At 45.5% G+C, this 72,089-nt stretch overlaps 2 protein-coding genes and 1 pseudogene across 11 annotated transcripts; 2 read left to right on the top strand and 1 right to left on the bottom strand.

The window, feature by feature from the left end:
• The first annotated feature begins 30,939 nt into the window (after positions 1-30,939).
• LOC125545474 (uncharacterized) lies at positions 30,940-36,885 on the top strand (annotated as a pseudogene). The gene is made up of 3 exons (XR_015618138.1): positions 30,940-34,477; positions 35,194-35,289; positions 35,377-36,885. The product of XR_015618138.1 is annotated as an uncharacterized LOC125545474 (transcript).
• A 1,531-nt stretch (positions 36,886-38,416) lies between these two features.
• Positions 38,417-44,096, top strand: LOC125545422 (uncharacterized). 9 transcript variants are annotated; one of them, XM_048709397.2, is made up of 7 exons: positions 38,417-40,921; positions 41,153-41,364; positions 41,540-41,676; positions 41,759-42,126; positions 42,264-42,318; positions 42,692-42,887; positions 43,587-44,095. In XM_048709397.2, the coding sequence occupies exons 1-2, from the start codon at positions 38,632-38,634 to the stop codon at positions 41,290-41,292; spliced, it is 2,430 nt and encodes an 809-aa protein (XP_048565354.2). In that variant the 5' UTR covers positions 38,417-38,631; the 3' UTR covers positions 41,293-41,364; positions 41,540-41,676; positions 41,759-42,126; positions 42,264-42,318; positions 42,692-42,887; positions 43,587-44,095. The 9 variants fall into 9 exon arrangements, with proteins under 9 accessions (XP_048565354.2, XP_048565361.2, XP_048565318.2 ...); XM_048709404.2 differs by having other exon boundaries at positions 41,153-41,676; XM_048709361.2 differs by having other exon boundaries at positions 38,417-41,676; positions 41,759-41,887; positions 42,007-42,126; positions 43,587-44,089.
• A 7,722-nt stretch (positions 44,097-51,818) lies between these two features.
• LOC125545411 (glutamyl-tRNA reductase 2) lies at positions 51,819-55,376 on the bottom strand. The gene is made up of 3 exons (XM_048709340.2): positions 54,918-55,376; positions 53,378-53,619; positions 51,819-53,264 (listed from the first exon to the last, which is right to left on the bottom strand). The coding sequence occupies exons 1-3, from the start codon at positions 55,126-55,128 to the stop codon at positions 52,131-52,133; spliced, it is 1,587 nt and encodes a 528-aa protein (XP_048565297.2). The 5' UTR covers positions 55,129-55,376; the 3' UTR covers positions 51,819-52,130.
• Between the last annotated feature and the right edge of the window lie 16,713 nt (positions 55,377-72,089).

Here is a 72,089-nt window from a genome sequence, read left to right as displayed (position 1 = left end):
CTCGTTGAATCAAAGATGGTTAAGTTTCCTAGCCATAGACATGAGTTGTCATTTGATTAACGGGGTCACATCATTAGAGAATGATATGATTGACTTGACCCATTCCGTTAGCATAGCACTTGATCGTTTAGTTTGTTGCTATTGCTTTCTTCATGACTTATACATGTTCCTATGACTATGAGATTATGCAACTCCCATTTACCGGAGGAACACTTTGTGTGCTACCAAACGTCACAACGCAACTGGGTGGTTATAAAAGTGCTCTACAGGTGTCTCCAGAGGTACTTGTTGGGTTGGCGTATTTCAAGATTAGGATTTGTCACTCCGATTGTCGGAGAGGTATCTCTGGGCCCATCGGTAATGCACATCACTATAAGCCTTGCAAGCATTGCAACTAATGAGTTAGTTACGGGATGATGTGTTACGGAACGAGTAAAGAGACTTGCCGGTAACGAGATTGAACTAGGTATTGAGATACCGACGATCGAATCTCGGGCAAGTAACATACCGATGACAAAGGGAACAACGTATGTTGTTATGCGGTTTGACCGATAAAGATCTTCGTAGAATATGTAGGATCCAATATGAGCATCCAGGTTCCTCTATTGGTTATTGACCGGAGACGTGTCTCGGCCATGTCTACATAGTTCTCGAACCCGTAGGGTCCGCACGCTTAAAGTTCGATGACGGTTATATTATGAGTTTATGTGTTTTGATGTACCAAAGGAGTTCGGAGTCCCGGATGAGATCGGGGACATGACGAGGAGTCTCGAAATGGTCGAGACATAAAGATCAATATATTGGACGACTATATTCGGACATCGGAAAGGTTCTGAGTGATTCGGGTATTTTCGGAAGTATCGGGGAGTTCCGGGAATTCGTATTGAGCCTTAATGGGCCATACGGGAAAGGAGAGAAAGGCCTCAAAGGTTGGCCGCACCCCTCCCCATGGGCTGGTCCGAATTGGACTAGGGAGGGGGGTCCCCTTCCTTCCTTCTCCTTTTCCCTTCCCTTTCCTTCCCTCCTACTCCTACTACTTGGAAGGGCTCCTAATTCTAGGAAAGGGGGAATCCTACTCCCGGTGGAAGTAGGACTCCCCTAGGACGCGCCATAGAGAAGGCCGGCCCTCCCCCTCCTCCACTCCTTTATATACGGGGGCAGGGGGCACCCCAAAGATACAACAATTGATCTCTTGATCTCTTAGCCGTGTGCGGTGCCCCCCTCCACAATAATCCACCTCGATCATATCGTAGCGGTGCTTAGGCGAAGCCTTGCGTCGGTAGAACATCATCATCGTCACGATGCCGTCGTGCTGATGAAACTCTCCCTCAACACTCGGCTGGATCGGAGTTCGAGGGATGTCATCGAGTTGAACATGTGCAGAACTCGGAGGTGCCGTGCATTCGGTACTTGATCGGTCGGATCGTGAAGACGTACGACTGCATCAACCGCGTTGTGATAACGCTTCCGCTTTCGGTCTACGAGGGTACGTGGACAACACTCTCCCTCTCGTTGCTATGCATCACCATGATCTTGCATGTGCCTAGGGAAATTTTTGAAATTACTACATTCCCGGACAGAAATCACGCTGCCCGCCACAGCCAATCCGCGCCGGCCACGTCATCGACCGCCGCCGTCTCCACCACGTGGCCCGCGGAACCCAGATCGGGCCCGCCCGGGCCCATCTTGTCGCCGCCGCCTACCCACGGCCTCCCGCGCATGCCCCGCCGCCGCAGAGGATCCCATCGCCGGTCGCAGCGCCTCCCCGACGCCGGCGACCCTCGCCATCGCCTTGGATTCCGCCCACCGCCGCCTCTCTGTGCCCGGTGCCCATCCGTGCCTCCCGGCCATCCCCGCCGCCCGCACCGCCCGGATCCGGTGCCGGCCGGCCGGATCCCGCCACCTCCGCCTCGCCCCGGCCACTTCCGGCCTCGCGGCGCCTCGCCAACACCGGCAGCCGCCCGCTGCCTCCTGCCTCCCCGATCCAGGCAGGATCAGGAGGAGGACGACGTTCCCGCGGCCCAGCTCCGTCCCCGCCGGCCCGCTTCCTCCGGCCCAAGCCGCCTCCTCTTCGCATGGGCCAAGCCCAGGGTGAGCAAGCCCGCTATCCTTCGCCCAGTGCGCCCCGTAGCTATCCAGCGCTCACCTTTTTTTCCCTGAAATTCCACTAAGTCCCAGTAATTTTGAGCATATTTCATCATGTCATAACTCTGTCATCGTGGCTCCGATTCATGCGTGTAGCATATCAAAATGTTCGTCTAGACGAGTAAATCATTTCATCTCATTGCATCATTTTCTTTTGAGCTCATCTTGATGCCTGAAATGTCGTTAGAAGAGGGCTATGTGATGATTATTTCATATCTGTTTCAGCAAATGGCCTTTTGTCATTTTTGCCATGATTAATGTGTGCGTGCTATGATCCTGAGCTCTACATGTGTTTTGTAATATGCCATGCCATCTTTACAGGGGTGTATGCCATGTATTTTTGTGACCTTTGTGGTGACTAGCACAAGCATGCAAAGTAGCTTACTCAATGATGCTGATTTCAGGGACTTAGAATTTCACTAAGTCCTTGTCCTGTTATTGTTTTTATGCCATATGTTCATGTTGTTTCCTAGTGATCCGTGCCTCTTTTAAGGATGATCAGTAAGGATGTTTTGTAGATATTGTGGTGCTCTATCCATCCATGTCTTTGTTTGCATTTATGAAGCACCCTAGCTTGAGTTAATCGAGCTCTACTTTTGCTATAAAATGTTCCTGGCAGATTGTTAACATGTTTAGCGATTTTGCCAAGCTTGTTGTTGTTGATCCATGCATGCTATGATGTTGTTCTTGCCATGTCTAGCTTCTGTGCCATGTCTTCTTGCTGGGTGTATGCTTAGATTATCATGCCATGCTTTGTAGTGAGTGCATCGAGCTCGTAAACATGCCTACTTGTTATCTGTTTTGCCATGCTCCAGTTTTTCACCAAGTCTGAATCTGTTTATGTTTTTGCTATGTTCACATGCTTACAATTGTATTTTCTGATCCCTTTTGGCTCATGGTCACTAAGGGACTTTTGTTATATTCTATGAGTAGCTTCATGCCGTGCCTTGTTTTGCCATGATATGTTCCTGTAGCATGTAGTTTTAATGCTCTAAAGATTGCTTCCTGATGATAAATTCCTGATTTGTTGTTATTTCACTAAGTCTGAAACATGTTATCATTTGCACTTTTGCCATGCTTGTTTGAACATGTTAATGAGTGAATTAGCCGTAGCTCAGTGTTCATCTTTTGTTAAGCATCATGAGTGGATCCCTGCCATGTATTTTGTTGCCATGTGTGAGAGACGTAGCATATTTATCTTGATGCATTTAGGAGGCTACTTGCTGTTAATCGCAAACCGGTGCCATATTTGTTTTGCTTGCCATTTCCAAACCGTGCATCTGATTCCGGTGATCTTTATATCGATTTCAACCGAAATCAAATCATCTTTCCAGTGGCACTCTTGGATTTCCAAGTTGAGGCCAGGTTCAATCATTCCTTTCCAAATCATGCATATGCATCACATACCGCATCCCGCATATCATGCCATGTTCATGTGTTGGTTGTTTACTATGTTGTGTGCTTCTTTCCGGTGTTGCTTCTTCGGATTGATTCCAATAACGTTGCGTTTGTGAGGACCCGTTTGTCTACGTCCGTTTGTCTTCTTCATGGACTCGTTCTTCTTCCTTGCGGGATTTCAGGCAAGATGACCATACCCTCGAAATCACTTATATCTTTGCTTGCTAGATGCTCGCTCTTTTGGTATGCCTATGCTGCGATACCTACCACTTGCTTATCATGCCTCCCATATTGTTAAGCCAAGCCTCTAACCACCTTGTCCTAGCAAACCGTTATTTGGCTATGTTACCACTTTGCTCAGCCCCTCTTATAGCGTTGTTAGTTGCAGGTGGAGATTGGAGTTTGTTCCTTGATGGAACATGATGGTTATTTTGTTGGGATATCACAATATATCTTATTTATATTAATGCATCTATATACTTGGTAAAGGGTAGAAGGCTCGGCCTTATGCCTGGTGTTTTGTTCCACTCTTGCCGCCCTAGTTTCCGTCATATCGGTGTTATGTTCCCGGATTTTGCGTTCCTTACACGGTTGGGTTATAATGGGAACCCCTTGACAGTTCGCTTTGAATAAAACTCCTCCAGCAAGGCCCAACATTGGTTTTACCATTTGCCACCTAGCCTTTTCTTTCCCTTGGGTCGGCCGGCTCAAGGGTCATCTTTATTAAACCCCCCCCCCCCCGGCCAGTGCTCCTCTGAGTGTTGGTCCAACTGAGCGATGTCCGGAGCTACCAGGGGCAACTCTGGGCTGGCCCACCTGATGTTTGGCTCATCCGGTGTGCCTTGAGGACAAGATATGTGCAGCTCCTATCGGGATTTGTCGGCACATCTGGGTGGCTTTGCTGGACTTGTTTTACCATTGTCGAGGATGTATTGTAACCGGGATGCCGAGTCTGATCGGATTCTCTTGGGAGAAGGAATATCCTTCGTTGACCGTGAGAGCTTGTGATGGGCTAAGTTGGGACACCCCTGCAGGGATTGGAACTTTCGAAAGCCGTGCCCGCGGTTATGGGCAGATGGGAATTTGTTAATGTCCGGTTGTAGAAAACCTGAAACTTAACTTAATTAAAATGCATCAACCGCGTGTGTAACCGTGATGGTCTCTTCTCGGCTGGGTCCGGGAAGTGAACACGGTGTTGGAGTAATGCGTGACGTAGGTTGTTCTAGGATCACTTCTTGATCATAGTTGTTCGATCATGCTTTTGCCTTCTCTTCTCCCTCTCATTTGCGTATGTTAGCCACCATATATGCTAGTCGCTTGCTGCAGCTCCACCCCATACCTTTTACCCTTCCTATAAGCTTAAATAGTCTTGATCACAAGGGTGTGAGATTGCTGAGTCCCCGTGACTCACAGATACTTCCAAAACCAGTTTGCAGGTGCCGTTGAACCGTGCAGGTGGCGCAACCAAGCTCAAGGAGGAGCTCGATGAATATCTTGTCCTTTGTGTTGTTTCATTCTAGTCGATTAGTAGTGGAGCCCAGTGGGGTCGATCGGGGATCTGTGTAGCATTTGGGGTAGTCTTCTTTTATTTTGGTTCCGTAGTCGGACCTTGATTGTATCTGGATGATGTAGTGTTTTATTCGTGTAATTGTGTGAAGTGGCGATTGTAAGCCAACTATGTATCTCTTTCCCTTATGTATTACATGGGTTGTGTGAAGATTACCTCACTTGCGACATTGCTTTCAATGCGGTTATGCCTCTAAGTCGTGCTTCGACACGTGGGAGATATAGCCGCATTGAGGGAGTTACATGCATGAAGCCTTGGACCAAATATACAAGATGCAACTTCATAAATTTCGTTCAGAGGCTATTTTAGGTGCTGCGTCACCTTATTATTGGGCCAGGCCCATGTATTTTCGAAATACTTAAGTATAGGCTGTTTTTTAGAGTTCGTATGTGTGGGGAAATAAGAGTTAGGGTTGGTTTCGGACCCCTCCTCCAAGGGCCACGAAATTCCCCCCTCTCCCTCCATATATACAGCCCTTAGGGCGTCGTTTAGACTTTGGGTTTTGTTTAGATTAAAAGTTCACCATAGCTGCAACTTCGCGTACTTCGTTTGTGTCCAACGACCAGACCAAGACGTCACAGAACCCCACCTTGATCAATAAAGCTTTCATCTTATATTCGCAATATCCAGATTGTAATCTCATTTTCTTGCTTGTTCTTCGTTTGCTCGCAGGAAACATACCCTCATGGTCAGGTTGATCGTGCTCCGGCATGGTCAATAACCCCTCGGAAGTTGGTTTAGCGATTGCTAAGGCGCGACGTCTCGCACGTTCGTAGTCGGATCATCATGGTCGACGCCCACAGAAACGATAGCCGCCATCTCATCGAAACATCGGGACACCTTTGCCTCTATCAAGTGGTATCAGTCACAGGAGCGTTTCAGCGTTGTGTATCTCCTCAAGAAGGTTGTGAGATTTTGCGTGAGATCCACGAAGGAGATTGTGGTCACAACGCTGGCTCAAAATCCATGGTGGCTAAGGCCTTTCGTCACGGCTTCTATTGGTTGACAGCTCATGCTGATGCTGAGGATTTGGTAAAGAGGTGTGATGGTTGTCAAAAGTTTGCACGCCGCGCTCATGTTCCAGCTCAAGAATTAAGAATGATTCCAATAACTTGGCCGTTTGCAACTTGGGGGCTCGATATGGTGGGACCTTTTAAGAGGTCCAAGGACAAGAAGACCCACCTACTGGTGGCGGTTGATAAGTTTACCAAGTGGGTCGAGGCAGAGCCAGTTAGTAAGTGTGACGCGGCCACGGTGGTTCAATTCATCAAAAAGGTGATATTCCAGTTTGGCTTTCCACACAACATTATAACGGATAATGGTACTAATTTGTCCAAGGGTGCTATGGAAGAATTTTGTCAACGTGAGCACATCCGGCTTGACATGTCATCAGTGGCTCACCCCCAATCTAATGGTCAAGAAGAGAGGGCCAATCAAGAAATTTTGAGAGGTGTCTAACCCCGGCTTATGGTTACTTTAAAGCGGACGCCGGGTTGTTGGGTGGAGGAGTTACCTTCCGTGTTATGGAGTATCAACACCACACCAAACAGATCTATGGGTTACACGCCTTTCTTCATGGTTTACGGAGCAGAGGCAGTTCTCCCTAGTGACATTCGTCATGACTCACCCCGTGTGGTGGCGTATGTTGAAGCTAATAATGAAAAAGCACGTCAGGTCTCATTGGACCTGCTAGATGAGGAGCGTGATCTTGCGGCGGCACGTTCGGCGATTTATCAACAAGATCTGCGACGTTATCACATCCGCCGGGTTAAAACCAGAACTTTTCAAGAAGGCGATCTGGTGCTCTGGCTCATCCAGCATCAGACTGATATGCACTAGTTATCCCCACCTTGGGAAGGGCCTTTTGTGGTCAGCAAAAATTTGCACAATGGATCGTACTACCTTATCGATGTTCGAGAGCACAAAGACTCACGTAAATTGGAGGAGGAAACCCAACGGCCGTGGAATATAGCTCATCTTAGGCCTTATTATACTTGAGCCATAGGCTCTTTTTATGTACATAATTATGACAATGTATATATTATAATTAATACAATAAACCGGAGCCTCAGCTAAAGCGGGGTCTCTGTTGTTTTACATCATATGTGTTTACATGGAGGCTTCTGTTTACAAAGCGGAATTCTGTTGATGCGGCTTGTAAAGCCACACATATAAAAGGAAATCACTAGGGGGCTTGGTCATATCTGAACCTTAGCTACACCTCTTGATCGTCTTAGGGCCAAAGGGAGATCACTAGGGGGCTTGGTTGTATTCACACCATAGCTACACCTCTTGATAGGCTTAAAGCCAAAAGGAAATTATGTGGGGCCAAAGAGAGTGTTGCACCAGCACAACTCAAACATAGGCACCCATCGAGCACAGCTCAAATATTGCTTGGGGTCTCTTTTCTTCTCAAAGAACAAAGAGTCTGCACCCTTGCAGTAGGCTATCAAGCCAGGCTTGGAAGCCAGGTGTATTCACCTAAAACCCTGGGTTATCCTGCCTCTTTAAGTAAGCCACTCCGTCCAGGTAAACCTGGTATGACCCATCGAACGTTTGACAAGTCAATCTCATAGACCCTGAACTTGTGAAAGTTAAAACGATGATTGGTTAAAGATTGAGGTCCATCTTAAAAGGCTTTGAAAAATGGTTTAACTCAGTGGCCTGGCAGCCCATGAAAAGCCTCGATTTAGGGTCTGGCAGCCCATGAAAAGCCTCGCATATTCTTCTTGTATTTTTTGCAAATTGTTTCTTCTCTTTTGATAAAATTCATAAGTATTTTCTGATAACCCAGCATTTATTACAACCCGGCGTGGCTTACAATGCTAAATTGTTAGTACATGATCATCTATAATCCGGCCTTTATTGTTCCGGTCTGGTTTGAATACAAGTCACCAGTATTATATGGATAAAACCGGTGTTTATCATAACCCGGTACGGTTTTATCGTAAACCGGCAAACCTGGAAGGAGTCATCTATACTCCAGCTTGACGTTATCACCCTTTTATAACAGTCATGGGTCAAACAACGAAGGTAACAGGTATTCTCTATTTTATATCTGATTGTTTTTAAACAGCCTTGGATGTATGACTAGGCTATATATTTGGGTAGCACGACCCGTCCAGCGGTAAACCGCCAGGACCCCTTCTATCTCTTGTATACAGGGACAAGTTACAATACAGCCACTGCGGATTATGCATATAATAAAGATCCCAAAAGCATGGCGAGTTATCAGTGTCAAGCAAAATAAGTATGCTCGATGGCATAAACAGACAAGTGTTTGAACTAGCCTATTACAAGGCGTTTTAAATGCCCACAAAGGATAATTGTTCAGTCAGAATGGTAGGCTGCATCAGATTAAACTGGCGTCAGGTTCAGGATTCATCATCAGGACGACTTGAAGATTGCGGGTAACCTTGAGTCGGTGCATCCTCCTCTTCTCTACCAAGTGGCTGGAAATCAATCGTTGTCCAATCGATTCCAGTTAAAGCTTGGAACACGGCTTCTTCACTTATAAGGGTGGAAGGATCAATGTCAGGGGCATAAGTGTGCTTACGAATTGGCGGAACAAGATCTTCTACATCATGTGTTGGCGCAGGATATCTTTTTTGGTCAGCATCATAAATCGGTTGGTAATGAGATAGATCCGTTTCATCCGCCAATTTGCTCGCTATGGGTCGAAGTTCCCTTGTCAGCCTTCGAAGATCATCATTATTGAATTCTGAGCTGTCTTCCTTTACGCCAGGGTAGCCTTGACCAATATCTGCCGGTTCAAGATCTGGAATCCATGCCTTGGCCCGGATTAGCGCAGTTAGTTCGTCTGACCTTGTAGCTGATCTTTTGAGTTCATCCAACCGGGCAGGCAACATTGACAACTTCACGACGGTTTCTTTTATCAGTGTTAGAGGAGGCCTGTGATAAGCAGCAGTGCAGATAGCCCGTTGGGATCCAGAATACAACTGCTCTATCAAAGTATAGGCTGCCTTCAGCTTCATTCGCATGTCAGAGCCTAGATGGGTAATGCAGGTCCCTGTGACATTGCGAGCATCAGTAAACCGGTAATTGATACGGTAGAATGACTTGAAAAACATCAGATGAGGATACTTACCAAATACAGCAGAGGTCATAGCGTTTATTTGCCACTTTAAACCGGTCAGTTCTTCGACCACCGGTTTAAGGGATGCCTCTACGTCTTCGGCCTTCTTTACTAAAGCGGCCTTCTCTGTGTCCCAATATGCATGGTCCTTCTTGAAGTTTTCCTTCAGCTTCTCCATGGCTGTTAAGGCATTGGTCGTTTCCTCTTTGGCTTTAGAAGCCTCCGCTTGCTGAGATTTGATGTTCTCTTGAAGATCAGCGGTTTGGGCGTCCTTTTTGCTCAGCTCAGCCTATAAAGAACAGACATGTCTTCAACGGGCTATATATATTTGAAGTACCAAGCGTATAACAAGTTATGCACTTTGCACTTGGGGGCTAATGCCTCCTCGCTTCATTCTAGAAAATTATTTCAAGTCCCGAGTATAATGCAAGCATTATTCTTGGCACTTGGGGCTAATGTACATCTGCTCAAAAGTAACAATGTTTAATGTCTCGGTTCACCTTGGAAAGGTAAATCGGCCCTTGGGGACTACACGGGCGAAAGAAAACGATTGGTAATTACCTCATAGCGTTCCTTCATTAAGTTCACTAAACCGGCTTCATAGTCACGGTTTGTGTACAGGCGGTTTAAAAAACCAGAATGGAGCTCCTGGGCATTGAGGTGTGCATAGCTTGATAAATCGGTGCTCCATTTGCCTTTCTCCATGGCAGCACGTTCTTCTTTGGCGCTATGTTTTGCTAAGGCAACATGATGGCTAGGGGAGGTGTGGCCAACGCTAGTAATGATAACCTCATCTTCCTTGTCGCCAGCAGCCTTTACCGGAGTTGGTGGAATATCAGTAGCCTTAACCGGACTAGACGGTCCATCATCATTACAGACTGGACTTGCCGGTTTATCAGCTTGCACCGCGGTATCAACTTCTACTTGTTCAGTACAAACATGATCTGGGGGTGGCAGGTCATCGAGCATGGCGTCAGCAGTTGCTCTCTCCGGTTCTGAAATTGTCGCCGGTTCAACTGTCACATGGTCATCAGACGGTTTATCTACACGACCCTTCTTACTGGGTCTAGCCTTGGCTCTGAAAGAGGAAGATATACACATCAGTATAGCACATAAGCATAAAGCGTCAAAAAGAGACAGCTTAAGACATTTACCCAGGGACAGTCTTGAGGGGTGGAAGCTGTGTGGCAGTTGATTCGTCGGATGATGAAGGTGGCATTCCCTGATAATTCGAATCGGATGGATTAAGAGGCTGTCGGAAATAACCCGCCTTGGGGTAAGAAGTATTGGAAGTATTCGAAACCTCAGATTGGCGCTTCCGAACCGGAGTATTTGGTAGACCGGTGGAAGTGATTACTTGGCCGCTATGACGGGTTGTGCGGCAAGCTTCGTATTGCTGCTTCTTCAAAGAAAGTTTGGGTCCAAGTAAGCTAGGGGGTGAGAAAATCTTACTTCCCGGATTGCTTGACAGATTTTTTGTGTTGGCAGAGGATCTAAACCGGAGGGAAGGATAATTACCTCTGAGTCGTCAGCTTGGCTGCCCTCGGCGTCATCCTGATAAATATCATTATCAATGAGGTGTATGAAAAGTGAACCAAGAGAATCAAGTTCTACCTCTGCATCCGGTTCATCAGGGTCGTCATCAAGCTCTAAACCGATTGGCTCAGTTTCTTTCCTCTTAGCAGATTTCTTGACCGCCTTTGTTTTTTGACGAGGAGCCTTAACCGTTTTATCCTAAGGTTTCTTTTCCAGAACGGATCATCACCCTGTATAAAAGATGAGCAGAGGATATTAAAAGTTGCACAGTTCAAAAATATCAGGTATAAAGCAGAAGCAAAACAACTCTTACAGCGGGCGGTTTGTTCTGTGTATAAAAGGGACTTAGCCCGGTCTTGCTACAGACAGCTTCCGGTTCATTCAACATTTTGTTGACAGACTCAGTAACTTCATCATCTGTTAGCTGAATGTCAATATGACGTTGGGAGTCTTTTACGTCACCGGTGTACTCGCACATTAAACCAGAGCGGCGACTTAACGGCAAGATACTCCAGGATAGCCAGCAATGGACAAAGTCCACACCTGTCAAACCGTTGGCCATGAAATCTCTAAGCTTGGCGGGTTGTGGTGCATACGAGTCCCGTTCCTTGGCAATTAGTCGTTGCGGAAGCGGATGAGTGTTGCTAAGCCGGTGAGCACGGTAACCCGGCAGAGGGTTCTCATCTTCAGGAGAAGTGTCCTTGCAATAGAACCAAGTCTGATTCCAATCCTTTGGGTGACTGTGAAGTTTAGCATGAGGAAAGCTAACATCCTTCCTTTTCTGAATGGAGACGCCACCAAGTTCAGTATTAGGCTCGTCTATGAATTTAGTGCGATGGTTTAAGTGGAAGAAATCCTGGAACAGCTCGACAGTCGGCTCTTCTTGTAGGTAGGCTTCACAAAACACCTGAAAGTTGCAGATATTGGATACAGAGTTGGGTCCAATGTCTTGAGGGTGGATTTGAAAGTTGGCTAGTACATCCCGGAAAAACTTGGATCCAGGCAGTTTAAAACCACGGCCTCTATGATCAGCAAACACTACTACTTCACCATCTCTCGGGGTAGGAGGATTTTCTGGACCGGGAACTCGCCACTGGATTTCATTCTTCTTCGGTAAAGTGCCAATTTTAACACATCCATTCAGGTGCTCCTCAGTAAACCGGGAAGGGACCCAGTTACAGGAATAGAATTGTTTTGCCATTGCAAGTGAAGAGCTAGAAAATATTACTACCAGTTTATGATTCATAAATGACAACGCATAAAGTGTAACAGGTTGAGAAAAAAGGAATTCAAGCATGTAGAATTGTTAAACCGGAGGAAGTTATAAACCGCCTACGACATAGCGTTTATAAATGCTAAAGCGATGAGCGGTTTACAAGGGGACTAATGGCATATGACAGATTACTTTCTACAAGGATAAACCGCCTACGCAGATAAGGAAGGTGCAGATCTAAGGTAAAAACGACTAAGTGAGGAAAAATAGGTTTCACAAGATTGCGTTGGAATTTTGGATCTACCACAAGTCAGGAAAATAAAAGATTTAGACCTAAAAAGTTTGGTCCTGAAGCAGTTCACAAAAGGTACAGACCTAGTTCTTATGCGTTTAAAGTTTGGTTTGATGGCGGAGATAAGGAATGTCATAGTTACTGCACGGAACACATCAAGTCTGAGGTCTGCTATCTATGGACTGACGAAGAACAAGAAGAGAGCGCCATGAACCCATATGAACCCTAAGTGGATCTACAGAGGAGAGAAGGGAGAGACTTACAACGGCTGTTTTAGTAGCGGAGGTGCGTCGCGTCTCTTTGATGCGATCAGGTCGATGCAGCGGCCAATGGTGAGGCAGAGGTGAAGCTCAACGACGACGACGGCGCTCGGGTGCAGGAGCGTCGCAAGGAGGAAGAAGAGATGGAGAGGTAGAGGAAAGAAAGATAAAGGGGGCTTCAACCCTATTTATAAGGGTAAAGAGATAAGCGATAGGCGCGGGAATCGAGGAGCCCAAATAAATAGATATATAACGAGGTTGTCGTTTTTATTGTTGGATGCTCATAAATGAAAGGGTATCTTCGGCTTTAAATGAACAGATGACATCACGGCGGTTTACTACAAATCTGGAGGATGGCATCATGGCGGTTTACAAGATCTATGTGAAGGTGCAAAGGGAGGAATTCTTCTAAGTGTTGAAGATTGACATGAACAAGTTCAAATCAATCTGGGGCCTAATGTTGGGGATATTACTACTGGACATAAACCGGCCAGGAGAGGTCGGGTTATCCTCATAATGATTACCTTACTTGAAGCCCATGAAGACATGAAGGATGGCGCTTCATGGAGGCCCAAGGACCAAAGGCGGGTTAAAGCCTATAGATGTAAACCGATATTGATGTATGCTTGTATGATAAGATAGGAGTAGAGACCGAGCTGGACACGTTTATGATCCGGCCTCGGGACTCTGTAAACCGGCGGGTGTCGACCTATGTATATAAAGGGGCGACCCATCGGCGGTTTAGGGACAATATACAACAACTCGAGAGCCAGGCAAAGCGGATTCGCTCCCTGGTCATCGAAACCCTAGCAATACCATCACAACTGGAGTAGGCTTTTACCTTCATCGTAAGGGGTCGAACCAGTATAAACTATCGTGTCCTTTGTCCGCTTTAAACCCCTTTAAGCTAACCCGTAGCGATGGCTCCACGACTAAGTCCTTTCACAAGGACATCTGCCATGACAATTCCACGACAATATTTTTTATGTTTTCCCTTTTTTGTTTTCTTTTTTGCTTTATTTATTTTGTTTTTTGTCTACTTACAACAAAAAACTTTTTTTTATTTTATTTTGTTTCTAATTACTTATTTATTTTACTTTATGATAATTCTTTTTTCTATTAAAGTTTCTAACAAAAAAAATTCTTTATGAAAATTCTTTTTGCTTTTAATGATTTTGAACAGAAAATACTTTGATAATTTTAGTTGCATCAATTTTATATAATTTTAGTTTCAATAATACTAGAGGTTGCTTATAATGTTTTGAACAGAAAATACTTTGATAATTTTAGTTTCATAAATTTTATTTATGTTATTAAAGTTTATTTTATTTTACTTTATTTTGTTTCTACTTATATATTTTATTAAAGTTTATATTATTTTGTTTCTAATTACTTATTTATTTTATTTTATGATAATTCTTTTTGCTATTAAAGTTTGTAACAAAAAAGTTCTTTATGAAAATTCTGTGAACAACCTGACTTTTTGTGTGTTCAAAATGCACCATTCAAAGCCACATCATCAATTTTCAACCCTTTCTGACTTCATTTGTTATTTTTCATGCATTTACTGATTATTTTGAGCTATAAGACCCTGAAATTGAAAAGCATTTCAATGAACTCTGAAAAGGTTGAAAGTTGGCATGGTATCATCATTTCATCCACATAGCATGTGCAAGAAAGTTGAGAGGGTACGGCAAAAACTGGATGCACTTCGTATACAAAACGGACACTCTCTTTCAAAGTATCATGATTTCATACGGAAACTTGTCTGTTACAACATGCATTTCAAATGAACTACGAAAAGGTTGAAAGTTGGCATGGTATCATCATAATAGTTGTGGAGAGAAAGTCTTCACTTTTTCTTCACTTGTGTCCTTTCCTTATTGCGCCGTAACCATCGATAATCTTCATCATTTATCGGGATGCTTGGGTCAGCCTTGACTTTGAAGGGAGGAATTTCATAAAACTTTTCATAATCTTCAGACATGTCTATCTTGCCCTCCACTCCCACGATGTCCCTTTTTCCTGAAAGAACTATGTGGCGCTTTGGCTCATCGTATGATGTATTCTCTTCCTTATCTTTTCTTTTTCTCGGTTTGGTAGACATGTCCTTCACATAGATAACCTGTGCCACATCATTGGCTAGGACGAACGGTTCGTCAGTGTACCCAAGATTGTTCAGATCCACTGTTGTCATTCCATACTGTGGGTCTACCTGTACCCCGCCTCCTGACAGATTGACCCATTTGCACTTAAACAAAGGGACCTTAAAATCATGTCCGTAGTCAAGTTCCCATATGTCCACTATGTAACCATAATATGTGTCATTTCCTCTCTCGGGTGCTGCATCAAAGCGGACACCACTGTTTTGGTTGGTGCTCTTTTGATCTTGGGCGATCGTGTAAAATGTATTCCCATTTATCTCGTATCCTTTGTAAGTCAATACAGTCAAAGATGGTCCCCTGGACAACGAGTACAGCTCATCACAAACAGCGTTGTCACCTCTGAGACGTGTTTCCAACCAACTGCTGAAAGTCCTGATGTGTTCACATGTAATCCAGTCGTCGCACTGCTCCGGGTGTTTGGAGCGCAGACTATTCTTGTGTTCATCGACATACGGGGTCACCAAGGTAGAGTTATGTAGAACTGTGTAGTGTGCTTGAGACCAAGAATATCCGTCCCTACATATTATTGAGTCCCCTCCAAGCGTGCCTTTTCCAGTCAGTCTCCCCTCATACCGCAATTTAGGGAGACCTATCTTCTTAAGGCCAGGAATGAAGTCAACACAAAACCCAATGACATCCTCTGTTTTATGGCCCATGGAGATGCTTCCTTCTGGCCTAGCGCGGTTACGGACATATTTCTTTAGGACTCCCATGAACCTCTCAAAGGGGTACATATTGTGTAGAAATACGGGGCCCAGAATGACAATCTCGTCAACTAGATGAACTAGGACGTGCGTCATGATATTGAAGAAGGATGGTGGGAACACCAGCTCGAAACTGACAAGACATTGCACCACATCACTCCTTAGCCTTGGTATGATTTCTGGATCGATCACCTTCTGAGAGATTGCATTGAGGAATGCACATAGCTTCACAATGGCTAATTGGACGTTTTTCGGTAGAAGCCCCCTCAATGCAACCGGGATGCCGAGTCTGATCGGATTCTCTTGGGAGAAGGAATATCCTTCGTTGACCGTGAGAGCTTGTGATGGGATAAGTTGGGACACCCCTTCAGGGATTTGAACTTTTGAAAGCCATGCCCGCGGTTCTGGGCAGATGGGAATTTGTTAATGTCCGGTTGTAGGAAACCTGAAACTTAACTTAATTAAAATGCATCAACCGTGTGTGTAACCGTGATGGTCTCTTCTCGGCTGGGTCCGGGAAGTGAACACGGTGTTGGAGTAATGCTTGACGTAGGTTGTTCTAGGATCACTTCTTGATCATAGTTGTTCGACCGTGTTTTTGCCTTCTCTTCTCGCTCTCTTTTGCGTATGTTAGCCACCATATATGCTAGTCGCTTGCTGCAGCTCCACCCCATACCTTTTACCCTTCCTATAAGCTTAAATAGTCTTGATCGCGAGGGTGTGAGATTGCTGAGTCCCCGTGACTCACAGATACTTCCAAAACCAGTTTGCAGGTGTCGTTGAACCGTACAGGTGGCGCAACCAAGCTCAAGGAGGAGCTCGATGAATATCTTGTCCTTTGTGTTGTTTCGTTCTAGTCGATCAGTAGTGGAGCCCAGTTGGGGTCGATCGGGGATCTGTGTAGCATTTGGGGTAGTCTTCTTTTATTTTGGTTCCGTAGTCGGACCTTGATTGTATCTGGATGATGTAATGGTTTATTCATGTAATTGTGTGAAGTGGCGATTGTAAGCCAACTATGTATCTCTTTCCCTTATGTATTACATGGGTTGTGTGAAGATTACCTCACTTGCGACATTGCTTTCAATGCGATTATGCCTCTAAGTCATGCTTCGAGACGTGGGAGATATAGCCGCATCGAGGGAGTTACATGCATGAAGCCTTGGACCAAATATACAAGATGCCACTTCATAAATTTCGTTCAGAGGCTATTTTAGGTGTTGTGTCACCTTATTATTGGGCCAGGCCCATGTATTTTCAAAATACTTAAGTATAGGCTGTTTTTTAGAGTCCGTATGTGTGGGGAAACAAGAGTTAGGGTTGGTTTCGGACCCCTCCTCCAAGGGCCACAAAATTCCCCCCTCTCCCTCCATATATACAGCCCTTAGGGCGTCGTTTAGACTTTGGGTTTTGTTTAGATTAAAAGTTCACCATAGCTGCAACTTCGCGTACTTCATTTGTGTCCAACGACCAGACCAAGACATCACAGAACCCCACCTTGATCAATAAAGCTTTCATCGTATATTCGCAATATCCAGATTGCAATCTCAGTTTCTTGCTTGTTCTTCGTTTGCTCGCAGGAAACATACCCTCGTGGTCAGGTTGATCGTGCTCCGGCATGGTCAATAACCCCTCGGAAGTTGGTTTAGTGATTGCTAAGGCGCGACGTCTCGCACGTTCGTAGTCGGATCGTCAAGGTCAACGCCCACAGAAACGATAGCCACCATCTCATCTAAACATCGGGACACCTTTGCCTCTATCAAGTGGTATCAGTCACAGGAGCGTTTCAGCGTTGTGTATCTCCTCAAGAAGGTTGTGAGATTTTGCGTGAGATCCACGAAGGAGATTGTGGTCACAACGCTGGCTCAAAATCCTTGGTGGCTAAGGCCTTTCGTCACGGCTTCTATTGGTTGACGGCTCATGCTGATGCTGAGGATTTGGTAAAGAGGTGTGATGGTTGTCAAAAGTTTGCACGCCGCGCTCATGTTCCGGCTCAAGAATTAAGAATGATTCCAATAACTTGGCCGTTTGCAACTTGGGGGCTCAATATGGTGGGACCTTTTAAGAGGTCCAAGGACAAGAAGACCCACCTATTGGTGGCGGTTGATAAGTTTACCAAGTGGGTCGAGGCAGAGCCAGTTAGTAAGTGTGACGCGGCCACAGTGTTTCAATTCATCAAAAAGGTGATATTCCGGTTTGGCTTTCCACACAACATTATAACGGATAATGGTACTAATTTGTCCAAGGGTGCTATGGAAGAATTTTGTCAACGTGAGCACATCCGGCTTGACATGTCATCAGTGGCTCACCCCCAATCTAATGGTCAAGAAGAGAGGGCCAATCAAGAAATTTTGAGAGGTGTCTAACCCCGGCTTATGGTTACTTTAAAGCGGACGCCGGGTTGTTGGGTGGAGGAGTTACCTTCCGTGTTATGGAGTATCAACACCACACCAAACAGATCTATGGGTTACACGCCTTTCTTCATGGTTTACGGAGCAGAGGCAGTTCTCCCTAGTGACATACGTCATGACTCACCCCGTGTGGTGGCGTATGTTGAAGCTAATAATGAAAAAGCACGTCAGGTCTCATTGGACCTGCTAGATGAGGAGCGTGATCTTGCGGCGGCACGTTTGGCGATTTATCAACAAGATCTGTGACGTTATCACATCCGCCGGGTTAAAACCAGAACTTTTCAAGAAGGCGATCTGGTGCTCTGGCTCATCCAGGATCAGCCTGATATGCACAAGTTATCCCCACCTTGGGAAGGGCCTTTTGTGGTGAGCAAAAATTTGCACAATGGATCATACTACCTTATCGATGATCGAGAGCACAAAGACTCACGTAAATCGGAGGAGGAGACACAACGGCCGTGGAATATAGCTCATCTTAGGCCTTATTATACTTGAGCCATAGGCTCTTTTATGTACATAATTATGACAATGTATATATTATAATTAATACAATAAACCGGAGCCTCAGCTAAAGCGGGGTCTCTGTTGTTTTACATCATATGTGTTTACATGGAGGCTTCTGTTTACAAAGCGGAATTCCGTTGATCCGGCTTGTAAAGCCACACATATAAAAGGAAATCACTAGGGGGCTTGGTCATATCTGAACCTTAGCTACACCTCTTGATCGGCTTAGGGCCAAAGGGAAATCACTAGGGGGCTTGGTTGTATTCACACCATAGCTACACCTCTTGATAGGCTTAAAGCCAAAAGGAAATTATGTGGGGCCAAAGAGAGTGTTGCACCAACACAACTCAAACATAGGCACCCACCGAGCACAGCTCAAATATTGCTTGGGGTCTCTTTTCTTCTCAAAGAACAAAGAGTCTGCACCCTTGCAGTAGGCTATCAAGCCAGGCTTGGAAGCCAGGTGTATTCACCTAAAACCCTGGGTTATCCTGCCTCTTTAAGTAAGCCACTCCGTCCAGGTAAACCTGGTATGACCCATCGAACGTTTGACAAGTCAATCTCATAGACCCTGAACTTGTGAAAGTTAAAACGATGATTGGTTAAAGATTGAGGTCCATCTTAAAAGGCTTTGAAAAATGGTTTAACTCAGTGGCCTGGCAGCCCATGAAAAGCCTCGATTTAGGGCCTGGCAGCCCATGAAAAGCCTCGCATATTCTTCTTGTATTTTTTGCAAAGTGTTTCTTCTCTTTTGATAAAATTCATAAGTATTTTCTGATAACCCAGCGTTTATTACAACCCGGCGTGGCTTACAATGCTAAATTGTTAGTACATGATCATCTATAATCCGGCCTTTATTGTTCCGGTCTGGTTTGAATACAAGTCACCAGTATTATATGGATAAAACCGGTGTTTATCATAACCCGGTACGGTTTTATCGTAAACCGGCAAACCTGGAAGGAGTCATCTATACTCCAGCTTGGCGTTATCACCCTTTTATAACAGTCATGGGTCAAACAACGAAGGTAACAGGTATTCTCTATTTTATATCTGATTGTTTTTAAACAGCCTTGGATGTATGACTAGGCTATATATTTGGGCAGCGTGACCCGTCCAGCGGTAAACCGCCAGGACCCCTTCAATCTCTTGTATATAGGGACAAGTTACAATACAGCCACTGCGGATTATGCATATAATAAAGATCCCAAAAGCATGGCGAGTTATCAGTGTCAAGCAAAATAAGTATGCTTGATGGCATAAACAGACAAGTGTTTGAACTAGCCTATTACAAGGCCTTTTAAATGCCCACAAACGATAATTGTTTCAGTCAGAATGGTAGGCTGCATCAGATTAAACCGGCCTCAGGTTCAGGATTCATCATCAGGACGACTTGAAGATTGCGGGTCATCTTGAGTCGGTGCATCCTCCTCTTCTCTACCTAGTGGCTGGAAATCAATCGTTGTACAATCGATTCCAGTTAAAGCTTGGAACACGGCTTCTTCACTTATAAGGGTGGAAGGATCAATGTCAGGGGCATAAGTGTGCTTACGAATTGGCGGAACAAGATCTTCTACATCATGTGTTGGCACAATAACTTTTCTGGTCAGCATCATAAATTGATTGGTAATGAGATAGATCCGTTTCATCCGCCAATTTGCTCGCTATGGGTCGAAGTTCCCTTGTCAGCCTTCGAAGATCATCATTATTGAATTCTGAGCTGTCTTCCTTTACGCCAGGGTAGCCTTGACCAATATCTGCCGGTTCAAGATCTGGAATCCATGCCTTGGCCCGGATTAGCGCAGTTAGTTCGTCTGACCTTGTAGCTGATCTTTTGAGTTCATCCAACCGGGCAGGCAACATTGACAACTTCACGACGGTTTCTTTTATCAGTGTTAGAGGAGGCCTGTGATAAGCAGCAGTGCAGATAGCCCGTTGGGATCCAGAATACAACTGCTCTATCAAAGTATAGGCTGCCTTCAGCTTCATTCGCATGTCAGAGCCTAGATGGGTAATGCAGGTCCCTGTGACATTGCGAGCATCAGTAAACCGGTAATTGATACGGTAGAATGACTTGAAAAACATCAGATGAGGATACTTACCAAATACAGCAGAGGTCATAGCGTTTATTTGCCACTTTAAACCGGTCAGTTCTTCGACCACCGGTTTAAGGGATGCCTCTACGTCTTCGGCCTTCTTTACTAAAGCGGCCTTCTCTGTGTCCCAATATGCATGGTCCTTCTTGAAGTTTTCCTTCAGCTTCTCCATGGCTGTTAAGGCATTGGTCGTTTCCTCTTTGGCTTTAGAAGCCTCCGCTTGCTGAGATTTGATGTTCTCTTGAAGATCAGCGGTTTGGGCGTCCTTTTTGCTCAGCTCAGCCTATAAAGAACAGACATGTCTTCAACGGGCTATATATATTTGAAGTACCAAGCGTATAACAAGTTATGCACTTTGCACTTGGGGGCTAATGCCTCCTCGCTTCATTCTAGAAAATTATTTCAAGTCCCGAGTATAATGCAAGCATTATTCTTGGCACTTGGGGCTAATGTACATCTGCTCAAAAGTAACAATGTTTAATGTCTCGGTTCACCTTGGAAAGGTAAATCGGCCCTTGGGGACTACACGGGCGAAAGAAAACGATTGGTAATTACCTCATAGCGTTCCTTCATTAAGTTCACTAAACCGGCTTCATAGTCACGGTTTGTGTACAGGCGGTTTAAAAAACCAGAATGGAGCTCCTGGGCATTGAGGTGTGCATAGCTTGATAAATCGGTGCTCCATTTGCCTTTCTCCATGGCAGCACGTTCTTCTTTGGCGCTATGTTTTGCTAAGGCAACATGATGGCTAGGGGAGGTGTGGCCAACGCTAGTAATGATAACCTCATCTTCCTTGTCGCCAGCAGCCTTTACCGGAGTTGGTGGAATATCAGTAGCCTTAACCGGACTAGACGGTCCATCATCATTACAGACTGGACTTGCCGGTTTATCAGCTTGCACCGCGGTATCAACTTCTACTTGTTCAGTACAAACATGATCTGGGGGTGGCAGGTCATCGAGCATGGCGTCAGCAGTTGCTCTCTCCGGTTCTGAAATTGTCGCCGGTTCAACTGTCACATGGTCATCAGACGGTTTATCTACACGACCCTTCTTACTGGGTCTAGCCTTGGCTCTGAAAGAGGAAGATATACACATCAGTATAGCACATAAGCATAAAGCGTCAAAAAGAGACAGCTTAAGACATTTACCCAGGGACAGTCTTGAGGGGTGGAAGCTGTGTGGCAGTTGATTCGTCGGATGATGAAGGTGGCATTCCCTGATAATTCGAATCGGATGGATTAAGAGGCTGTCGGAAATAACCCGCCTTGGGGTAAGAAGTATTGGAAGTATTCGAAACCTCAGATTGGCGCTTCCGAACCGGAGTATTTGGTAGACCGGTGGAAGTGATTACTTGGCCGCTATGACGGGTTGTGCGGCAAGCTTCGTATTGCTGCTTCTTCAAAGAAAGTTTGGGTCCAAGTAAGCTAGGGGGTGAGAAAATCTTACTTCCCGGATTGCTTGACAGATTTTTTGTGTTGGCAGAGGATCTAAACCGGAGGGAAGGATAATTACCTCTGAGTCGTCAGCTTGGCTGCCCTCGGCGTCATCCTGATAAATATCATTATCAATGAGGTGTATGAAAAGTGAACCAAGAGAATCAAGTTCTACCTCTGCATCCGGTTCATCAGGGTCGTCATCAAGCTCTAAACCGATTGGCTCAGTTTCTTTCCTCTTAGCAGATTTCTTGACCGCCTTTGTTTTTTGACGAGGAGCCTTAACCGTTTTATCCTAAGGTTTCTTTTCCAGAACGGATCATCACCCTGTATAAAAGATGAGCAGAGGATATTAAAAGTTGCACAGTTCAAAAATATCAGGTATAAAGCAGAAGCAAAACAACTCTTACAGCGGGCGGTTTGTTCTGTGTATAAAAGGGACTTAGCCCGGTCTTGCTACAGACAGCTTCCGGTTCATTCAACATTTTGTTGACAGACTCAGTAACTTCATCATCTGTTAGCTGAATGTCAATATGACGTTGGGAGTCTTTTACGTCACCGGTGTACTCGCACATTAAACCAGAGCGGTGACTTAACGGCAAGATACTCCAGGATAGCCAGCAATGGACAAAGTCCACACCTGTCAAACCGTTCGCCATGAAAGCTCTAAGCTTGGCGGGTTGTGGTGCATACGAGGCCCGTTCCTTGGCACTTAGTCGTTGCGGAAGCGGATGAGTGTTGCTAAGCCGGTGAGCACGGTAACTCGGCAGAGGGTTCTCATCTTCAGGAGAAGTGTCCTTGCAATAGAACCAAGTCTAATTCCAATCCTTTGGGTGACTGTGAAGTTTGGCATGAGGAAAGCTAACATCCTTCCTGTTCTGAATGGAGACGCCACCAAGTTCAGTATTAGGCTCGTCTACGAATTTAGTGCGACGGTTTAAGTGGAAGAAATCCCGGAACAGCTCGACAGTCGGCTCTTCTTGTAGGTAGGCTTCACAAAACACATGAAAGTTGCAGATATTGGATACAGAGTTGGGTCCAATGTCTTGAGGGTGGATCTAAAAGCTGGCTAGTACATCCCGGAAAAACTTGGATCCAGGCAGTTTAAAACCACGGCCTATATGATCAGCAAACACTACTACTTCGCCATCTCTCGGGGTAGGAGGATTTTCTGGACCGGGAACTCGCCACTGGATTTCACTCTTCTTCGGTAAAGTGCCAATTTTAACACATCCATTCAGTTGCTCCTCAGTAAACCGGGAAGGGACCCAGTTACAGGAATAGAATTGTTTTGCCATTGCAAGTGAAGAGCTAGAAAATATTACTGCCAGTTTATGATTCATAAATGACAACACATAAAGTGTAACAAGTTGAGAAAAAAGGAATTCAAGCATGTAGAATTGTTAAACCGGAGGAAGTTATAAACCGCCTATGACATAGCGTTTATAAATGCTAAAGCGATGAGCGGTTTACAAGGGGACTAATGGCATATGACAGATTACTTTCTACAAGGATAAACCGCCTACGCAGATAAGGAAGGTGCAGATCTAAGGTAAAAACGACTAAGTGAGGAAAAACAGGTTTCACAAGATTGCGTTGGAATTTTGGATCTACCACAAGTCAGGAAAATAAAAAAGATTTAGACCTAAAAAGTTTGGTCCTGAAGCAGTTCACAAAAGGTCGAGACCTAGTTCTTATGCGTTTAAAGTTTGGTTTGATGGCGGAGATAAGGAATGTCATAGTTACTGCACGGAACGCATCAAGTCTGAGGTCTGCTATCTATGGACTGACAAGAACAAGAAGAGAGCGCCATGAACCCATACAAACCCTAAGTGGATCTACAGAGGAGAGAAGGGAGAGACTTACAACAGCTGTTGAAGTAGCGGTGGTGCGCCGCGTCTCTTTGATGCGATCAGGTCAATGCAGTGGCCAATGGTGAGGCAGAGGTGAAGCTCAGCAACAACGGCGGCGCTCGGGTGCAGGAGCGTCGCAAGGAGGAAGGAGATGGAGAGGCAGAGGAAAGAAAGATAAAGGGGGCTTCAGCCCTATTTATAAGGGTAAAGAGATAAGCGATAGGCGCGGGAATCGAGGAGCCCAAATAAATAGATATATAACGAGGTTGTCGTTTTTATTGTTGGATGCTCATAAATGAAAGGGTATCTTCGGCTTTAAATGAACAGATGACATCACGGCGGTTTACTACAAATCTGGAGGATGGCATCATGGCGGTTTACAAGATCTATGTGAAGGTGCAAAGGGAGGAATTCTTCTAAGTGTTGAAGATTGACATGAACAAGTTCAAATCAATCTGGGGCCTAATGTTGGGGATATTACTACTGGACATAAACCGGCCAGGAGAGGTCGGGTTATCCTCATAATGATTACCTTACTTGAAGCCCATGAAGACATGAAGGATGGCGCTTCATGGAGGCCCAAGGACCAAAGGCGGGTTAAAGCCTATAGATGTAAACCGATATTGATGTATGCTTGTATGATAAGATAGGAGTAGAGACCGAGCTGGACACGTTTATGATCCGGCCTCGGGACTCTGTAAACCGGCGAGTGTTGACCTATGTATATAAAGGGGCGACCCATCGGCGGTTTAGGGACAATATACAACAACTCAAGAGCCAGGCAAAGCGGATTCGCTCCCTGGTCATCGAAACCCTAGCAATACCATCACAACTGGAGTAGGCTTTTACCTTCATCGTAAGGGGTCGAACCAGTATAAACTCTCGTGTCCTTTGTCCGCTTTAAACCCCTTTAAGCTAACCCGTAGCGATGGCTCCACGACTAACTCCTTTCACAAGGACATCTATCGTGACAATTCCACGACAATATTTTTTATTTTTTCCCTTTTTTGTTTTCTTTTTTGCTTTATTTATTTTGTTTTGTTTCTACTTACAACAAAAAACTTTTTTATTTTATTTTGTTTTGTTTCTAATTACTTATTTATTTTACTTTATGATAATTCTTTTTTCTATTAAAGTTTCTAACAAAAAAAAGTTCTTTATGAAAATTCTTTTTGCTTTTAATGATTTTGAACAGAAAATACTTTGATAATTTTAGTTGCATCAATTTTATATAATTTTAGTTTCAATAATACTAGAGGTTGCTTATAATGTTTTGAACAGAAAATACTTTGATAATTTTAGTTTCATAAATTTTATTTATGTTATTAAAGTTTATTTTATTTTACTTTATTTTGTTTCTACTTATATATTTTATTAAAGTTTATATTATTTTGTTTCTAATTACTTATTTATTTTATTTTATGATAATTCTTTTTGCTATTAAAGTTTGTAACAAAAAAGTTCTTTATGAAAATTCTGTGAACAACCTGACTTTTTGTGTGTTCAAAATGCACCATTCAAAGCCACATCATCAATTTTCAACCCTTTCTGACTTCATTTGTTATTTTTCATGCATTTACTGATTATTTTGAGCTATAAGACCCTGAAATTGAAAAGCATTTCAATGAACTCTGAAAAGGTTGAAAGTTGGCATGGTATCATCATTTCATCCACATAGTATGTGCAAGAAAGTTGAGAGGGTACGGCAAAAACTGGATGCACTTCGTATACAAAACGGACACTCTCTTTCAAAGTATCATGATTTCATACGGAAACTTGTCTGTTACAACATGCATTTCAAATGAACTACGAAAAGGTTGAAAGTTGGCATGGTATCATCATAATAGTTGTGGAGAGAAAGTCTTCACTTTTTCTTCACTTGTGTCCTTTCCTTATTGCGCCGTAACCATGGATAATCTTCATCATTTATCGGGATGCTTGGGTCAGCCTTGACTTTGAAGGGAGGAATTTCATAAAAAATTTCATAATCTTCGGACATGTCTGTCTTGCCCTCCACTCCCACGATGTCCCTTTTTCCTGAAAGAACTATGTGGCGCTTTGGCTCATCGTATGATGTATTCTCTTCCTTATCTTTTCTTTTTCTTGGTTCGGTAGACATATCCTTCACATAGATAACATGTGCCACATCATTGGCTAGGACGAACGGTTCGTCAGTGTACCCAAGATTGTTGAGATCCACTGTTGTCATTCCGTACTGTGGGTCTACCTGTACCCCGCCTCCTGACAGATTGACCCATTTGCACTTAAACAAAGGGACCTTAAAATCATGTCCGTAGTCAAGTTCCCATATGTCCACTATGTAACCATAATATGTATCATTTCCCCTCTCGGTTGCTGCATCAAAGTGGACACCGTTGTTTTGGTTGGTGCTCTTTTGATCTTGGGCGATCGTGTAAAATATATTCCCATTTATCTCGTATCCTTTGTAAGTCAATACAGTCGAAGATGGTCCCCTGGACAACGAGTACAGCTCATCACAAATAGCGTTGTCACCTCTGAGACGTGTTTCCAACCAACTGCTGAAAGTCCTGATGTGTTCACATGTAATCCAGTCGTCGCACTGCTCCAGGTGTTTGGAGCGCAGACTGTTCTTGTGTTCATCGACATACGGGGTCACCAAGGTAGATTTATGTAGAACTGTGTAGTGTGCTTGAGACCAAGAATATCCGTCCCTACATATTATTGAGTCCCCTCCAAGCGTGCCTTTTCCAGTCAGTCTCCCCTCATACCGCAATTTAGGGAGACCTATCTTCTTAAGGCCAAGAATGAAGTCAACACAAAACCCAATGACATCCTCTGTTTGATGGCCCATGGAGAGGCTTCCTTCTGGCCTAGCACGGTTACGGACATATTTCTTTAGGACTCCCATGAACCTCTCAAAGGGGTACATATTGTGTAGAAATACGGGGCCCAGAATGACAATCTCGTCAACTAGATGAACTAGGACGTGCGTCATGATATTGAAGAAGGATGGTGGGAACACCAGCTCGAAACTGACCAGACATTGCACCACATCACTCCTTAGCCTTGGTATGATTTCTGGATCGATCACCTTCTGAGAGATTGCATTGAGGAATGCACATAGCTTCACAATGGCTAATCGGACGTTTTTCCGGTAGAAGCCCCCTCAATGCAACCGGAAGTAGTTGCGTCATAATCACGTGGTAGTCATGAGACTTTAGATTCTGGAACTTTTTCTCTGGCATATTTATTATTCCCTTTATATTCGACGAGAAGCCAGTCGGGACCTTCATACTAAGCAGGCATTCAAAGAAGATTTCCTTCTCTTCTTTGGTAAGAGCGTAGCTGGCAGGACCTTCATACTGCTTTGGAGGCATGCCGTCTTTTTCGTGCAAACGTTGCAGGTCCTCCCGTGCCTCAACTATATCTTTTGTCTTCCCATACACGCCCAAGAAGCCTAGCAGGTTCACGCAAAGGTTCTTCGTCACGTGCATCACGTCGATCGAAGAGCGGACCTCTAGGTCTTTCCAGTAGGGTAGGTCCCAAAATATAGATTTCTTCTTCCACATGGGTGCGCGTCCCTTAGTGTCATTTGGAACAGCTAGTCTGCCGGGACCCTTTCCAAAGATTACGTGTAAATCATTGACCATAGCAAGTATGTGATCACTGGTACGCATGGCAGGCTTCTTCCGATGATCTGCCTCGCCTTTGAAATGCTTGCCTTTCTTTCGACATTGATGGTTGGCCGGAAGAAATCGACGATGGCCCAGGTACACATTCTTCCTGCATTTGTCCAGGTATATACTTTCAGTGTAAGCTAAACAGTGCGTGCATGCGTGGTATCCCTTGTTTGTCTATCCTGAAAGGTTACTGAGAGCGGGCCAATCGTTGATGGTTACAAACAGCAACACGTGCAGGTTAAATTCCTCCTGTTTGTGCTCATCCCACGCACGTACACCGTTTCCATTCCACGGCTGTAAAAATTCTTCAACTAATGGCCTTAGGTACACATCAATGTCGTTGCCGGGTTGCTTAGGGCCTTGGATGAGAACTGGCATCATAATGAACTTCCAATTCATGCACATCCAAGGAGGAAGGTTATACATACATAGAGTCACGGGCCAGGTGCTGTGATTGCTGCTCTGCTCCCCGAAAGGATTAATGCCATCCGCGCTTAAACCAAACCATACATTCCTTGCATCACGTGCAAACTCAGCCCAGTACTCTCTCTCGATTTTCTCCACTGCGACCCATCAGCGGGTGCTCTCAACTTCCTGTCTTTCTTACGTCCTCACTATGCCATGGCATCAACTTGGCATGCTCTTCGTTTCTGAACGGTCGTTTGAACCATGGTATTATAGGAGCATACCACATCACCTTCGCAGGAACCCTCTTCCTGCGGGGCTCGCCGTCAACATCACCAGGGTCATCCCGTCTGATCTTATACCGTGATGCACCGCATACCGGGCATGCGTTCAAATCCTCGTACGCACCGCGGTAGAGGATGCAGTCATTAGGGCATGCATGTATCTTCTGCAGCTCCAATCCTAGAGGGCATACGACCTTCTTTGTTGCGTATGTACTGTTGGGCAATTCGTTATCCTTTGGAAGCTTCTTTTCAATATTTTCAGTAGCTTCTCAAATCCTTTGTCAGGCACAACATTCTCTGCCTTCCACTGCAGCAATTCCAGTACGGTACCGAGCTTTATGTTGCCATCTTCGCAATTGGGGTACAATCCTTTTTTGTGATCCTCTAACATGCGATCGAACTTCAGCTTCTCCTTTTGACTTTTGCATTGCGTCCTTGCATCGACAATGACCCGGCGGAGATCATCATCATCAGGCACATCGTCTGGTTCCTCTTGATCTTCAGCAGCTTCCCCCGTTGCAGCATCATCGAGCACATCGTCTGGTTCCTCTTGATCTTCAGCAGCTCCCCCCGTTGCAGCATCACCGTATTCAGGGGGCACATAGTTGTCATCGTCCTATTCTTCTTCGTGGTCTTCCATCATAACCCCTATTTCTCCATGCTTCGTCCAAACATTATAGTGTGGCATCAAACCGTTATAAAGTAGGTGGGTGTCAAGGATATTCCGGTTAGAGTAAGACTTCGTATTCCCACATATAAGGCATGGACAACACATAAAACCATTCTGCTTGTTTGCCTCAGCCACTTCGAGAAAATTATGCATGCCCTTAATGTACTCGGAGGTGTGTCTGTCACCATACATCCATTGCCGGTTCATCTGTGTGCATTAGATATAATTATGTGTGTCAAAAGTAAAAAAATCAGACAAATATCTATCTAAAGTAGGAAAATCAGACAAGTATCTATCTAAAGTAAAAGAAATCAGAAAGAAGATAAGAACAAGAGGCTCACCACGGTGGTGCCGGCGACAAGATCGGCGCGGGCGATCGACGGCGGTGAAAACGGGGACGGGGCGTGATGGACCGCTAAATCTAGAAAAATCTCGGGAAAAATGGAGCTCCGAGGTCGAGCTTTGAGAGGAGAAATCTTAACTAGTGTGGCTTGACCATTTCATCAAACACCTCATGTGCATAGGAGGTGAGCTAGAGCACCCAAATGCCCTCCCCTCGCCGGCCAGAAAAAACAGAGCAATATGGAGTGCTCTGCCGCGGCGACGGGTATATATAGGCAACTTATTTGTCCCGGTTCATGACAGGAACCGGGACTAAAGCCCCCCTTCTGTACCGGTTCTAGGCACGAACCGGTACCAATGGCTGTGGGCCAGGAGCCCGGCCCATTGGTCCCGATTCGTGCCTAGAACCGAAACAAATGGATCCAGACGAACTGGGACCAATGCCCACGAGGCCCTGGCCGACCCCCTGGGCTCATGAACCTGGACTAATGCCCCCCATGGGTCCCAGTTCGTGAAGAACCGGGACTAATGGGCTGGCCAGGCCCGAACCAAAGCCTTGTTTTTTACTAGTGCTAACTAGTATTTTTTTTAGAAGCCTAGTAGTTAAGACTTGACTAGTAAGTTTTTAAAAAGAAAATTTTGGTTGGGCTTCTAAAATAAGCTATATAGGGGGCAGCTTATTCTGGAAGTTCGAAAAGGCCAGCAAAAGAACTAGCCCTCATGATCTCTCCAAGCTTGAAGTACTGAACTTTGAACATGGTAAATGTTTAGATCTGGCGCACCGGCCGAAATTTCGGTCGATTCTTGCCTCGTCACGCACAACACACATGCACATATAGCAACCTCTCCCCCGATGTGGGACCGTGCATCTTATCCATCCCTCCCTGCATCGTTCCCACGCAGTCCGCGCGTGCCCGCGAGCCGTGCCCCGCCGCCTCGCCGGCCGGTCGCCGGAGGGCGCCGCCACCGTCGGGTCTCCACCCCATCCACCGTTTTTCCAACTACTCAGAGTGCCGACAGGGAGAATCAACGGGACGAGCTACTACCTCGACTAGCAGCCACGGTGGCGGAGCACACAGATGCTACAAAGGCTGGGGAGGGAGCTGCAATCGCGTACTGTTTTTGCTGGAACAAGTAATGGCAGCGAGCTGCGGGATTCACCCCAACGAGCTGCTGGGGTCACCACGACAAGTTGGATTGGAGTGGGCGGGGTGATGCTACAACCATGGCTCATGTTTGCTGGAACCGGCGCAGTGTTTTGCTGGAAGTAGCACCCAAAAATGCTTCCATCAGAGTCACTTTTGCTGGACCAACAGATTTTGCTACATTCGGCATCATTTTTTGCTACAGCCGACATCGTTTTTTGCTGGAACTAGTCAAGTGTCTAGCTTCCACCTAGGGAGAAAATGCTTCAGCCGTTTGTGGAAAAGCTTCATCCAACTAGAGGAAAAGTTTCAACAATGGCATGAGGAAAAATCTTCCACCACGGAGAAAAGCTTCAATGGTGAAAAAAAGCTTCAAACGACAATGAAAAAGCTTCAACCGCCAGGAGAAAAAGTTTCAACCGATAATGACAAAAAAGCTTCAACTGAGAGAGCCAGGCGAATGACCGGTGACGACGAGGATGGCGACCGGCGACCAGGGTGATGAGGACGGCGACCGGGGGCGGGGACGGCAAACGGGCGACGACAAGAACGGAGATCGGCAAGCGGGGCGAGGACGCGACGATGACCGGGCAGCAACAAGGACGGTGACCGGCGACCGGGGCGAGGGCCGCGAGCTGGCGACGAGTGTTGGCAATAAGCCATGCACATGGTGATGGGACCGGCCTGAAGATGAGTAGGTCGAGTCCATAGCACATGCGTGTCCCGGCGTGAGCCCGTGCTTGTGTTCGCGGCGTGGAGGTGCTGCATGCGCAGGGGCCGTTGCGATCTATTGGTCGAGTCACGGTCGGCTGGTGATGGCCGAGTCGTCCGTGTGGAGCAGCAGGGTGGACCGAGTAGTTGGGCGCTGCATGTGAATTGTGTCGCAGCTTGTGCGGTCGTAGACTGTTGAGTGTGCATGTAGATAGAAGTAGTTAGTGCTACTTGGTTATCTAGTCATGCATGGATAAATTAGTTAGCCACACAAGCTGTGAAGCAGCCGGTCATCATGGATAGACGTGCATGTTGTGATTAGCTTAGTGCGTGAAGTTAGTGGCCGGTGTGGTGTCCGGGTCGTGTGTGCGCGTCCGGGTATAAAGCCCTCTCCCCATGTACTGATCAAGATGTTTTGGTTTGTTGCCGAGCCGAATGTAAACCATGTAGTCATTGTAAAAAAAAAGATTGGAGCATTTGAGCGCTCGTGACGGTGTTCGTCGCCGATCAAAAAATCTTGTGTCAACTGTTTTTTTTCTTTCATCTCCGTTTGATTGAGAGGATAGATTAGAAGGTTGAGGTTCCAACAACGAGGGCGGAGACCGGCGGCCTTGAAGCGTCCATGGCGCCGCGGGAATGAAGGGCGTCATTTTGTCGTTCGTGCGTGAGGAAAGGGGCGAATTGTTCGGCCGGTGAACATAACTGTACTACTGTAATCAACAAGCGAACATAATTACCACGTGTGAATTGTCACGACTCACCTCCGCCGCCGCCCGCCTGAGCTGATTCCCTCATCCGCCGCCGCCTCTCCTCCTCCACCTCGCTGCCCTCGAGCCGCTGTGCTCCTGGCGACGCCGGCCATAGCTGATGCCAACCCTCCACTCCACCACGCCCATATCCCGCATCCGCATCCGCCTCCGCCGCAGCCGCCTCTTCTCCTCCTCCGCCACCACCCCGCCGCCCGCACGCTCCTGGTCTCCCCACACCGCCTTCGCCGTGGCCACATAGCGCGCCCTCGCCGGGAAGCTCAGCGGGGAGGACGCACGCCACCTGTTCGATGAATTGCTGCAGCAGGCCACCCCGGTCCCCGAGCGCTCCCTGAACGGATTCCTCACTGCCCTCGCCCGTGCGCGGGACTCCGCCACTTTCAGAAATGGCCCTGCCCTCGCCATCGCCCTCTTCAACCGTCTGTGCCGAGAAGAAGCCGGCTCGCGGGTGGCGTGGCCCACGGCCTGCACCTACACCATCCTCATGGACTGCTGCTGCCGGGCGCGTCGCCCGGATCTAGGGCCTGCTTTCCTTGGGCGCCTCCTCAGGACGGACCTGAAGACAAACCAGATCGTCGCCAACACCCTCCTCAAGTGCCTCTGCTACGCCAAACGGACGGATGAGGCTGTCAATGTATTGCTTCACAAGATGTCCGAGCTCGGCTGCGTGCCTGATGCCATCTCATACAACACAGTTCTTAAGAGCTTATGTGAAGATAGCAGAAGCCAGGAAGCACTCGACCTGCTCTGGACGGTGGCAAAAGAAGGAGGTGTCGGCTCTCTCGATGTGGTATCCCATAGCACTGTCATCCATGGCTTCTTTAAGGAAGGCGAAACAGGCAAGGCATGCAATCTATTCCATGAAATGACACATCAAGGGATTGTGCCCAATGTGATGACATATAACTTGCTTATTGCTGCGTTGTGCAAGGCCAGAGCAATGGACAAGGCAGAGCTGATCCTTCGGCAGATGGTTGATAACGGTGTTCGACCCGATACAGTTACTTGCAGCTCGCTCATGTCTTCCCTTTGCAAGCATGGAAGAAGCAAAGAAGCTGCAGAAATTTTTGACTCCATGACTGCCAAGGGCCTCAAACCTGATATCGTCGCATACTCTATTCTGCTTCATGGATATGCCACTGAAGGATGCCTTGCTGATATGATTGATCTCTTCAATTCAATGAAAAACAACGGTATTGAAGCCACTTGTCAAGTTTTCAACATATTAATTGGTGCATATGCTAAATGTGGAATGATGGATGAGGCTATGCTCATATTTACTGAAATGCGGCGACAAGGAGTGAGTCCGGATGTATTCACCTATACAACTGTAATAGTCTCACTTTGTCGAACGAGTAGACTGGCCGATGCTATTGACAAATTCGATGAGATGATTGCCATTGGAGTACAGCCAAACAGACCTGTTTAGCGGTCCCTAATTCAGGTTTGTTGTATAAATGGTGATGCGGTTAAAACTAAGGAGCTGGTTTCTGAAATGATGAACAAAGGTATTCCTCGTCCTGACATTGCGTTCTTCACTTCAATAATAAATAGTCTATGCAAAGAAGGAAGGGTTATGGATGCACAAAATATCTTTGACTTGCTTGTTGCCATAGATGAGAGGCCTAATGTCATTACATTTAATTCACTAATTGACTGATATTGCTTAGTTGGCGAGATGGATAAAGTATTCAGAGTACTTGATGCCATGAAATCAGTTGGTGCTGAGCCTGATATTGTTACATACAATACGCTTGTTAATGGCTATTGTAGAAATGGAAGGATTGACGATGACTTGGCTTTGTTCAGGGAAATGCCATGTAAGGGAATAAAACCTGACACTGTTGCATATTGCATCATACTAGATGGGTTGTTTCATGCCGGGAGAATTGTCGTTGCAAGGAAAATGTTCCATGAGATGATCGAAAGTGGAACAACAGTGGGCATTCCCATATACAATATAACACTTAAAGGCCTTTCTAGAAATAACTGTGCACACGAAGCGATAGCCATGTTCCAGAAATTAGGTGCAATGAATGTGAAGTTTGATATTGTCACACTCAATACCATGATTAATGCATTGTACAAGGTTGGAAGAAAAGAAGAAGCTAAGGATTTGTTTGCTGCAATATCAGCCAGCGGGTTGGTGCCTAATGCTTCCACTTACAGCATAATGATAATAAATTATTTGAAGGAAGGATCAGTGGAAGATGCTAACAATATTTTTTCATCAATGGAGAAGAGTGGCATAGCTCCCAGTTCTCGTCTTATAAATTATATCATCAGAATATATTTGGAAAAAGGTGAGATCGCCAAGGCTGGAGATTATTTGTCCAAGGTTGATGGGAAGAACATCTTACTTGAAGCTTCAACTACGTCGCTGATGTTGTCTCTCTTTTCAAGAAACGGGAAATATCAGGAGAATATCAAATTGCTTCCTGCAAAGTATCAGTTTTTTTATGGATTTGGTTGACTAGCTGGCTATCTCAGTACAGTCGAACTATTTTCTTGTCATAAGGCCTTCCTGCCAGTATAAGATATCCAAAGTGCCTGCTTGTAAAAAGTAGACACCTCGTATTTCATTGAGTACATTTTGTGGGGTGTCAAGATCACAAGATTGTGAAATATCTATGAGTATTTAATCTTCGACGGGTGAGGAAAGGTAGACCAAGTAGTCTAACACAAATGGTTGCGATCTGTTTTATATGTCAAAGCAAATGGGTCCTGGAAGAATCGACGATTGAGGTTGCTGATGCTATGTTTGGGAGGAGAACTGCCATCAGCCTCGCATTGGTTCACCTTGCTTTACACCTCTCCACTTCAGGTATACACAGATGCACAACAAGGTCTACCTCGAGTAATGAGTGCCTCCACCATACCCTTCCGTTTTGGTCTTCCGCTTTTTCAAATATCAACTTATTTTTACCTCACGGAATCCCAAAAATAGTAGAAAGTGAAACTCTTCTCATGTTCTTGCTCACTATTTGAGGAACAGTGTGCTTGAATGGAAACTGACTTTTTAAGGAATTGGGGTGGATTAGGAGACATTGTTTAATTAATTGCAATTGAAACTCTGAGATTGGATGAAGAAGTGGAAATATGGACTCTTAACTATCTGCTGGTGGTTGTTCCTTAGCTCAGTGAAAACGTCTTCACTATGTATGTTACTGCAACTATAGTTACATTACAAAACTTGTTTCAATCACATAGTTACCTAAGCTTCAGCCGAGTTACTCTTCATATGCAGCCTGTACAAGTTTGGATTTAGCCATTTTGTGGCATAATTTGATATCTACTTCAACCCTTCATTCAATATGTCCATGGTTATGTTGTAACTGCATTTAGGCAATAGTAGTTACACAATATTTGCATAGGAATAGTTGCACTAGAAACAGGTGTCCATTGTTGCTAACTGATATAATGGTTTATTTGGTACAGTTTTAGAAGTAGTCGTGGTCAACAAATGCTTTTCCAGTGTAAACGTTTGTATACATTTACATTTACAGATTTATTCTGACATCATTTGTGATCATGGCCTAGTGTAATGAAGCTCTGGACATGGAAATATCCATCCGTAGAAACAGCCATGAATAGCAATATAGCATCATTTGGATACCGAGGAAGGTTATCCGGCAGGTTTGTAATATCATCCCTGTCTTGATAACTTTCTTCTTGCTGTTATAAGCATGTAGAATTGTTTAGCCTGACCATGCTTCTTAATAGGAACACTTTTTGGCATGTCCAGCTTAGGGCCTGAACTTTTGTGTTCGCTTTTTTTTAAATGGGCAGCATCATTCATTCATTTAGCTAATTGTTCAGTACACACAATGGTCCTGATAATTTCAGGAGCCTCATTATACCAACAGGACCCAACATCATGTACTGCTGATTTTGCCAGAACATGTACTGCCACATTAGAGACTCGATTTACATGAATAAACTGATAAGAAGCTTGAGGCCCTACTTTTGATATCAAACACAACTGCACCTATATGAGATCTATCAGCCATATTGCTCTTTACTTTGGTAACCACGGTCAAACAATCAGATGTGTTGGCCCAGTGGGAACCAGGGTACCACGGCCCGTCTGCCTGTGGCCCGGGAGGCAGACCATGGTCAAATCTGTTCTACAAGCTGTCTCAGCCTACACCATGAGCCGGTCAAATCTGTTCTACAAGCTGTCAACGGATCAAGAGCCAGTCAAATCTGTTCTACAAGCTGTCCCAGCCTACACCATGAGCTGCTTCCAATTCCCAACAAATCTATGTAAGAAGTTGACCTCTGTTTCATCAAATTTCTGGTCGGTGCAGCAAACAGAGCACGGAAGGTGCATTAGCTTGGCTGGCAGAAGATGTGCCACGCAAAAGGAGATGGAGAATTGTGTTTCAGGGATTCTCAGGTCCTCAATCAAGCAATGCTAGCAGCAAAACAGGGTTGGCGCGTCCTAACTGAACCCAGTTCGCTGTGTGTCAGAGTTCTGAAGGCTAGATATTTCAAGGATAAAGATTTCTTCGATGTAGGATGTCCCAGGAGGGCCTCTTTCACTTGGCGCAGTATCATCTTTGGCAGAGAGCGACTGAAGAGAGGGATAATATGTCAAATCAGGGACAGCTCAACTATAGGCATCTGGCACAACAACTGGATACCCAGAGCCAGAGTTCGGCATCCTCTGTGAAGGAGAACTGAAACGAATGTTGGGACAGTTGAGGAATTCCTTGTACCAACAAATGGGACGAGTAGCTCCAACAACTGTTCCATGCAAGCGACGTCGAGGGCATCGAACAAATAGCAGCTGGAGGTGTTGGAACCGAGGAGTCCCTGGCATGGACTTCACCAAAAATGATCTTCTCAATCAGGTCCTCTTAACACCTAGGAATGCAGCAAAAGAAATCCGTAACGAGGGAGTTCCTTCTCCTGCAGTGCACATAAAGGTTGGATACCTCTTTGGGCTTCAGATATTCCGAATAAAACCAAAATGCATGCCTGGCTCGTCTCTTTCACTTGTGATTATGCACTAGAGCAATCTGCAAGGATGCATTACATCGTATACTGATCCCTCTGTGACATAAGGTTTCGTCCAGATTCCGTTACTATTTTTTTACGGGGGCCATTTCTGTTACTACTGTGGTTCGTTACAAGTTTGGGTAACACATAAATCACAGCGACGTGTTACTGAATCCTGATGTACCATTGTCCTCTTTTTAGGTAAAATATTATTGGCTGATGGGTGTTGATGACTGGCGAGCTTCTTTCTGATTTTGGCTAGGAACAAGTCCGGAGTTGCCATTGCCGCACTCTGATGGCATTAGGTTTCAGGTGCAAATTCCAGACTGCAGACTCAGTGTCATCTGCAGTTGTTTGCTCCGTCCTCGTCTCCTCAAGGGTTCAACATTTTCACTAAAGCTGATGCACTAGAGATTTGTTAGATCTTTTTTACTGGCGCTGGATCGCCGATGCAGTAGAGAGATATGCTAGGGTGATGCATTGTTGTTGCCGTGTTCATTCTTTGCTTGTCGCCACAATAGCTGTAAAAAGAGATATTGTCGATGAAAATCACAAACTACCACTACTACTGCATTATCTAGAATGAAATTCCTGTACTTGAAAAAGACTTCAGAACAGCAGAGAGTACGTTTTGCTTGTGAGCACGCGTTCCTGTCTGCCAGTTTCGCTTCTTTGGAGAATCAACGCTGGAAGCCGGCAAGACAAAACAGCAGGGAGAAGATACGCACAGGAACAAGCTGAACAAGTTTTAGAAAGAAACCTCTCTGATTTGAGACAAGAGACTTTGCTTGTCTGGTTTGTAGTACTCCCTCCGTTCCATTAATGCAGTGCATATAGATTTATTTTTTTCACAGGTCAAACTTTGAAGCTATTGGCACCCTTGAAATATGTTTTAGAAAATTAGTCTCAACCTTTAAAAGCTTATTAAACACTGTAAAATTGATTTTGGCTTCCTAGCTCTGGTGACCTTTTTATCTCTAGAATATTTTAAATTCATGGGTATCAAAAGAAATCCACAAAGTTGTCAATGTGTTATTTGGGGATACGCTATCATAGTGCCAATTTTCATAAAAAATGCCAAACATACAAATTCATGCCAATTGCGTCTGTTATGTGGGGATACACTATCATAGACGTCTGGAAACTAGACACGGAGCTACAAAACCATGATAGGATTAACACTTCTGCTTAAGTACATGAGGCGGAAACCTTTTCTTCTAGATTCAAACTTTATCTTCCAGTTTCATTTTAGTTTTCAGGGAAAGGAAGCATAGAAGTTGTGTGACAGGAAGAATCACACTCATTCTAAAAAGAAGAGGTAGGAGTAACAAAAATATCATACTCATCAGGTTGGATTGCTCCACTGCATATACGAATACAAAAAAGGAAGGCCATTCTCGAAAGTCCCCTTCTACTCTCGAGCTCATTTGAGCCTGGGATGAACATTAAATCCAAAAAAACGAAACAAAATTAAAAAAAAATCTGATTTTTTTTGGTGCAAACCTTGACAAATATTTTGAGTGCCTGCGAATTTTCATCATGCACTGAAATCCCTGGAAGTCACAGCAAAAAATATCAAAATCAGTACTCCAAAATTCTTTCGTAAATAGAATTTTCACAAAGGTTATCTCCTGATAAAATTTTGGAAACAAACAAAACATTTGTCAAAGTTTGGCACAGAAAAATTTCAGAGTTTTTGGAATTTATTTATTTATTATTTTATTTTATTTTACTGTTTATAAGGGAGCATTTGAGATCGGGACTGGAAGATACTCCTCGTCCGGCCATTCTCACTTTCTCAGTGCAGAACCATCCGCCTCCACCTCCACCTAAGCCATCGCCATCCCCATCCGCCGCCGCCGCCGCTCATCGTCCTCCACCTAGCCAGTGTCCGGCCTCCGCCACTCCTCCTCCTCCTCCACCTAGCCATTCTCCGACCTCTGCCTCCGCCACTCCTCCTCCCCCACCTCGCCGATGCCCCTCCTCCGTCGCTTCTCCACCATGCCGATGCTCCACCTCCTCCGCCGCAGCTCCTCCTCCACCTCCACCTCGCCGCCCTTGCGTTCCTGGTCTCCCCACGCCGCCTTTGCCGCCGCCACGGAGTGTGTCCGTGCCGGGGCGCTCAGCCCTGAAGACGCGCACCACCTGTTCGACGAATTGCTACGGCAGGCCACCCCGGTCCCCGAGCGCTCCCTCAACGGCTTCCTTGCCGCCCTCGCCCGTGCGCCCGCCTCGGCCGCCTGCATTAGAGATGGCCCCGCCCTTGCCGTCGCTCTCTTCAACCGCGTGTGCCGAGAAGAAGCCGGCCTGCAGGTGGCAGCGCCCACAGTTTGCACCTACAACATCCTCATGGGCTGCTGCTGCCGCGCGCATCGCCCGGACCTAGGGCTTGCCTTCTTTGGTCGTCTCCTCAGGACAGGCCTGAAGACAGAACAGATCACTGCCAACACCTTCCTCAAGTGCCTCTGCTACACCAAACGGACGGAAGAGGCTGTGAACGTGCTGCTTCATGGGATGTCCGAGCTCGGCTGTGTGCCGGATGCAATCTCATACTCCATTGTTCTGAAGAGCTTATGCGAGAATAGCATGAGTCAGCGGGCACTCGACCTGCTCCACAGCGGGCACTCGACCTGCTCTTTCAGTGTGGTGGCATATAGCACAGTCATCCATGGCTTTTTTAAAGAAGGCAAAACAGGCAAGGCATGCAATCTATTCCATGAAATGATACATCAAGGGGTTGATCCTGATGTGGTGACGTACAACTCGATCATTAATGCATTGTGCAAGGCCAGAGCAATGGACAAGGCAGAGCTAGTCCTTCGGCAGATGGTCGATAAAGGTGTTCAGCCCAATACAGTGACTTATAATTGCATGAATCATGGATATTCCACGTCAGGGCGGTTGAAAGAGGCTGTTAAAATGTTGACAGAAATGACAAGCCGTGGTCTTATACCAGATATTGTTACTTACAATTCGTTGATGACTTCCCTTTGCAAGCATCGAAGAAGCAAAGAAGCGGCAGAAATATTTTATTCCATGACTGCCAAGGGCCACAAACCGAATGCTGCCTCGTACCGTATTTTGCTTAATGGGTATGCCACTGAGGGATGCTTTGCTGATATGATTGATCTCTTCAACTCAATGGAAAGCAATGGTTTTGTAGCCGACTGCCATGTTTTCACCATATTAATTGATGCATATGCTAAACGTGGAATGATGGATGAAGCTATGCTCATATTTACTGAAATGCGGGAAAAAGGAGTGAGTCCCGATGTATTCACCTATTACACTGTAATAGCCGCACTTTGCAGATTGGGTAGGCTGGCCGATGCTATGGACAGGTTCAATGAGATGACTGATATGGGTGTTCAGCCGAACACAGTTGTTTATCACTCCCTAATTCAGGGTTTTTGTATGCTTGGTGATTTGGTTAAAGCTAAGGAGTTGGTGTCTGAAATGATGAACAAAGGTATTCCTCGTCCTGACATTGCGTTCTTCAGTTCAATAATAAACAGTCTATGCAAAGAAGGAAGAGTTATGGATGCACAAGATATCTTTGAATTGGTTATAAGCATAGATGAGAGACCTGACGTCATTACATTTAACTCACTGATTGATGGATATGGCTTAATTGGCCAGATGGATAAAGCATTTGGAGTGCTTGATGCCATGGTATCAGCTGGCATTGAGCCTAATGTTGTTACGTATAGTTCACTTCTTGATGGCTATTGTAGAAATGGAAGGATCGATGATGCTTTGATTCTATTCAGAGAAATGCCGCGCAAGAGAATTAAACCTAACACTGTTACATATGGCATCATACTGCATGGGTTGTTCCGTGCTGGGAGAACTGTTGCTGCAAGGAAAATGTTCGATGAGATGATCGAAGGGGGTATACCAGTGAGCATTTCCATATACAATATAATACTTGGAGGTCTTTGTAGAAATAATTGTGCAGACGAAGCAATCACACTATTTCAGAAATTAGGAGCAATGAATGTCAAGTTCGATATTATAACACTCAATACCATGATTAATGCAATGTTCAAGGTTCGGAGAAGAGAAGAAGCTAATGATTTGTTTGCTGCAATATCAGCCAGTGGGTTGGTGCCTAATGCTTCTACTTACGGCATAATGATAGAAAATATTCTAAAAGAAGGATCAGTGGAAGAAGTTGACAATATGTTTTCATCAATGGAGAAGAGTGGTTGTGCTCCCAGCTCTCGTCTTATAAATTGTATCATCAGAATGTTGTTGGAAAAAGGTGAGATTGCCAGGGCCGGGAATTATTTATCTAAAGTTGATGGGAAGATCATCTCACTTGAAGCTTCAACTACTTCTTTGTTGTTGTCTCTCTTTTCAAGGGAAGGGAAATATCGGGAAAACATTGAAGTGCTTCCTGCAAAGTATCAATTTTTCATTGGATTTGGTTGATTAGTTGATGCATTATCTATGTGGCTAACTCAGCATTGTTGAACCTTTTGCTTTCCACAAGGCCCTCCTGCCAGTAAAAGACATCCAGATTGCCTGCTTGCAGAAAGTAGATCTGTCACTATTTCATTGAGTTCATTCTGCGGTGTGTCAAAACCACAAGAATTTGAAATGACTATGGAACTTTTGATCTTTGATGGGTGAGGAAAGTTAGACCAAGTAGTCATGAATGGTTGCAATTTTGGGGCTAATGGCTTCTGATTGCGATTAGGGAAGGTAACCACAATGAATACTAATGCAATCTTTTGTAGTAGCTTCCTGAGATTTTGCAATCTCTCTAAAACAGTCATTTTCCTTTATATGCATGCAATTTTAGCCATGTCATTCTCAACGATCTGCTCTGTATGCAAGTGGATTTACTTTTACTTTGAGATATTTTCTCTATTGTCAGGGCGAATGGGTCCTGGAAGAACGATGTTTGAGCGGGCTGATGCTATGCTCAAGTATTGGATATACAAGTTCATGCCACTCTACGCTGCCAGTTACACTGGTGGAGTCTGTTGCATACACATAGGAGAAATATTTTCAGTATGATTTCTTTCTGTTTCACTCCATTGAAAATTCAACCACTTTCCTTCCCAAATAAAAAACTACTTTCTTCATGATGTAGGTAAGGTACGGCAAAGAATTCACTGCTGTGACCTTTAGCTTCAGTGCGCGTGACACCAACTCCGCCTTGAGTGACAGAGGAGAGAGAATTGATGGATCTGATTGATGAGACCGTCCTGCTCTCATACGCGTATGTTGTGCATTCCTCTCCATTTCTGCTGTCCTCAATTCTCTGTCGCTACTGCTCTTCCATAGTAAATTGTTCCAAGAATCCAAGCTGCGACCTTTACCTGTCAATTGGTCATCCAGTGCTCAATGTTTTGTTGCTGATTAAATCACACTGAGGGGGACGAGGCACTGCTGCCAGCCTCGCATCGATTCGCTGTGTTTACGCCTCTCCGCTTCCGGAGCTCACATATATACAATGAGGTGTGTGCCAACACCATACCCATTAGTCTCCCTCTTTTCTTCCTCAGACCCCAGCTTCTTTTTACCTAGTGTAATCTGAAAAATAGTAGAAGGTCGCTCTGCCCTTCTCACACTCTTGCTTAATCATGGATGGACAGCGCCGCTGAGACGTAAACTGTGTTTTCAAGGAATTGAGGTGGATTGAAGGCGCAGGTGAATTTACTAGAACTGCAAATATGGAACTCTAGAAGTAGCTGTAGGTGGTTGTCCCGATAACTTGAAAGGCTTCATTCTGTATGTTGCTGAAACTTTGGTTACATAAAAAATTGGTTCGGTAGCATATCTAGCTAAGCATTCAGCCAAATTACTTTTTGTATACAGCTGGCGTAACTTACATGTTTCTCTATACGGTGTTATTTAGCGTTTTTGTCTGTAGTGTTCAGCTGTTAGCTGCATTAAAACAGCAGTAGTTCTGCATACGCAGAAACAGGAACGCAGACATGTTTCTGTTGTTGCTAACTTGTAGTGCTAAGCAATTAATTGTAGCAATGCTTTGTTTGTGCTGATGGTATATGGCTTCTTTCAGAACTGTTCCCAAAAGATGGATGTGGAAGGACTCACTGCAAGTAGAACTCGCCACACGAAAAGGAAATCTCACAGAAAGTTCTCTTTTGTGCCTTGCAAGATCTAATGGCCAGAAATACTTTCAACACCTGAATCTGACCCACTGCTTTGAATAGAAGAATACTGTTGAATTCTGCAAATTCAATGAAGTTTGTCAGGTTAGAATCAGTTTAAGCACCAACTGTGTGTGTTACACAAAAGAAATTTGTCTGAACAAGCACTTGTATTCACTTATGATGTCATGCCGACCATCTTTGCGCTTTAGTTATACATACAGTATAAAATTTGATTTCTTGTGTTCAAGCAATGATGCACTCACAGAAGCGTCTCATGGATAACGGAGGGGTAATCTGTCGACAGCAAGGTTTCTCTGGCCTCGTTGCTCAGATGTCTCCTCCGATTCAATTCTGAGCAAGTAATACGTGCAGAACTTCCTTTTCCAAAGGATAAATCCTGCTTCCTTTGCTATCTTCGACAAATTGATAGCGCAGTCCAGGTTCTACCAGTGCCAAACCTTGTACTCTTGCATCCAATCAGCCAATAGGAAATGTGTCTCATTGATTTAACTCTTAAGCATTCCTCTGATGTATCATCTGTTGATGAGCTTACTTTGGAACGGGAAGAAATGCGATCTCTGAACCAGCATGGTGTGACTCTACAGTTCATCTTTTTTTTCTTTACCTGTGATTATGCTTGAAAGATTTGCATGGACATATTGTACTTCCTAAACAGTTCATGTTTCTTTACTTGCCATGCACACTCGATTATGCAAGGCCTATAGTCTTATATTGCATATGGATTTTTGTGTCACATACATAGATGCTAAGCATATTTCTTTCCGTTTTCTATACAAGCAGGAATAACATGAGCTGCAGATGTATTGAGGCTGTAAAAGTGCGCCATACTATATACGTCAATGGACTCGCCAAAACCATCACGCGGCTGCAACTGATTGACCAACTGAACTGCAGCCTCCCCGAGTTTCATCCTGTGATATGTTCTGGAGAGAACTTCATCCGGTGATTATGAAGAAGAATCAGCATAAGTTAAGAACATCTGATCGAAATAGCCCCCCATAGCTTCCTCGATGACTTTACAGATGCGATCTGCATACATATATAGTACCTTTTTCCCAAAGGGTTGTGATGAATGCTAGGATTTTACGTAGAAGGAGCAATGAATTGTTGTATTCTGTACATACGCGACTATGCACGTTCAATTTTCAGCAGGTAAATTTGTAGGATTCTCTATACATAAAAGGAGAATGACACAAAGGAGTAGTGCCGGCGGCAGAAGTCATGAAGAAAATCCTGAGAGAAGTTCCATTATGAAAGTCATGCAAAACTCTCTCTTTGCAAGTAAATCCTGAAAGTATCTGCAGATACATATGCATAAGTGAGTACCCGGTGAGGAAACTCGCCCAATTAATTAATAATGAAGAAAATATTTGTTTTTTTATCCGATGAAGAAAATATTTGTTGCCACTTCAAGTGTACTAGGATACACCAAATGGTGTTGCAGCGCAGATACCTTAGTTCTCAAGAGTCCACCTTCTAGACTCCTGCTGCGCACCGATTTGGACTCGTCATTAACGGCTACTCCTTCGTAAAGAAATATAAGAGCGTTTAGGGAGTACCAGGAGCGTGACGGATTGATCTAATCTAATTGTATGTTCCAGCAGCCCAGCTGGTGTTTACACTGGGGCGTTGAGGTAGATGACACGCGTGGGCCCTCTGTTTAGCCTGTGTGCCCATAGAAGGTACCGATCCCCATGCTGCCTGAACAGTCTCCATGAAGCCGTCAACTTTAGGCCAAAATGCTTCAAAGCGGAAGCGCCGGTCCACCCTCCAATCGGCATTAAGCTCAAGGAGCAACGGGCAATGGTCAGATATGGCCGATCCCACGGCTCCTAGAAAGCGGGAGGGGTGGAGATCATCCCAGTCGTTCGTCGATAACACATGGTCAAGTTTCTCCAGAGTGGCAAGCTATCGTTCGTTGGACCAGGTGTATCTTCTGCCGTTAAGGTACACCTCCTTCAATTCGAGTCTATTCAGCATGGACCGATAGCGAGACATGATCCTCCTATTGATCGCCTGGTTGTTCTTGTCTTGGTCGCCCGACAGAGAACAAGACGTAAGATAAAATGCAAAGTCGCCACCATGAAATAAAACCTTGCCAAATTCCAACAACCACCAAAACTGTTAGGAAGCCATGTATATATTGAGGGTCTGTCTATGTCACATCTAGATGTGAGATAATATCTCACATCTAAACTGACATCATCATATAATATGTCCCCATCCGTTGACAAACAATAAGCCTGGTTGCTCCCGATCACCCCCGCAGAAGGATGCTTGTTTGTTTGCGTCGGCCAGTTTGTTTGTCGTGTGGGCAGCCCATCTCTTCCAGCCAGCTACCCCCGCCACCTGACCTTGTTTTTGTTGGGCTTTTTTGTTTGTTTGTTTTTCTACACGAAAAAGGCCACATGTGCACGCAGACCTGGGTCTTGTTAGTAGATTTTTTTTTTTGCAAGAAAGGAGCTTAGGTGGCTCAGGAAAAAGTGCAAAAACCCAGACAGGTTTTATGAATGAACAGAAATGAACAATGACTGATTAGTCAAACTCTGAAGATGAAAGACTAGCAGTAAAAAATGTGACGACGATCTGAAATTACTGAATATAATGAGTCAAACTCTCTGAACATGATGCAAGCTCTATGAACAATTACTGAAGATAATGAGTCAAACTCTATGAACATGCTGCATACTCTCTGAACATTGGCTCATAACTCAAACTCTCTGAACATGATGCATGCTCTCTGAACAAAAATAGAAAACTGAAAACATGATGCATGCTCTCTGAACAAAAATAGAAAACTGAAAACATGATGCATGCTCTCTGAACAAAAATAGAAAACTGAAAACATGATGCATGCTCTCTCAACATATGCACTGAACAAAAATGAAAAACAACTTGCACGACATGCCTTTTTTGCTGTGAGTTCATTGTGCATCCTCACCTCTTGTACCCCCTATGCAACAACAAATCCTATCGAATCACAGCACTGAAAATACAAAATTCTCGCCAGCCCAAAACATAGGGCAGCACAGGCACGGGGTCGCTGCCCTCACAAAAAATCCAGGGCCGCAGTGGCTCAAAATAACGTACATACCTACTTGTGCACACCCAGAGCACGAAAATTCGAGCTGTGCGGCAGTAATTTTGAGCATGTCGCACCAACAAAAATCAGGCAGGAGAAGAGGGGAAAAGTGAGCTACTCACTGCCTCTTGCCGAGAATCAGCTGCGGAGAACTCCGGGACGGTGCCGATACCGATGATCCCGTCAGCCGCGCAGAGCTCGCAGGCAGGGCCGAACGACGGTGCCTTATCGGCGACACAGAGGTCGTCGGCGGTGTGGATGCCGCAGGCCTCGACAGCCGCGCAGCGCTCGCCGGCGATTTCGGTCGCCATGGGCTTCGAGCTTGTCGCCCCCGTCTCTTCCTCCTCCTCTGCTCCACCGATTCAAACAGTGCGCAGATAATTATTGGAGAGCCGTTGTTATTTTGGAGATTTTGTAGAAAGCCCCCTACAGAAAGTTTAAAACGGGCAGTTCAGTGCAGAACCCTGTGTTGAGTACCCCTACAAAAAGGAAAGGCATTTTGAGGGTCTGCCTTGTAAAAATTTGTGAACTCAAAACTGTGATCTGAAAAAAATAGGTCACTGAAAACACTAGGACAGCTACGAAAAATAAACAAAAAAAAAACAAAAATGAAAAAAAAATAAAAACATAGTTTTGTATTCATTGATGAGTAGCAACTCGGGGCTCTCGAGTTATTGGTTGGCGTCGACTTGCAAGTCTATCTTAAAAAAAGATACCAAAAAATGGTTCTGACTATATACAAAAAACTAGTTGCAAAAAGTCAAGGGGGATGACTTGCAAAAAGTGACATGGAAAAGAAAAACTACAGGCCCACACTGGTCGAATTGCAACACAAATTGGCCACAAAATTGCGAGTCAAAAGTGCACTTGCAACTAGGGTAGTTATAGCTTCACAAAAAAAACACCTGAAGTTGCGAGACGAGGGTTGACTTGCAAAGTGACATGAAACGAAGAACTATTGGTGCATAATTGCGAGTCGGCGGTGGACTTGCAAATTGGGGCAATCACACACCTACACAAAACACCAAAAAGTTTCGAGACGAGGGGTTGAATGGCAAGTGATATGAAAATAAAACTATGGGGCGATTAGAAACTGGGAAAAAGAACCACAGTTACAAGTCAAAAAGAGAACTATATCCCGAGTTGCGAGTTGATGGTGGACTTGCAACTGGGGTGAATACAAACTACGAGTACCCCCACTCCTCCGAGTTGCGGGTCGATGGTAGACTTGCAATTGGGGGTGGTTACAAAAAAGAACACAGAAACCCCCACCCCCACCTAGTTGTGAGTCGAGGGTCGATTTGCAAGTGGCATGAGACAAAAAGAACAAAAACAACCATCGAGTTGCGAGTCTATGGTGGACTTGCAACTCGGGGCGGGTACCGAGTTGCGAGTCAAGGTGGACATGCAACTGGGGCGACTACAAAACTACTTCCCCAAGTTGCGACTCGATGGTAGACTTGCAACTGGCCGAAGGAAAAAAAAAACGCTAGTTGCGAGCCGAGGGTTGATTTGCAAGTGGTATGAGGCAAAAGAACAAAAAGAGCCCTCGAGTTGTGAGTGGATGGTGTACTTGCAACTAGGTCGGGTACCGAGTTGCGAGTGGATGGTGTACTTGCAACTAGGGCGGGTACCGAGTTGCGAGTCGATTGTGGACTTGCAAGTAGGGCGATTACAAACTAGGCAAAAGAAAACACAGATACAAGTCAAAAAAGAAATACGTCCTGAGTTGCGAGTCGATAGTAGACTTGCAACTGGGGCGAATGCAAACTACGCCCCTCCCCCCCTCCCGAGTTGCGAGTTGATGGTAGACTTGCAACTGGGGGTGGTTACAAAAAGAACACGGAAAGTCACCCACCCCCCTAGTTGCGAGTAGAGGGTCGATTTGCAAGTGGCATGAGACAAAAAAACAAAAAAATACGACCTTGAGTTGCGAGTCGATGGTGGACTTGCAACTAGGGGTGGTTACCAAACTGCAAGTCAACGATGGACTTGCAAACTGCGGCAATTACAAAACTGCGTCCCCAAGTTGCGACTCGATGGTAGAGTTGCAACTGGCCGACGGACATAATCGCTAGTTGTGAGCCAAGGGTCGATTTGCATGTGGCATGAGACAAAAGAAAAAACCTCGAGTTGCAAGTCGATGGGGGACCTGCAACTAGTGCGGGTACCGAGTTGCGAGTCGATGGTGTACGTGCAACTAGGGCAGGTACCGAGTTGCGAGTCGATGGTCGACTGGCAACTAGGGCGGGTACCTAGTTGCGAGTCGATGGTGGACTTGCAAGTAGGGCGATTACAAACTAGGCAAAAGAACCGCATTCACAAGTCAAAAAAGAACTACATCTCGAGTTGCGAGTCGATGGTGGACTTGCAGCTGGGGCGAATGCAAACTACGCCCCCTTCCCCCGAGTTGCGAGTCGATTGTAGACTTGCAACTAGGGGTGGTTACAAAAAGAACACGGAAACTCCCACTCCCCCTCTAGTTGTGAGTCGAGGATCGATTTGCAAGTGGCATGAGACAAAAGAACAAAAAACAGCCCTCAAGTTGCGAGTCGATGGTGGACTTGCAACTCGCAGCGAGTACTGAGTTGCGAGTCAACGGTGGACTTGCAACTGGGGCAATTACAAAACTACATCCCCAAGTTGTGACTCGATGGTAGACTTGCAACTTGCGGACTGAGAAAACCGCTAGTTGTGAGCCAAGGGTCGATTTGCAAGTGACATGGGACAAAAAGATCAAAAAAGCCCTCGAGTTGCGAGTCGATGGTGTACTTGAAACTAGGGCGGGTACCGAGTTGCGAGAGGATGATGGACTTGCAACTAGGGCGGGTACCGAGTTGCGAATCGATGGTGAACTTGCAACTAGGGCGGGTACCGACTTGTGAGTCGATGGTGGACTTGCAAGTAGGGCGATTGCAAACTAGGGAAAAGAACCACATTTACAAGTCAAAAAAGAAACTATGTCCCGAGTTGCGACTCGATGGTGGACTTACAACTGGGGCGAATGCAAACTACGCCCCCCCCCCCACCCCCGAGTTGCAAGTCGATGGTAGACTTGCAACTAGGGCGTGGTTACAAAAAGAACACGGAAACCCCCACCCACCTAGTTGTGAGTCGACGGTCGATTTGCAAGTGGCATGAGACAAAAAACAAAACAAAAAACGCCCTCGAGTTGCGAGTCAATGGTGGACTTGCAACTAGGGGCGGTTATCAAGTTGCAAGTCAACCGTGGACCTGCAAACTGGGGCGATTACAAAACTACGTCCACAAGTTGCGACTCGATAGTAGACTTGGAACTCGCCGACGGAAAAAATTGCTAGTTGCAAGCCAAGGGTCAATTTGCAAGTGTCATGAGACAAAGAACAAAAAAAAAATCTCGAGTTGCGAGTCGATGGTGGACTTACAACTAGGGCGGGTATCCGAGTTGCGAGTCGATGGTGGATTTTTCATTGACATCCAGAGCACATGAAAAAGAGCAAAAAAATGTGGCAGCAGACATTACCGCAAAGCTTTCATTGAGATCCCGAAATAAAGCTCCTGCCGTTGTTCATCCCACAATGAACGAAGCAAACTGGGCACAACATCCTGGTTTCGGAGCTGAAAAAGCAAAAAAAAAAAAGGTGAGTTCCTAAAGAATACCAATTACACCAAAGATAAATGATGGAAACAGACATGGGCATGCAACAAAAACATATCATGACTCACATCATTCATGAAAAGCTACAGAAAAAAATACTGATCCTGTACAGTTTCTGCATCCATGAAAAACTATAAAATAAGCATGATAGAACATATCATGTACAGTTTCTGCATCCATTTTAAAATGACTCATCATCTGGTAGTTAAAAAAAAAATCAAATCCACAACAAACAGTATCAAAGATGAACATCAGTATATGGTTCAAAAAAATCCCTACTAGTACAGTTCTGATAACTCATCTGGAGCACAAACACATCATTACAAGTGCTCCCCACCCCTATGATGGATCCCCATTTTTTGAGAACTGATGTTCATATACTATACATGAAAAAAGAAAACATGTATAAAGGTTATATACGACCTTGGAAAGTACAAGCATATACCCTGACAGATAAACATCCACATGTGAGAAAAGTCCTACTTGATCTGTTAGGAAAAATGGAACACAATCTATCACGACAGAACACACACACAAAAAACAGTTAACCATCAAATGACTAGTTCACCCCTACTTAAAAAAATACGACGAGAAAAGCAAACAATTACCAATTGAATGTGTCACCAGTCTCACAAAATTTACTTACTAGCTATGGGCGCGGAGCCAGGCAAAAACAAAAGACAAATCTACAAACAACAGTATCAAGAAGAACAACAGTATATGGTCGGAAAAAATATCCTACTAGTACAGTTCTGGGAACTCATCTGGAACACAACGCACCCTTGCGAAGTGCTCCCCACACCTAATCCTCTTAAGAAAAATGGTTAACCCTCAATTCGTACAACCAACAAAACAACTTGAACCTCAATTCGTACAATCAAAACCTAATCAGCTACTGCAAACACAGAGAACCTACTTCTACTTCTACTGAATATAGCAAAAAATGACAAGAAAATGAAAAACCAGATAAACTACCACCTACCAATCCACTGAACACACACAAAACTACCACTGATAGTTCAAATCCACTGATAAAACCCTCCTCCCTCACATCTACGTGGATCCAAGACCACTGATAAAAATCTCCCTTCCCTCCCGGGGGGGGGGGGGGGGGGGGGGGGAGGCCAGAAGGATCCCCATTAACAAGCAGATGAAAATCTGGATGGGATCGGAGACAAACCCTAGAACATGCGGTACATACAACACAAGCAGAGGGGAATGGTACTAAAAATCGAAAAGAAACTACAAGAATCAAGAAGAGAAACTTAATTCACCGGGTCTCTACCCCCTCTTCCCTTCTCCCTCTCCAAAATCACCGTCGCGTGCGAGAAGCTCTTTTTTTTGAGGGAAAGCAAAGCTTTATAGATCAACGACGGACGGGCATATCGCCCGACACGCAAGCAGCCACTTTGGGCGGTACAATGTTATCCCACTCGACACACGTGTTCGGTGGGCAATTACATCCAATCTGTGCTAACTCATGAGCCACAGAATTCATGGTACGTCTACATGCGCTAACGCTCCATTTCGAAAACCACATCTTGAGCTGGTACTTTGTATCTTCAATGATTGCTGCATAAGGCGAAGAATCAACACGATGGGCATCCATTGCCTCGGCCAGCAGCTTGGAATCCGTCTCGAAGTTGGCCCGGACAATCCCCATCTCAGCCGCTGTGGTCACCGCCGCCGCCAGAGCATTGACTTCCGCGCCGAAGGCATCAAAAACCTGCTCTTGACGTCCTGCTCGGGCAATGAGGACAGAACCGGAGCTATCACGAGCCACCACGCCCCATCCACTGAAGGAGTTACCCGGAGAGAAAGCACCGTCCAGATTAATCTTTGTGGTATCATCCACCGGCGGTTGCGAGAGGGAAAACTCGATGGGCGCTCTCTGCAGAAGAATGCAAGGCGAGGACAGGCAAAACAGAGGCCCAAGCCCAAAAATCTGAGAGAGAAAAACAAACACGACCCGGCCCCAACTAACAACGACGTGGAACGGGCCACGCGCGAGACAAACGAGTCGCGAGCCTGCGTTTGCGCGAATCTTACAGAGGCTAGATCCAACGGCTCAGACATTAGATGTGAGATGGCTATTTCACATCTAGATGTGAAATAGCAAATCTGATATATTGATCCAACAAAAGGATAATCGGCCAACTGATCATGGAGCAACTTTGGCCTCATAGGGAGACAACATCTGAACGCTCCCGATAACACTCAAGAAAGGAGTCAGACCGAGCACCTTCAGAGTTCGGAAAATGTTATTAATGCTCAACATTTCAAATGCAGGAGCTAACGCAAAACGAATGCATCCTGTTTATTTCGTCCAATAGAGTAAGTATTATAGTACAGCTTGAAAATTGGGCTCTAACCACAGCAGCCACAGTAACTAATGTACACAGGCAGGCAGTTTCGGAGCAAACATGCTTCGCCGCTCCTCTCCCTCTACAACACATTTGGAGGCTGCCATGGCTAATTCACGGCACAAGAAGAACTCAGCAGCAAGTGGAGGATAAAAAAAAATACTGTACTGGGATTAGAATATAGCGACATTCTATCTGGGGGTGGGGTGGTATAAGTAGATAGATATACAGACGGACAGTCCTCAGCTTTGGGTCTTCTCTACCTTGGCCTTGATCTTCTGCTCGAGGACCGCCTTCTCCGTGTCGAGGTTGAACATCCTGTTGAGGGCGTGCATGTTCTCGAGCGTCTCCTCCAGGGTGCGGCTGTCGCTGCCGTCGCACCTCAGGTGCTGCAACGGGCCGTGGAGGAGCTTGTTCACGATGCCCGTGCTCAGCTCCTCGATGGACCTCCTCATCTTCTTGTTCAGGTTGTCCTCCCCGATCTTCTGCATGCACTTCTCGAGCTCCGACGCCCTGATCCTGTCGGCGTACGACCGCAGCTTCTTGATGGTCGGGACCGTCTCCAGCGAGTCCCTCCAGGCCTCGAACCGCTTCAGTTCTTGGGTGATGATTGCCTGGGCCTCCATTGCTTTCCTCACACGGTCCTCCTTGTTGGCTTCCACCACCTCTTTCAAGTCGTCGACGTTGTATACCCGTGCATGCCCCACTTCGGATAGACAGGCGCCGACGTTCCTTGGGACGGATATGTCGACGAAAAGCCGAACACCGCCCATGGCAAGAGAAATAGGAGGAAGCGCCTCCGCATGCTCCTTCGTGAATAGTAAGGACTCAGATGCCGTGCTTGTGAACACGACATCGGCGTCAGCAGCGGCTTCATACATCTCCGTAAGAGGCCTGTACACAATCTCGATATCTTTCATCTCCTCGCGGATGGCATCCACCCTCTCCACCGACCGGTTCACCACAACAACCTTCTTGCATCCTTTGGCGATCAGATGTTTGACCACTAATTTCCCCATCTTGCCAGCACCGATCAAAAGCATCCTGGCTGACAAGCACTCGGACTTTGGAAGCTTCATCATCGCCAATTCAACCGCAGCCGAGCTGACAGACACAGCGCCAGCTGATATGTTGGTCTCGCAGCGGACACGCTTTCCGGCCGTGATTGCATCCTTGAACATCCTATCAATGTTCTTTCCGAGGCCTCCGCTGTTTTGCCCGTTTCTAACAACTTGTTTAACTTGAGCAAGGATCTGTCCTTCTCCAAGAACCAAAGAGTCGAGCCCAGCGGATACCTCAAACAGATGGCGCGTGGCATCACTGTCACGCAACATAAAGAGATGCTCCCTTAGCTCGGAAGCAGGGATTCCACTTTTCTGCAACAAAGAACAGCATGATGAGCATTAGAGCTTCATTGAATATACTGCGCTCTTGAGCAACCAAAAAGAGCTAAGCAGGGCAAACAAGCATTTGATCAAATAACTCTCACCTTTGACATCCAGTCTACTACTTCTCTAATACCGCGGTTCCACGATAAAGCCACCACATATATTTCCATTCTGTTGCAGGTACTAAGAACAGCAGCCTCTTCGATATGATTCAGACTGGTGAGTTCTGCAATAGCCCGGGGCCATAGTTCCTCTGCAACAGCAAGCTTTTCACGCATGTCCACTGGTGCTGTGTGCACACTGAGGCCTATCACAGCGATGCTACTCTTTTCCTTCATGTACCCTGATAGTGAAAATAAAAGACATTGTCACATACTGCAAATAGACATTCTTTTTTTAAATGAAAGAACGGATGACTGCAAATCACCATAACATTTTTTTAGCAAGGATGCCAGAGCTCTGCCCATTCATTAAAGTAGGAAAAGAAGTTTGTTACACAGCTTGCCACAGCAAGCAAGCACAAAGAAGGGAAAGACGAAAGAAGTTTGTTAGCACAAAGCACCATAACAAATTTCCCTTTTCAAGCACAGATGCAAGAGCTCTGCTCATTCATCAAACGAGGAGAGGAAGTTCGTTAGCACAAATCGCCGCATGGAAGTTTATGCCACAGCAAGCAAAAATAAGCAGAAAAGTGAAATCACTTGAGTAGGAAGAAAAAGTAGTGCTTAAACATCCTCCTCCTAAGCCAAAACAAACGAGCAACTTTCTACGGGCGATCGGACTAGTGTACAAGCAAAGCCAAGCAACACGGGGCAAAGTCCTCATGAGCAAGGGTCGCCACGCCGACTAGATGGAGCTGATCTTGATTAAAGATGCGTCGGTGGTTCCGCTCCTTTAACAGCTACTTTCACCACATAATGATTTCTTGATATGTTGTAATTATATAAGGGGTATATTGTGTGCTTACACTGGTGGAGTCGCACACATATGCATTCTGAATCAAGTAACTGCATATCTCGAATCTTGAAGTTTTAGCGGGCAGGAGACTCAGGTTACAGAACAAAACAACAAAGAGAAGCTGAACCCACTTTTTTCCTGTAATTGGTCAATATCTGATACCTGAAGCATGCAACAGCCACTGTCCATTCTTAACTTGTTATGTTGTGTGATCTTATTAGTAATTGGCAATTTTAGTCAGGTAGGCAGGCTCCTTTATTTAGGCTGCAACAAACACTAATTTAACACATTTTTTGTTAAGCTCCTATACCAACCATACTGTGGTGCTAATGGTCTGCCAATCAATCTGTGAAGTGCGTGCCTCCTAGATGAGTTACCACTAGAACTCGCGAACCTTTCGACACTCGGTGCAGAAAAAGAAAACTAATCGAGGTTTTCCTCGAGATATCACACAATCTCTAGGTCCAATTGTCTTTGGTTCTGTAAACCTGAACAGACAGGCTGTGAACACAAGTAATTACTAGTAATGATAGATCAAGAATACTGCATGTGCTCACAAATATCAAAGCAAAACTGGGGGAGAACAATGCAGTTCCCCTAATGCGCGCACCACCAAACTAAAACTAAACCTGCACAATCTTACATCGTATCCGTCAAATTGGAGGAGGGGGAAGGGGGACTCACGGTCTGCGGAGATCTTGAACTGCTCGAGCGCGGTGATGCTGGCCGCCTTGGACGCCGCCTGGGCATCCCCGCCGGCGTCGCAGCGCACGACGACGCCGGACCGCCTCCGGCCGCCGGCGGCGACGGCCCAGGGGCACGCGGCGTGCGCCTTGGCGCTGGCGGCAGCGGCGGCGGCGAATGCGGCCGTGGCTGACGTCGCTCCCGCCATCATCAATCAGACCACCAAGAAAATGCAGCGGCGGCCTTCCTCCCTTCCCAGCCCGGCCCACGAACCGTAGGCAGATTGATGATACAGATAGACAGATAAAACCGGAGAGCGCGCGGAGAGGTCCTTACACGGCCGCTCCTCTCACCCTCCCCCTCTCTCCGCCACCGGCCGGTGCGCGCGTTCTCGGAGGGAGGATGAGCCGCCGCGAGCGTCTGCGAGGAAGAAGGCGAATTTTGTAATGCGCGCGCGTGTTGGGTTGGGTGTGGGGGTGGGGGTTGGGTTAAGCCGTGGAAGAGAATCCGGGAGGGGATGAGGGGCGCGTGCTGGCCTCCGGCCGCTGATTGGCTGCGGCGCCCGCGCGCTATCCGCTCCCCTTATCGACGCCGCGGCGGATCGCTGGCGACGGAGGGGGTCCGTTCTCTCGTCAGTGGGGACACGGCGGATTCCTGGCGGGTGGTGGGCACGCACACGGGTTCGCATGGCCGTCTCACGCCCGCATCTGCGGGGCGATGGCCCAGCGTGTCGACGTGCTGGCCACACTCCGTCCGCCGTCCCCGGCCCCGGCCCCGGCGGTCACCATCCTGTGCGGCATATTCGGCGCCTCGTCTTGTCGGGTCCCTCGTCTCGTTGATCACATTTCAACACAGCACATAGACAATTTGAACGTGTGACAACAAGAAAGATGTTGGCCCAAGCTCCGCACAAAAGCCTTGTCCTCCTCCATCTTGCACTTCTCCGCCCTACTCTTCCTCTTGGTTACTCACTCTCCTCGACCTCCTCGATCTCAGTTCACCGCCTCGGCTTCTCTCGTTTGAGTACATGGCATCGACATCGCAATGTCATCGAGCCCAAGTGTGTGCTCGTGGTATCGGCCGAATCCACCTCGTCCCCGGCCGACGGAGGTGAGAGGGGTGACGGTGCGGCCGCAGGACGCCGCTTAGTACTCCCCAACACCACAGTAGGTCGAGGGGGAAGCGTCAGGGTGGCCGCGGTCTTCTTTGGGGCTGTTTGGATCAGTGCCTTGGACGCCATGCCAAAATTTTAGCCGTTGACCCAACTTGGGCGCTCATTTGGATGGAGACCAAAAAATTGATGCGCCCGCACCCTCACAGCAGCCTTAGTTCAATTCGTAGCCAACTTTTTGGCAAGGCATGGGCGCCCAAATCCTGTGCCAATTATTTGGCAAGCCCGTGATTGGCAAGGCAGATATAGGCGCAAACCAAACAGCCTCTTTATCTTTATCGCCGCCACCGCCGTGTTGCCAACCGCCTTAGCCTACGGCCGACGGTCCTTTTTGCCGGACGGCTTAGGCAAGGATGGCACGGCTGTGACGGCGGAGCGACTACCGATGACCATCGGCGACGATGTGCTGTCGATGATGTTCCTCCCTTGTCGTCGTTCTTTCAGTGGTAATGCATGTCGAATTTGTGTTCATGACCGCTGGTGGGTCTTTGGCACCGATGATGGTGCCCAGGGGTGTGGCGGGGGACGACATTTCCATTCCTTCGGTCATCGGGGAAGGGGCGGCTGGCGGTGAGGATAAGGATAGTGGTGTCGGGTAGGGAGATTGTGAGGAAGCGGGAGGCTACAGGCGGCTTTTCACTCAGACTGCCCACGGTTGAACTAAAAATGAGCAGATGGGGGGAGTTTTGGGGCTGGGGGTCATATTTAGGGAAAAGGTCATGTAAGGGGTTTGCTAGCTACCCCTTAATCCCCTAAACAAAATGTTTCATCTGTATTTGTGGGGCAGCAAGGGGTGTCGAGGGGTCCTCCTTCGTGCGAGCTGGCCTCCTCGGGCTAGGGACGGGCCACTACTAGGAAAATGGCTATAGATAGGATTGACACTAATGGCACACCAGGGAAGTAGTGCGCCACTACTATATATTAATGGCGCACCAGTTGGTGATGCGCCATTAGTGTGGAAGACACTAATGGCGCACCAGAAAACAGGTGCACCACTAGTGATAATTTTTTTTTTACATACATACTAATAGCGCATCCTACCGAAGTGCGCCATTACTAGTTCTAACTAGTAATGGCGCACCAGACAGGGAGTGCGCCAGTATTGAATTTTTTTTATTCTTTTTTTTGCAAAACTACTAATGGTGCACCGCCTCATAGTGCGCCATTACTAGTTTAAACTACTAATGGCGCATCCTGTAGAAGTGCGCCATTAGTATATATTTTGATATCATGAATATTTTTAAAATTTCATGGGCACTTTTTGATATCATGAATATTTTAAAATTTCATGGGCATTTTTTGAATTCATGAATATTTTTTCAAATTTGATGATATTTTTTCATATTCAATATGATAAAATATTGAATATTTATGAGGACACTCGATCTCAATCCCTCTCCATCTCGATCTCGATTCCCCCTCCATCTCGATCTCGATCCCACCCGCGCCTCCTCTCCCCTCTTCATTTTAAAAAAAATAATAATAAAAAAGTGTAGACTACAATTATTGTTAAACAACAATTATTACTTTTTTTATAAAAAAATATTACTGTTTCATATTCATATTCATTTTCTAAAAAATTATTACATGCAACAAAAAAAATTACTTATGGCGCACCTCTGGCTGGTGCGCCATTGCTATATATAAAAAAAGATTACTAATGGCGCACCTCTGCCTGGTGCGCCATTGCTATGTAAAAAAAGATTACTAATGGCGCACCTCTGCCTGGTGCGCCATTGCTATGTAAAAAAAGATTAGTAATGGCGCACCGACCGTAGGTGCGCCATTAGTAAGATTTCCCCTAGCTAATTCCCTCCCTCTCGCCAGATCCCCTTCATCCCTCTCCCTCGCCCCCCTAGCTAATTCCCCCCGCTGCCCCGACCCACGCCGCCGCCCCCGCGACTCTGTCTCCGTCGCCGCCCCCACGCCGCCGCCGCCCCCGCGCCTCCGTCTCCGTCACCGCCCCCACGCCTCCTCGAGCCGAGCGCCGCCTCCCTCGCCGTCCCTCCTCTGCCCGCGCCCGCGCTCTCGACGTCCTCCCGCCCTCGCGCCGCCTCGACTAGCTCCGGCTACCCCGAGTCGCCCTCGACCTCCCCAGTGAGCACCCGAGCCGCTTCCCCCTCTTCCCCCTCTTGATTTCCTTTTGATGTGTTCTAGGGTTAGGGGTTGGAGAATTTTGGACAAGAAAAGGGGTTGGAGAATTAAGTAGCTAGGGTTGGGAAATTAAGTAGCTAAGGAGATTATGTTTAGAGCATCAATGATGGGTGTTGATATACCTCTGGATAATTTTGATTTTATTCATGTTCTCAAGGAATTGGAATTATCCAGGGAACAAATTAGTAAGAAATTTGTACAGTAGCAACCAGGGGAGGTCGAGGGCAGCAACCAGGGGAGGAGAGGAGGAGCAGACCAACAGCAGCAGCAACCATGGGATGAGGGGAGGAGCGGACTAGTAGCAGCAACCAGGGGAGGAGGGGAGGAGCAGACCAGCAACAACAGCAACCGGGGGAGCAGCAGCAAGCCAGCAACCATGGGCGGCGGCGGTGGCTGCCTAGGAGAGGGCTGGGTCGAGGGGAGGGGAACATGTTCGATCTAGGTTTCCAGGGGGTGGTTTGATACAATAAAAACATATGACAGATGGGGCCCAAAAAATTGAGTCGCTCAACCCAGAAAACACGACTAGTCATGACTAGTCGAGACTAGTCGCTCGACAGTCGCCGGGCTGAGTCGACCCTGCCAGTGCGACTCGACGACTAGTCGCAACTAGTCGAGCAACTCGAAAACAGAGGCGAACATAGAATCTTGCATGCGCATTTTGAAGCAAGACTCATGTGATGATTTATACTGAACTTTATTTGTGTTTTATCTTGAAATTCAAACTTACTGTATCCTGAAATTCAAGCTTACTATACCCTGATTTGACTGGAGTACAATGTTGCAGCTTCACTTGTCTTCGAGTGAAATACTCCTGAATAATCATAATCAATTGTTGCATATGGCGCTATATTAGTTCTACCAAGTTCAGGGTTTCGTTAAGTAGACCTAACTTGATCATAATCAATTTTTAAGGGGCTATATTAGTTCTACCAAGTTGGGGGTTTCGTTAAGTTGCATGTACCCTGAATTCAAGTAAATTAAGTTGCCTGTACCAAGTTGAGTACTCCAGTTTTCTGTTTTCTGTTTTCGTTAAGTTGGAGTAACCGTTTTATTGCCTGTTACTGCACCTGTACTGCACATTACAAAGTCTGCTAGTACTTAAACCACCCAAGCTATGAGGCAAAAATTTCAGTTAACTGTTATGGACAATTGTCAATTTTCTGTAATGATGATGGAACATTATAAAGCATTGTACTCCAGTGTATATGAAGGATACAAAAAATTTAGCAACTTTTCTGATTTTATAAAGTTGTTCTTATATGGGTGAAACTTCACTTGTTTTTAGGCTAGTGCAGGGTGTTGCTTTATTCTGTCATCATTTGTAACTATGTCACAAATAAATTGTTCCTTCTTCTATATTTGAAGTAATGACTGTTCATAAGCTGAGGCATGGATTAAGCTGTTTCTTTACTGTACCATTATATCTGGATGATTTTTTGTTTGGTGACCTATTATATCTGGAATGGAAGCTCACATAAGTTGAGCTGATTTTTTTCCATATGAAAGCAGAGGACCATATGGTCTGTGGCTGGGTTTTGTCTCCGACCATTGTGTCGTGATGAATTTGCAGGTACCCCGAGAGGCCCTTGAGTTTGCCGGAATGTCGATTAACTTCCGTTCCGGCAAATTCGGGTACTCCATATGTCCTATTTTCAGCAAAGGTCATGCTGAAATTTTCCGTGAATTTTAGCATGACTTTGCTAAAAATAGGACATATGGGGTACTTGCGACTAATGCATTGGCCGGGGTATCTTACTACTTAGTTAAGTAGGATCAACTGCCCCGCCATTCTTGCTGCATTAAACCATAGGTGGCAATAGAGCCAAGTGATTAGGCCCAACTTAGAATTCTCGTTAGCATCGATAAACCCTAGATGATAAACCCAACATAGGTGGCAATAGAGCCAAGTGATTAGTGCCAAGTGATTAGGCCCAACCTAGGGTGCCTCAGCATCGATAAACCCTAAATGATGAAAACTTAACTTCGCTTCTATAGGGTGCCTCGGTGTCGATGAGAATCTAAATGATGTACGCTTAGGCTTTTAGGGTGCCTCAGCGTCGACAAAACCTAAATGATGAAAGCTTAGGCTTTTAGGGTGCCTCGACGTCGACAAACCCTAAATGATAAAACCTTGGCTTTTAGGGTGCCTCGGTGTCGATAAGAACCTAAATGATGAAAGCTTAGGCTTTTAGGGTGCCTCAGCATCGACAAACCCTAAATGATAAAAGCTTAGCTTTTAGGATGCCTCGGTGTCGACAAACCCTAAATGACGTACTTTTGAATTATGAACGTAGGATATGTCGTCATCATCATCGGACGATGAAAGTCTCCTGGCGAAGTGCTACTGGTGCCACGACGATCGAGGTCTGTGCGACATGCCTCACCTGGACGATGATCGACGCTTCAGCATTAAGCTCGAGGAGACCTTCGAAGTTGAAACGGTACACAACGACGACAAGTGTTATTTTCATAATTAAGCATGACTTCAACTATGTCAACGTGAAATTTTCATCTTTTACAATTCGAGTATAGCTTATCCCATGCCATGCAAGACGCTATGTCTTGGAGAGGATGGATTTTGAAGACCATGAAATTTCTGAAACAAAGAAAATTCACCTAAGGACTCATCACGATGTGGACTTTGAAGTAAATCTATATAATTCTGAGAGCGTAACCCATTTTGGTTGCAAAAATTGGGAAGCATTTTGCAAGATGTATGGTTTTGATGAGGGTATGCTTATCACCATGGATCTTGGTAATCCTGACATCAACCAAGACAATATGGACATTTGGGTCCTTGTTGATACGCCTCCAGTTCTACCGCTATGTGAGTTTCTCAAACATAGTTATTAGCTAATTTATATTGTTTATTTCAAAATAGTTGACAGCTTATTTCCATTGACAGCTTATTTTTATTATTCAAAGAATGTGCGGGAGATAGTAGACAAAACCCACTACACCGATGGCTCCGAATTAACAACTTACAAGGAGAAAAATCATCTGGTCGGATTTTGTACTGACATTGAGAATTACATTATCCACAATCAAACTCCTCAACATTATGGTAAATACGTGCCACTAGTGCATGTGTTCAACTACGGTAACTACCATGGAGATACCCTGGTAAGATTTTTACTATTACGACATTCGTGCATCTTTTGCATACTTCTAAAACTAGTACATCATTGCTAACTATGAAGTTATTACTATGTTTTTCAACAGATAATCCCAGAGAATTGTGTGCCTCATATGATGTATCAGAAAGGTAGTGTTAATGTTTTGAACATACAGCCAAGTCGTCCTACGAATCTCAACTGTCCATACGAGATTTCTAAAAGAAGTGGAGACATGAAAATGAAAGGATGGAAAAAATGTATGTACAGTCGTAAGGAGCTTCTTGGAAGCAAAAGGAAGCGAAGCGCAAGAATTGGAGACAGGATGTTCTCCATTCTCCATAATGGAGAGTCAGGGTCTATATTGTTTTATGCTATTTTAGCTTAAATAGGGTATTTAGGTCCTGCCTAATATTGATGATCATGTGCTAAGAACAATTAAGTAGGGTTGGTTCGATGACTATCAAGATGATGATCGTATGACTTGTTATGAATAACGAGTAGAAGTTGTATGATGATGATTAGTAGAACTTGTTAGGATTAGTATTACTTCCGACAAACTTGATACTCGCGGTCTCGAGGCTTGTAATGTTTTATCTTTGTTCGGTCTTTTGAATTCGGAGACTAATATGATGAATTGTATTCGGAGACTAATCTTCTATTGTATTCGATGAATCTGCTGTTGCTGTGTGCTACTGTCTATATTCTGTCAAATAATATATTTTGTAACATGTGCAAAAATCAAAAAAGTAAAAAAAATAAACCTAATATTCATACTAATGGCGCATCACTACAGAGTGCGCCATTACTATGCCAAGTATACTAATGGCGCATCCATCCGCAGTGCGCCATTAGTGTGCCAAAGCACATGGTTAAATATGGCCCCTGGGAGGCATACTAGTGTGCCAAAGCCAGTGGTGCGCCATTAGTAAAAAATACTAGTGGCGTGATACTAATGGCGCACCAGTGATGCACCATTAGTAGGCAAAACTGGTGCGCCATTAGTAGGCCTTTTCCTAGTAGTGGGCGATGAAATGGCAGACTAAGTGAGATCTAAGGCAAGCAGTTGGGTGGGAGGTGAGTATTGCGGCGTACATCGGAGTAGGGCAATAGTTATAGGACATAGGCGTATCGAGGGGCATCATGGGAGAAGCAACAATTGACCAGCGGAATTAAATGCCAGCCCGACATGGCGTGTGAACAGGAGAATGTTCAACGTTGTGCCATTGTCGAGCACTACGGGTGTGTCGTCCCATCTCGTGACTCGTCCCATCGATCCTAGGCCACATGAAGGAGCCTATGGTCAAATGTGTATGGTCGTCAGTGTTGTTGACTCGATAAGTTGTGGGTCCTATAGAGGAGGAAACGATTCAAACGAGATGACAATTAGAATGTAACTCACGGAGACGGCGCCAGGGGCATGCAGCTAATTTCTTTGCACACGCTGGTGGCACTGACCGAAATACGCAAATTTGAGTGGCAAGACTCGAATGTGCAACTTTGGCAGTGGCACAGACTGACTTTTCCCTAAAAGTAAAAGATAGCGAGTCAGGAATAGCGATGGTAGGTGTTGCAAAATTGTCCCTAGGAAATTCGGTAAGATACTAGACCGATAATCATATGTTGTAATTTTATATGTGAGAGAGAGGCCTAAGCTAATATGCATGACAAAGCCATTGAATAATATGATTGAAACCCTTATCAAGCTTTTACATCTGCTAAGAATTTATTAAGGTAAAACCCAACCATAGCATTAAGATTTATGGCTCCTCTTTATCCCATATGCATCAATTCCTATACCGAGGCTCGGTAATATCTATCACTCCGACCACCCTATGCATAGTTATCTCAATATACTACTAACCCTAGAGTGTGATCCACATGTATGTGCACTTATATGATGAGCATCAAAGGACAACAACACATCATAACATACAACTCAAATCAATCATAATAATTCACCAATCACCATAGGGCAAAAAGGATATGCTTAGGCATAATAGTAGTGCAATAAATCATTGGTTAATAATTTATAGCATCAAACAATATGTTCAAGTAGGGGATTACAAAGGTTTATGGATGATCTATGGACCACCATGGAGATGGTGGTTAAATGATGGAGGCGATGGAGACGGAAGAGAGAGGGACCATGTTTCTTCTTCCTTGGCCTCCCACCTAAGTGGGATAAGTTTCCCCCTTTGTTTTCATGGTGTTCATGGCTTCATGCCCCAAAGGGCAAGAGCACCCTCCGAGATTGTTTCTATGCCAGTGTTCTCTAGATGCTGAAATATGAGTCTCATCAGAGAGAGAGAGAGAGAGGTGGGATGGCGTCCTCCATCTGACACCCACATCACTTGTGGGACGTGGATGTACTGTCCGACACCGACGGCCACATGTATCTCACACCCATGATACTTGCTATTTAGGGTTTCCTCTACCGTTCGGCGACCCTCGACGACCCTCGTTTCCGATAAAAAAAGAGAAAGAAGAAGGAAAAAAAGAGGAGAAGAAAGATTTCTTCTTCTCTTTTTCTTCTTCTTCTTCTTCCTCTTTATTTTATCGGGAATGAGGGTCGTCGAGGGTCAGGGTCGCCGAGCGGTAGAGGAAACCCTAAATAGCAAGTATCGTCGATGTGAGATACATGAGGCCGTCGGTGTCGGACAGTACATCCACATCCCACAAGTGACGCGGGCTTCGACGCCCACGTCACTTGTGGGACGTGGATGTAGTGTCCGACACCGACGGCCACATGTATCTCACACCCACGATACTTGCTATTTAGGGTTTCCTCTACCGCTCGGTGACCCTCGACGACCCTCGTTCCCGATAAAAAAAAGAGGAAGAAGAAGAAAAAAAGAGGAGAAGAAAGAATAGAGGAGTTCTTACTCCTCTATTCTTTCTTCTCCTCTTTTATTTTTCTTCCTCTTCTTTTTTTATCCTTGAAGCGTTGTCGAGGCCACCCCAAACCCTAGAGAAGCAGCGTCGAGGCCACCCCAAACCCTAGAGAAGCAGCGTCGAGGCCACTAATTAATATTAGTTGTATGTTTGCCACTAATATATCCATCTGTCATGTTTGAATAATAATTGCCATGTTGTAAATATTTGTAGAAACTATGGACACCGCCCGAGACGAAGTACAAGAAGAGTTGTTGGGGGATATAATCGCACGAGGAAGTGATGCCGTCTGCTCGTTGTTTCTCAACGACACCGATGGTCTGGAAGCAGCTGGCTATGATTATGATGGCTCCGGTGACCTAATGCCGGTGCAAGAAGGAGACCGTGAGGACGGCTCCGGTGACCCAATGCCGGTGCAAGAAGGAGACCGTGATGACGTCTCCGGTGACCGAACCGAGTCCGGCCAGGTATATATATTAGTTAAGCTTCTGCTGACTAGCTAATTGATGCATTCATTGTTTTGGTATGTACACATATTAATTAAGTCTTTGTTCTTTTTTCTAGCCCTCCAGATCGAGCACAACTTCGGTAAAGAGACGAGGCCCGAAGAAAAAGTTGATCTCAGATGAAAAGTTTGAGATCATAGCAATCGCGCGCGACGGCCAACCGATTGAACCCCTCTGGACAAAGAGCGCATTTGTTGCTCAGTGCGGGGTTTTGGTTAGGGACAAGATCCCGATCAGCATCCAGCAATGGTTAAAGCCGGCTACAGAAGATCCTGAGGTGTCTTATGTCAATGATATGCAGAAAAATGATCTTTGGACTGAGCTGGAGTTAAATTTCACCCTACCGCCAGAGGATGATCCGGAGAAGCCAGTTAAAGAGCAATTAATCAAGTCTTTTGCTCTTAAGAGGATGGCAGAACTATTCAGGAGGTGGAAGAAAGAGCTGAATAAGTTTGTCGAAAATAAAGAGACATCAGAATTCAAGGGCAGATATGAGAAGATCAGAGATCACTGGCCCGCATTTGTGGCCCACAAGACATCGGAAAAGAGTAAGAAGATGTCGGTGATAAACAAGCAGAATGCTGCGAAGAAGAAGCATCACCATCGCACGGGGTCAGGTGGCTACCTCATAGCTCGGCCTAAGTGGGCCAAGACTGAGAATGATCTGGTTGATAAAGGGATCGAACCAAAGACAATTAACTGGCCAAACCGTTGCCGGACTTGGTTCTTCGGGGCTGGCGAAACCTTGGACCCTGTATCAGGGAAGTGCATTTGGACAAACGATCAAATGGACATACCAGTCAAGAAGCTTCAGTAGTATACCGAAGCAGCGCAGCAAGGGACGTTCTTTCCAGACAGAGAGAACGACGAGCTCACAATGGCCCTCAGGAATCCTAAGCACCCTGGACGGACACGAGGCATGCCAGGCTCCATTCCGTGGAAGGTTGGGTTTCCGGACGCAGGCGGTTACAAATGCCAAGAGAGGAGGAAAAAAGTGCAGCAGACCCAAATGCAGGCGCTGCAAGCAAGGGTACAAGCGATAGAGGAACGAGAAGCAAATCGCAGCAAATGAACTGCCGAAGCTTCCCCCGAAGCTACCCCGCCTTCTCAGCGGAGAAGCAGCGTGGCTTCCACCGAGCTGCTTCAGCCGGAGCATGTCTTGACGGCTCCTACCAGCTATCCCGTGGATGCTATCACGGAGTCTCAAAATTGCCACCTTATGACGCAATGGATGAATTTGAAGGTCAAGGCGGCTGTTGGCTCTGTTTATCCTACTGAAACCGGCGCAACTTTTCACTGCCGGCCAATTCCAGAAGGATATGCTAGGGTGATGGTGGATGAAATACCAGAGGGATTTGAGGACCTCCAGCTTGACCACCCTACCGGTGAAGGGGAGACTACGCTGGGTTCTGCTCTAAAGACTCCATGCCTATGGCGGAAGGAGCTCATCAACCTTCCGAACTGGACGCCTCCGCCTCCTCCTCCTCCTCCGGCGAGTCAGGGCACTCCGCCTCCTCCACCGCCTCCTCCTCCGGCGAGTGACGATCAGGGCACTCGGCCGGCTCCTTCTCCGGCGCGTGGCGGCACTCCGCCTCCTTCTCCGCCTGCGCCGGCGCGCCCGAGCAGCCAGCCTCCTCCTTCTTCGCCTCGTCAGCAAGGGCGGAAGATACCTGCCGCCGCTCCGGCTGCTCCGGCGCGTCGTAGTCCTTCTCCTCCGCCTTGTAAGCAAGTAAAGAAGACAACCGCTCCGTCTGCTCTGCCGGCGTCTAGCAGTACAGCTAGAGGTGGGAGGACATATAGATTCGGTCCTTCTCTGAAGACTCCAGAGAAGTTACCATACGAGAGGACCCCGGAGGAGAATGCCAAGATCGCGCGAGAAGAAGTGAGGAACTTCTTTGAAGGGGTGAAAGCAAAGAAACATCCATCTCCGGAGGAGAAGGTAGATCCGGTGAAAGCGAAGCGCACTCTGGCTGCCCTGACAAAACCACCCAAGTCTCCGCCGAAAGGAAACTATGAGCGCATTATTGGAAAGGAATTTGTCGAAGCGGAGCGATTGGAAAGTACTGTCAGTGATCAAAGGCTGAAAGAACGACGAGATGGGAAACAAATTGCACAGCTCGGCGAACAAGCGAAGCAATCGTGCCCCCCCGCTCAAGGTGCCTAGCGACATCGTCGCTAATGATCCGAGGATGGTGCCCGGTTATAGCAATCTTGGAGATTACCTGCCCGACGATGTACATTATGATTTCATGGAGGTGCAGATACAAAGATACGAGTATGGGAAGCCTCTCGTCAAAGATGAAAGATCTCTATCAACGATGATGTGAAGATTGCATGATTGATACTTGAAAATCTGCAGAGAGTCTGGGGGGAGGAGTACTTTGTATGTGAGAGTTAAAAAGGAGCATGACCTCGTTGGAATTGATTTGTTGCCTGTTCCATTTGAGGAGTTCTTTCAGTTTTTCAATCAACTGGCCCTCGATAAAGCAACAGTCACCTGCTACTCTCTGTAAGTAGTACTACTTCTGTCATTAAGTCTCTCTATATAGCTCAACTCTTTCATTGCATGTATTTATAATTATCCTCACTATATTATGCAGATTGAAGATCGCCGAATTGAAGAAAAGACAAGTCGGTGATATTGGGTTCATTAACACATATCTCATAGATGAAACTGAGGTTAAATTTCATCCTGCAGATACCGAGGCCAACTTGCTATGATCGTTGGTAATAAATGAAAACAAAGATATAATACTCTTTCCTTACAACTTCAAGTGAGTGTTGCTGTCTTGTCCGTATTCGGTTTCCCTTATATATTAGTCAAGGTTATAGTAATGTAATTGATGAGTTATGCATGCGTGTGCAGTTTCCACTATATTCTCCTAGAGATTAAGCTTGAGCATGGACTAGTAACCGTCTTAGACTCAAGACGAAAAGATCCCCAGGACTATGCGGACATGACTCAAATGCTCGAGAAGTAAGTTAAATCGATCATTATCCACCACATCAGCAACTTTGTTCATTTCCTGATATATCAAGTAATTGTTTTCTTTGTCTAGCAGGGTTTGGAAAAAATTCACCAAAAAAGCTCCGGGACTCCCGAAGAAGCTGCAATTTAGACACCCGAAAGTAAGTACTATAGTAGCATGTTCCGCGCATCTCCTATTGATTCAAGCGCTAGTTTCATCAATACCATTTGGCATTCTTGCTTATCAGTTTGATTAACCTCTATTTCTTGTAAAGTGGTTGTGGAAGGAACAAGGGAATAATTTCTGTGGATACTACATTTGCGAGTCCATCCGCCACATGACCTGTGAGCGGGGCTACTCTGATGAACAATATGAAGTGCATAAATAACAACATTCACAATTTTATTTTATTACCATCATTTGTGTTGAGTTTCATTCATTCATATATATATATATATGTATTGACCCCCTTCTTCAAATTAGATGTTTCGGAAGCGGGATGAACTCCTAGCACCAGCTCGCATGCGAGCAATTCAAGAGGAATTGGCGGCATTCTTTCTTGACCATGTGATCGCTGAAGACGGAGAATACTATGTGGACCATGAGTCCGTATATTAGGAGATTATATTTGTAAGAGATAATTATTGTATATATGTAGCCGGTAGTGTCGGATAAATATACGAGAACTTGTTGTTCGACCAATCTCTCGGAGAAGGAGAGGTGGTCGATATCACTTCTCTCTGTATGCATATATGTTCATGACGATCTTATGTTTCCTTCGTTTGCTTACTAGCTAGCTAGCGTGTCTAGTCCTCTCTATACGTATGTATAGTACGTAGCGTCGACCAAGCACGGACATAAGAGAGGACACTTCTCTCTATTAATTATAGCTAGCTAACACAATATATGAAACACCTAAATTAACCCCCCAAAACCCCCAACCCCCCTTCAAAAAAAACAAAAACCCCAGCCACAGAAATGCTGACGCGTGGATGCCTATTGGTCCCGGTTGGTGCCACCAAACGGGACCAAAGGCCGTCCTGCCTGGGCTCCGCGCACAGGCCACGTGGAGGCCCATCTGTCCCGGTTCAACCGGGACTAAAGGGACAGGGCATTAGTACCGACCCTTTAGTCCCGGTTCAGGACGGGACAAAAGGCCCTTACGAACCGGGACAACAGGCCCTTTTTCTACTAGTGCATGAATATGATTTGTAAGTAGTTACATTTGTTCCTGAGGACATGGGAGAAGTCTTGCTATAAGTAGTCATGTGAATTTGGTTTTCGTTCGATATTTTGATGAGATGTATGTTTTCATCCCTCTAGTGGTGTCATGTGAATGTCGACTACATGACACTTCACCACTGTTTGGGACTAGAGGGAGGCATTGGGAAGTAATAAGTAGATGATGGGTTGTTAGAGTGATAGAAGCTTAAACCCTAGTTTATGCGTTGCTTCGTAAGGGCTGATTTGGATCCATATGTCTCATGCTATGGTTAGGTTTACCTTAATACTTCTGTTGTAGTTGCGGATCCTTGCAATAGGGGTTAATCATAAGTGGGATGCTTGTCCAAGTAAGGGCAGTACCCAAGCACCGGTCCACCCACATATCAAATTATCAAAATACCGAACACGAATCATACGAGCGTGATGAAAACTAGCTTGACGATAATTCCCATGTGTCCTCGGGAGCGCTTTCCTTTATATAAGAGTTTGTCCAGGCTTGTCCTTTGCTACAAAAATGATTGGGCCATCTTGCTGCACCTTATTTACTTATATTACTTGTTACCCGTTACAAATTACCTTATCACAAAACTATCCGTTACCGATAATTTCAGTGCTTGCAGAGAATACCTTACTGAAAACTGCCTATCATTTCCTGCTGCTCCTCGTTGGGTTCGACACTCTTACTTATCAAAAAGGCTACGATAGATCCCCTACACTTGTGGGCCATCAATGATCATCTCATACAAAAACTTATGTCTCATCACGTCTTGACCATATCACATCACAACAAGCCCTGCAAAAACAAGTTAGACGTCCTCTACTTTGTTGTTGCAAGTTTTACATGGCTGCTACGGGCTAAGCAAGAACCGTTCTACGCATCAAAAACCACAACGTGATATAGTGATTGCTTTTTGATCTTCAGAAAGAACCATGTTCATTGAATCCGATTCAACTAAAGTTGGAGAAACAAACACCCACTAGCCACCTGTGTGCGAAGCACGTCGGTAGAACCAGTCTCGCGTAAGCGTACGGGTAATGTCGGTCTGAGCCGCTTCATCCAACAATACCGCTGAATCAAGAATCAACTAGTGATGGCAAGTAATATGTATATACCCACGCCCACAGCTCCTTTGTGTTCTACTCGTGCATATAACATCTACGCATAGACGTGGCTCAGATGCCACTGTTGGGGAACACAGTAATTTAAAAAAAAATTCCTACACACACGCAAGATCATGGTGATGCATAACAACGAGAGGGGAGAGTTTCGTCTACGTACCCTCGTAGACCGTAAGCCCGCCTCCCCCGTATATAAAGGAGTGGAGGAGGGGAGGGGCCGGCCCTCTCTATGGCACGCCCTAGGGGAGTCCTACTCCCATCGGGAGTAGGATCCTCCCTTCCCTAGTTGGAGTAGGAGAGGAAGGGAAGGAGGAGTAGGAGAGAAGGAAAGGGGCCGCCCCCCAAACCTATTCCAATTCGGCCTCCTGCCCAAGGGGGGCACATCAGCCCCTTCTGGGCTGGTGTGCTTCCTTCTTATGGCCCATAAGGCCCATAACTTCTCCTGGAGGGTTCCGGTAACCTCCCGGTACTCCGGAAAAATGCCCGAACCACTCGGAACCATTCCGATGTCCAAACATAGGCTTCCAATATATCGATCTTTATGTCTCGACCATTTCGAGACTCCTCGTCATGCCCGTGATCACATCAAGGACTCCGAACAACCTTTGATTCATCAAAACACATAAACTCATAATACCGATCGTCATCGAACGTTAAGCATGCGGACCCTATGGGTTCGAGAAATATGTACACATGAACGAGACTCACTTCCGGTCAATAACCAATAGCGGAACCTGGATGCTCATATTGGTTCCTACATATTCTATGAAGATCTTTATCGGTCAAACCGCATAACAACATATGTTGTTCCCTTTGTCATCGGTATGTTACTTGCCCGAGATTCGATCGTCGGTATCTCAATACCTAGTTCAATCTCGTTACTGGCAAGTCTCTTTACTCGTTCCGTAATGCATCATCCCGCAACTAACTCATTAGTCACAATGCTTGCAAGGCTTATAGTGATGTGCATTACCGAGAGGGCCCAGAGATATCTCTTCGATACTCGGAGTGACAAATCCTAATCTCGATCTATGCCAACTCAACAAACACCATTGGAGACACCTGTAGAACACCTTTATAATCACCCAGTTACGTTGTGACGTTTGGTAGCACACAAAGTGTTCCTCCGGTATTTGGGAGTTGCATGATCTCATAGTCATAGGAACATGTATAAGTTATGGAGAAAGCAATAGCAACAAACTAAACGATCATCGTCTAAGCTAACGGATGGGCCAAGTCAATCACATCATTCTCTAATGATGTGATCCCGTTAATCAAATGACAACTCATGTCGATGGTTAGGAAACATAACCATCATTGATTCAACGAGCTAGTCAAGTAGAGGCAAACTAGTGACACTTTATTTGTCTATGTATTCACACATGTACTAAGTTTCTGGTTAATACAATTCTAGCATAAATAATAAACATTTATCATGATATAAGGAAATATAAACAACAACTTTATTATTGCCTCTAGGGCATATCCTTCAATACTACCCTTTAAGAAGAAAAATAAATAAATAACTAATGATAAAATCTGCACCCAATTTGCACATGAATTATGCATTTTATAATATGCAAGTATAAGCATATAATATATTTTTACAAAATAGAAGTTTCCTAAGGAGTAATAAAATAGTGGCATTTATATTACCATTTAAGAAGAAACAAAATAAAATATAAACTAAATAAACACTCCATTGATATCACACTTAAAGAAGAAAATAAAATAAAAAGTTAAAGAAACCAAAATATTAAAGTTTCCTAAGGAAGAATGAACCATATGGCATTGGTATACCCTTTAAGAAGAGATACAATGGAAAGAAAATTATAATCTAAAATAGTGAATTTTTTGCGAATAAGGTTTCCTAATAAGCAATGAATTTGTGGCGGTTTTGTTACTCTTAAAGGAGAAAGAAAATGAAATGAAAACTAAAGCAAACTCAAAATAATGAAGATTTCTAAGAAAGAATGAATCAGTGGCATTGGTATTATGCTTTAAGAAGAAAAATATTT

The sequence above is a fragment of the Triticum urartu genome, chromosome 1A (assembly GCF_056163025.1).
Source record: "Triticum urartu cultivar PI428250 chromosome 1A, HENAU_Tu73, whole genome shotgun sequence".
Taxonomy (NCBI): domain Eukaryota; kingdom Viridiplantae; phylum Streptophyta; class Magnoliopsida; order Poales; family Poaceae; genus Triticum; species Triticum urartu.
Note: the sequence above shows the minus strand (reverse complement) of the source record. Positions and strands in the feature narration are given on the sequence as shown.

Coding starts and splice junctions, on each gene's coding strand:
- LOC125545411 (XM_048709340.2), bottom strand. CDS start 55,128: ATGATGGCGGGAGCGACGTCAGCCACGGCCGCATTCGCCGCCGCCGCT. Junction 53,620..54,917: donor GTTCAAGATCTCCGCAGACC/GTGAGTCCCCCT, acceptor TTTCACTATCAG/GGTACATGAAGGAAAAGAGT. Junction 53,265..53,377: donor TAGTAGACTGGATGTCAAAG/GTGAGAGTTATT, acceptor TCTTTGTTGCAG/AAAAGTGGAATCCCTGCTTC.
- LOC125545422 (XM_048709348.2), top strand. CDS start 38,632: ATGCCCCTCCTCCGTCGCTTCTCCACCATGCCGATGCTCCACCTCCTC.